This window comes from Catharus ustulatus, chromosome 4, assembly GCF_009819885.2.
Source record: "Catharus ustulatus isolate bCatUst1 chromosome 4, bCatUst1.pri.v2, whole genome shotgun sequence".
Taxonomy (NCBI): Eukaryota; Metazoa; Chordata; class Aves; order Passeriformes; family Turdidae; genus Catharus; species Catharus ustulatus.
In genome coordinates, this window is record NC_046224.1 from 66,001,664 (window position 1) to 66,073,752 (window position 72,089).

The 72,089-nt window shown below is 38.0% G+C and overlaps 1 protein-coding gene across 31 annotated transcripts; it reads right to left on the minus strand.

Moving 5' to 3' along the window:
• Positions 1-2,769: 2,769 nt before the first annotated feature.
• On the minus strand, positions 2,770-57,460 carry LOC116995037 (C2 domain-containing protein 5). Of its 31 annotated transcripts, none has more exons than XM_033057289.2 (30): positions 57,294-57,460; positions 53,912-53,998; positions 52,324-52,495; positions 50,253-50,348; positions 49,587-49,742; positions 47,263-47,461; positions 44,599-44,750; positions 41,612-41,806; positions 39,233-39,318; positions 38,321-38,353; positions 32,895-33,003; positions 31,101-31,166; positions 21,825-21,939; positions 19,950-20,138; positions 18,106-18,297; positions 17,224-17,410; positions 16,781-16,945; positions 16,315-16,455; positions 14,538-14,601; positions 12,725-12,786; positions 12,171-12,269; positions 11,668-11,757; positions 11,347-11,434; positions 10,216-10,302; positions 8,509-8,559; positions 7,680-7,733; positions 7,386-7,457; positions 6,375-6,565; positions 4,879-5,025; positions 2,770-4,214 (listed from the first exon to the last, which is right to left on the minus strand). In XM_033057289.2, exons 1-30 carry the CDS (start codon positions 57,381-57,383, stop codon positions 4,083-4,085), a joined length of 3,567 nt encoding a protein of 1,188 aa, XP_032913180.1. In that variant the 5' UTR covers positions 57,384-57,460; the 3' UTR covers positions 2,770-4,082. The 31 variants fall into 31 exon arrangements, with proteins under 31 accessions (XP_032913180.1, XP_032913188.1, XP_032913184.1 ...); XM_033057297.2 differs by having other exon boundaries at positions 20,043-20,138; positions 57,294-57,458; XM_033057293.2 differs by having other exon boundaries at positions 20,010-20,138; positions 57,294-57,458.
• Between the last annotated feature and the right edge of the window lie 14,629 nt (positions 57,461-72,089).

Genomic DNA, 72,089 nt, shown 5'->3' on the forward strand with positions numbered 1-72,089 from the left:
ATAATTTGGAGGGAGGTATTTACATTCTCCATTTCAAAGAGAAGCTCCTGCCTTTCTCAGCAGACACCTGTCCTCCAAACTAAAACAGCAACTTTTCGTTCTTTGTCCATATATAAGCTGCACCTGATTATAAGCCGCACTTCCAGGTTGGGACCAAAATTTTAGTCAAAAAGGTGCAGCTTATAATCATGAAATTACTGTACTTCCCAGCACAAAAATGAACAATACTAACCAGTAAAATCTCTCGCTGCTCTGAGGAGATGACAAATTCAGAAGGGTCCCTTCCATGGGTTGCAGCCTGGCTCACTCAGTCTGTTCTCAGTCTCTCAGGTGCTGGGAAATGCCCAGGCCAGGCCTGCTGGACCACAGGTGTGAGCTTCTGGTGCTCTTCTGGAGCAGGTTCAAACAGTTCCAAGAAAAAGGAAAAAAACACAGTCCAGGGAGATTCTCTGCCTCAGCTAGCCAGAAACTAGCCAATAGCAAAGGCGAGCTCTCTCCTGCAGTCTACTGCAGACAACACAGTCTGTGTGAAAGATGCGGGTGAGCAAGTGCAGTCTCTGATAACAAACTCTGCACCTTTTCTCTCCCCCTTCGCTCCTGGAACCAGCCTTACAACTCAGAACTCAATATTCAACACCAACAGAATAGATGATTTGAGATACAAGCATCATAAAGTCACCCCAAGACAATCCCGTAAGTGTGATCTCTTTGCTTCCTTTGAAGCCCTCAGTGAGTTTTTTGGACAGAATTTAAGAGTACAGCTCAAGCCCAGTTAATGAAACATCAATGTAGGCCTTCACTTTGCAGAAGGTATTTGAAACAAGGTGGCTGTGGAACTTTGTAATAGAATGAGCTGCAAAGAAATTAATGAAACACTGTTGGTATCTTCCCCAGAGCAGCTGTTTGTTATCAAACAAATCTACGCTTTACCCACCCAAGTCATTAATCACTCCCAGCCTCTAATGTCAGACTTCCTAATGGCTTGGGCAACTGCTCTGAGAAGTCTCACATCATTTCCTGTCAAATTTGTCTCTAAAGTACATCCAGCATGCTTGAGAGATCAGCTGCTTGTCCCATACACCTTTATAATTGCAGACACTAAGGACTTTATGGTTCATTAAATTAAATGAGACAACGTAGTTATTTTATTACAGAATATCAAGTAAAATCAATTAAGTTAAATTTGAATTGTTGCTTGCACTGAGCAAATTTCTGTCCAGGCTCTTTTCACATTCCCATTTAGTTTGGATGCTGATTTAATTGCGTCCTTTTATTTCAGAGGTGCCTGCTTGGATTTTTTAAATTCTTTACAGAGTTTAGACAAATCATAATAAACCTTTCCTCAAAGGAAGTAAACAACAACTTCATTAAATTTGATGCCACTCTAATTACATTATTAAAATAATTTATTTGTAGGACAGGTGACTGTAAAAAGCAATGTCCATGTGTTGGAGGTTAGGATTTTTTTTTCTTTCCTTCAGGGAACTTTTCTCCCATTTGTTGCCCAAGAGATGAGAATGAGGGCACTTAAGAGAGAGAAAAGATGTGGCCGGGGAGGAGGGTGAGGGGGTGCAGTTGAGTGTAGTCTCTTAGCTGGGGAGTGAGTGTGGTAGCTGGAGGGATTTTCCCTTGGGAAGTGCAGAGATAACAAGAGACTCGGCCCCTCCAGAGGCAACACCTCCCAGGTGCCTGTGGGAGCCCGGCTCCAGTGCCCACCCTGCTGCTTTCTGCCCCTCAGTTAGGTTCTTGCTCCGCTTTAACTCAACACTCAACGCCTGGACTCCCACTGCTCCTGCCACCGCTGCGGGTTTGTTTCTAGGTCTTAACAAACTCCTCAGCGCAAGCTGTGACATTTAAACAGCTAGAAATGAAAAGAGGATATTAATGCTTCCATAGACGCAACTACCACACCTCAAAAGGAAAAATAATCAGCGTGCTACTTCAGATATTTCATGCTGAATACTTACGGTGGAAACAACTTTTTGTGCCAGATCCAAGATCTTTTGAAGTTATTCACATTCTGCCATCAGCTTCAAAGGGAAACAAGATTTGCCATGCAAAATAATCAAGAGCTGAAACTACTTACGAATTAATTCAGGGCAGCTTTGGTTGTAAGAGCTACAGAATTTAGCAAGATGATGTGTTCTGTTAAGGGCCAAATTCAAACTTCAAATACAAAGGATGATTAACTCCCAAAATATCAGAATTACAGGGTCATAGAATGGTTAGGGTTGGAACAGCCTTAGAAATTCACCTGTTGGGAGGATGGGGAGGTGTTGAGGAGGGAGTTCAGGGGTTGTTTGGTACATGCTGGGAGTGGACACCTTCCACCAGACCAGGTTGCTCTGAGCTCCATCCAACCTCACCTTAAACTCTTCCAGGGATGGGGCAGCTAGGCCTCCCCTGGCCAACCTCTGCCAGGGCCTCATCACCCTCACAGGGAGGAATTGTCAGTTTGAAGCCATTTCCCCTTCCAGACCATTGTAAATAGTCTCTCTCCACTCTTCTTGTAAGCTCTCTTCGGGGACTCAAAGACCACCATGAGGTCACCCCAAAGCCTCCTCTTCTCCAGGCTGAACAATCCCAATTCTCCCAGGGTTTCCTCACAGCAGAGCTGCTCCATCCCTCTGATCATCTTGGAGCCTCCTCTGGACTCACTCCAGCAGCTCCATGTTCTTTCTGTGCTGGGACCCCAGGGCTGGAGGCAGCTCTGCAGGTGGGGTGTCACCAGAGTGGGGCAGAATATCTAATGCATATATATTAAGACAGTGAATTTTATAAAGATATTTATTGTGCAAGAATGATTTTCATGCTAATTTACAATGAAATAATTAAACAAATAATCATGCCATTGCTTAATTTCAACACTAAGCAGAATATTTACATTCAAGTTTACATCTTTGTTCAAGTTCCATGTACAATATTGTCAGAATTGAGCAAGAATGCATCTTCAAATCAAAGTTATTTGTCTGGCGCTTTTTTGGTTTGTTTTTTACAATAAAGTATCAACACCTTTCAGACTTTTACTGGAAATGACAAATTTCCTCTCTTTGCAGTACCCTTTTTTCCCAGTTACAGCACTGGAAAAGAACAAAAAACCACAAACAAAACCCCAACCACAAAAGCAACCTGCAGGAACCAGTGTCATATGCACACATCAATCTCCAATCAGCCATGCATTTAAACAGGAAGGAGGCTGCAGAATAACCTCTGCACGACTGATTTTTGGGGGACTGTTTATGTCATCCTTGAAACAGAGCCTGCCTTAAGAAAATGAACCTCAGGACAATTCTTTCACAAAGTCTTAAATAACAAAAAGACCTGCTTTGTCAGTACTGAAGCAAACATCTTGTAATAGCATCAGACATACCCTGGAACTTTTTGTTGTGTTCTGGGATTGTTTTGTCCCACCACAGGGGTGCCCAGGATCACAGCACTGTGGTGTGGCAGCTTCTAAAAAACGATTTAAAAAACAAACAACATGCCCCAGCCACCAAATATAAAAACAACAACAAAACAAGGAAAAATACTTTCAATGTGCAGAAATTCAAACAGTAACTTTCTGGTACTGCTTTTCCCTCTTCACACTGCAGCAGTGTAAAGCAATTTCAGACTCCAGAGTTGTCTGTGGTCCTTCATCAAAGGTTTCCAACACAGACTTCTCAGGCACCTTCCTCCCACCCTGACCTCAGAATCAGCTCAGACAACACTCAAACTCAGAAATGCTTCTGAATGACAGAACCTATCACAGTGAAACTGAACAGCTCAAAAATGCAACAGAGTTTTTCCTTCCTTCCACAGTTCCATGTGATGCCTGCTACTCTAATCCATGTTCTCCAGTCAGTGCCTCTCTTGCTGCCTGGTTTCACAGAGGCCAGGAATAGTAACAGAAGAACCAGAGCAGTTCACTGTTCTGACTTACTTGTGTTCTTAAGTTATATGACAACAAAAAAAAAGTGATTGTCCTGGATTTTGGTTGTGAATGTCATGGAGGGATACTGACTTTGAAGATGCAAACCTAAACATTCCCACATTTTAAATAATCTTTATATTTAGCAGAGACTACTCCACTTTTTCTGCCTTCATGTTGTGACATCTCCTGCAGAACTTGTGGGCTGAGGAGCAGCTGTCGAAGGCTGCACTGGCAGCATTTCTAGCTCAGATTCACGGACAAAGATGACGGCATCACCACTGACATTTATCAAACACTGAGCCTGAGAAAAAAGACAATACCCAGTTACCAAACATTAAACAATAATATGTTTACTTGTATCTGCTAAATATAACTACACAGAAAAATCAACAGAGATCAGGAGAAGGACAAATTATTAGAACTTATTGGTGAGGCAACCTGTGCCACATTTCCTTTTCTATCCACTCACTTGTGTGCTACCAAACATGCAGATGGATTCTTGAAAGACACCACAGATGAAATATCTGGATATCTATACTTGCTTCCATTACTGTTCTGAATATATTTAATTTACTGAATATTCTGTTATTGCCTTCACAAATTAAGGTTTGTCCCTTTATGTACAAATGGAGCATTTTACATCAGCAGCTCCAGGTATTTTTACATGGAGATCCTACACTGCAACATCAGAAATACCAAGTAAGTTCTGCACTACTGTGTAACTGTTTCCTGCAATTTACTTCATTCTAGCAAACTTGGTTCTTTTATCAATCTGGGTATTTATGAAACATCCTCATAATTTTTTTAATACAAGAACAGTCTTGGATTCTTCAAATATCATACCAAAATATCAAGAAACATTGTGCAGATATGGCTCTACAGCACTGCTGGTTTTTAAAGACATAAAATGTGTATTTGTGTCCTACTAACCACAACAGCACTTGTTATTTCACATCCCAATGTACCTGATTTTTGTTTGGATTCTCCATGAAGACACACTGCTTCATTATATATGACACAACTGCATTCCCTCCCAGAGCTGCAACATGAGCTCTAACCATGGCAAACACTTCAGCAATAAAAGCATGGAGGAAGCCACTGACACCACCCTCCTAGAATGGAAAAAATATACATTACATATTATATTAGGTCTAGCTACAAGATGCTGAGTACTTCTCTTACATATTTATCAGCTGAATAATTTAGTGAATCCTAAATGGTGTGAAGAACTTAAAAGCCATTCACTGTTTAATGGGTCACAGTTACAAATTAGATGGAGAGAGACCATTCACAGGGGCCTGGAATGACAGCACAAGACAGAATAGCTTCAAAGTGACAAATACAGAATGGATATTGGGAAGAAATTCTTCCCTGTGAGGGTGGACAGGCCCTAGCACAGGTTGCCCAGAGAAGCTGTGGCTCCCCCTGGATCCCTGGAAGTGTCCAATCTGCACTTAGTACAGGAATGTCCTGTAACCATTTCCCTGTTCTGACATCCTTTTGAAAACATTGTCCTTTTCACACACAGCTTTCTCAAGGTAAAAGGGAAAGTTAAAAGTAACTTGCAAGATCCAAACAAAACATTTGTCTGATTCAAGTTTCTCTAGAGAGCTCACAGCCCATTTTCAGGAAGTCTGATCATTTTTATTAACATTTGCTCTGTAATTTTAGCAATGTGCAATTAGGAAAAAAAAAGCAAACTCTTCAGCACTGACAAATGAGGCAAGAGGTACACTCTAGCTCTGTGGCCAAAAGCAAAGATACAGCTACTTGCCAAAAGGACAGGTAAATTTTAAGGACCATTGGCTTGCATTTTGACATGCTCAGAGAATTTTGTTTTCCCAATGCAGACCGAAGATCAGGGTTTGAACATCACCTCTAAGCTCGTTGTGTGGTCACAGACTCATGGTGTAATTTTTGATGCTCATCAGACAAAGTTTTGTTACAGAGAATGCACAGGATGCAGTATTAAAAATTAGCATAACATTATCTATGGTATGGGCAATGATATATTAACCAAAGAATTCTAAAATCCAAATACACAGTGAAAGTTCATCACTGAGCTTATCAAATAAGAGAAGGACAGATTACTTATTTTTTTCTTTAGCACTTAATTTGGGGTCAAATGATCCCAACTTCTACCACTGTTGGTCAAAGACATTTTTTTCCATATAGTTCTGTTTAATAACTCACTGGTTTAGTGTTCTGTCCAATTCAACAGCAATGGCAATTATATGACACCTTCCTAACAGTGCCAAACACAAAACAGCTTTGAGTGCTCCCTGACAAAAGGACTACAACGGAATTTGCTCTGCACTCAGCACCACAAGCGACACAAATTCTACTCCCTGGCTGTGCCACACATCAATGCAAACCTCTCACTCTTACAATTAACAAAAAATTATTCCCTGACATAAAACGAAATCCCTGACATAAAATGAATCCTTGCCATACAGCTCACCTCACGCAAAGAAGTGGTTTCTCGTATAAAAAACATGTTGATTATCCCAAGATATTTGGTTATTTTCGCCCCAGGGAGAAAGGAAAGAGGTGTCATCTTAACAACTGAGACAGTGGAATTGGTGCATGACGGGACAGAGCGGTGCCGTAAGTATCCCTCAGCCAATGGACTTGCTTTTTCAAGGGAAGTAGCTGAAAAATGGGAAAAAACCAGGAGAAAATAACTATCAAGATCCATCATTGTTCCTCAAAATACAAAAACTCTTCTTTATGGTTTTCCAAATAGCTTGGTGACAACATTCAGCTGCCTGTGATGCTCAGCCATATATGTGAGAAAGGAAAGGAAATCATCATGCAAAGCATGCAAGAGGAGACGAGAAGCTGAAATGACATTTATTTGAAAGAGTGGCATTCCTGCAAAAGGAAAACATTGAGGCGAGCAGCTGCACATACAACCATTGGTTATAATGTGAAGGTAAAGAAAAAAGTGCCAACATTTTGAAACATGTACTCTGCTGGAAGAACAAATTATAGGAAGTGTGAAAGTTGTTGTTTCCCCAGTGCAGCATTTTCCATTAAAACAGGTATTAATCTCTGCTAATTTAAGCAAGATAGTCAGACCTGTGGCCAAAGAACTACTGAAAACCAACTCACCACTTGCTAATTTAGTGACCATTGCCTTGACTGTCCCCTTGGTGATTGCTTCCTGTTTCTCACCCCCAATTTTCCAAGATCACACATACACCTACATCCATGCAGTGGATGTTATACAATTAGTAGGCTTACATACGTATGGAGAACTAATTACAGCAAGATTTATTTTGCTTTTTATGTTACTGGTTTGTCAACCCTACATGAGGTTACAGAACAATGTCAGCAGTTTTCACACTTGGGAATTCATTCTATATGTGATCTGCAATGCTACTGCTGGGCAGGCCACTCCACTAAGTCACCACTGGGAAATCAGAGATATGTCTCAGATTATCAGAACGTGGTAGAAACAGCCGCCTACTTGTCTTAATTGATCCGCGCCTTATGGTCTGAGCTTTCAGTTTAATGAGCTCTATCCAGCTGTTGCATCTGTCTGCAAAGGAACTGTAATCAACTGACGTTGCTGGAAACACAGACAGAAAAACAAAAGAAAAAAAAAACAGAAAAAAATATATGGATGATGTCTCTTGCTCATCTCAATGCTCCTTTTTGAGGAAGCAATGATTCATGTCTGAGAGAGAACAACCATCCGTTTGCAGGTCTGTTTAAAAGGAGAAGTTACAGAATAGGTTTGGACTTGTCCAAACCAAAGTACCGATTTCTGGTGATGTCCCAGCTCTGAACCAACTGCCTGAGTGGGACTTCAGCACTGAAAAAACATGCAAATACAGTCATTAAGGACTTATGCTAGATTAGTTTTTTTAAATCTCAATTTAGGCCATAAGCTATAGCTTTTTAAACTTAATTTAAGCCTTTTTAAATTTTCATTTTCATTGGGTTTTTTCCTTACAAAGAGCTGCTGATAAGCATTTCAATTTCTCAACCCTCTTTATCAATAACTAACCTACAGACTCAAAAAAAAAAAAAAGCTTTGGTGATGAGGATAAGAGTCACAAACTGAAACAACACCTCTCTTTTAAACACAAATGAATATTCCTTAGAGAATAGTCTTCCTTGCCCCAACATCCTCCCTCCAACATCCCTCCCATTATAATTACAACAAGAAGTAAGAGTTGTTTCTGCTAGGACTTTTGGTATTAGTTGCAAGGGGTGTTTGCATATCTTTAAAAAAAAAAGGGGGTGGGGATTGCAAACATCGTTTCTTCATTGTCCTGAAGAAACGGGAGGAATACATGCTAACTTCAAATTAACACAGGCAAAACAGCTCTATTCCCAGGGACTCATTTTCTGTCAGATAAAGTTCTATCAATTTACCTGACAGAGAGGCTGTTATTATTAACAAATCTAATTCTTATAATGAAAAATCACATCAAAATATTAGGATATCATTAAGCCACACCAGAGCATGCATTCTCAGTTAAGTAGTAAACACTTCCTGGATTAAGACACATCCAAAAAGAGTATACCAATATCCCAAGAATGCTCATTCTGCTCTGGCAGATGGCTAAATTAAGGAAACTCACCTCTCTGAGCAGCAGGAATACCTGTGTGGGAACTTGCACCCTCCAGGACTTCTGATAAAACAAAATTAATTCTGTTCAGATTCTATTAAGCAGAGTCAGGTAGTACAGGACAACAGCTTCCAAGAAAGATGGGAGTGACTATTTCCAAGGGCCTGGAGTCACAGGACAAGGGGGAATGGCTTCACACTTTTAGACTGGATATTAGACAGGAATTCTTCCCTGAGGATGGTGAGGTCCTGACAGAGATTGCCCAGGGAAATCGTGGTTGCCCCATCCCTGAAAGTGTCCAAGGCCAGGTTGGCTGGGGCTCTGGGCAATATGAAATAGTAGAAGGTGTCCCTGCCCAGGGCAGGGAGTTGGAATGAGATGATCTTTAAGGTCCTTCCAACACAAACTACTCCACAATTCTATGACCCTTATAAAAGATTTTAGGGTCAAGTATGAAAAAACCCCATCCCCTATATGGCATAATGTTTACTTAGGTAACAGAGTTATTAGAAATAATTCACTTTACTAAATCTACCTTGTAATTTTAATATGTTTATTTATTAAAGGTCGCTACTGTATAAGATTGTAAACCAATATTTTTAAAACAACAATCCTACAGAAAAGTAAAAATATATTAAATAACCTGCTAAGTAAATGTAACTACAATGAAGTTGTGAAGAAATGAAAGATGGAATAATTGTCTGGCTGAACTGCTCTGTCTACAGCACCATATGGAATGTGGAGAACATCAGGAAAAAGGGAACACGGGAACAGGCTGCCCTCCACTGGTCAGGGCCAGCACACAGGGAGCACAGTCTAGTAATGTAGAGAAACACCAGCAGAAATTTCTGGATAGTTTCTCTTCTTTAAAATAAAAAATGTAGTAAATTAAAAGTTTAGCATTAAAAAAAAATTTAAAAAAAAGAAGATTTTTGCTCAAATTAATCTGGCCTCTGAAAATACAAAAGCAAGTGTGGTACTTACTTTACATGACTTATTTACACAACTGATGTAACAGGCAAAAAAGGGAGCTCAAACATTTACAGTAATTCCCAGATATTTAATTTCCTTTCAGTAACCATTTTGGTAGATAATCCAACCAGGGAGAAGGGATTAAAGACAGCGGATTTCAATAAATGGGATTTCTAATGAAGTCACAGAAGAACTGTGACAACCAGTCTTGAAATGCAGCTCTATCTCAGGTTAAATAAAGTAGCTGTTTAACAGCTACAATGTGCTGCACTGTACAGATTATTTATTATAGCTTAGGCTTATAGTTTATGCTCCTTTCACTTAAAGGAAATTTGCATGCAACCAGTATTTGGTAGATAAAGTATTTCCCATCATGAAAACAATGAGATTAATTATGTGAGGCTGAGAAAACATGGAGGTACTTTATAGGGGCCATTTACAGTACGAGACAAGCCTAACTACTAGGTAATTGAGTTATGTCAAATGACACCCAACACCCAGTGGTTTGCAGCATCTTCAGTATTCTAGATGCAAAGACAGGAAATACAGACAGAATGATCAGCCAAGCCATCTTCTGTGTCTCTCAAAATATTTGACAACAGGAGTAAATATACCCATTATGCTTAGGCAGCAAAGCACATTTAAAGCCTGTGAAAGTACAGATATTTTAAAGCCCCTATAACTATGAAAGAGCATAACTCAAAATCCATAAAAACCAACAGTTTAACATTCTCCCCCTTAACTGACCTTTAGCTGGAGAGAATGGTTGAGAAGAAAGGGGATCAGAGCAAAGTTCCAAGGGAAATTGTAGCTGTTCTTCATTGTCTGTAGATGCTTCAAGAAAACATGGTCAACTGATAATTAATCTCCAAAATAAGATTTGCCAGTAATTACAAGCAGAGTCAATTTAGTCAGATCTGACTTGAACAGGTATTTTCAGCACGTGCATGAAATGATGCAGTTCTGCAGAAACAGGTGTTTGACAACAAATACAGCTGCAACATTGAGCAGAACTTGGGTTCCACTGAAAAGGATTTGAAGTTTTTAGGAAAAAATGAAGTCCATTCATGGATTTTTATTTTGATTCTGCAGTTGAATCTAAGTCAGCTATTATAATAAAAATTATCACTTCTTTCACATGAAAACACTTAATTGTCACTACTGAAGAAGTCAGCCATAACTACTGTTTCAGAAATACATGGCTCTGTTCTACTATCTAATCCCATTCTGAAGAATTGAGTATCCTCAGAGATCTGTCTGAATTCCCACTTCCAGACTGCACACATACATTTCTAACATAGGATGGTACTTAATTAGCAAGGTGACATAGGCAGATCACAATAGTGTCTTCCACTCCCTCCACGTGCTTCACTGAGCTCCAAAACTATTACTGACCTGCTTAAGGATTTTCAGAAGGTTGGGTTTTTTTAAAAGTATTATGAATTTATTTTCCACCTTCTTAAAGTACGGACAAAATTTCTACTTATAAGAACAAGTATTCTTGGATGATTTACACCACATGTTCCAAAATACAACAGAAATGTCATCATCTGTTACACCTACCTTTTAGAGAAAAACAATTAAAGTAGTATAGATAGAATAAGAAAGTACTATAAATTTGTTGATTATGGAAAATAAATACCTAATAGTTGATAAGTAAGTCATGCTGCTGAAGGTCTAGTACATGAACCCTAAAAAACATCTATGTGTTGAAAGAACCTCCCTGAAAAATATGTATTTTTGAACATGATGGTCCCTGTGGGTCCTTTTCAACTCAGAATATTCTGTGGTCTGTGATCTGTATATGTAACTGAAATTAAAACCCAGACTCATTAGGCACTGATGAAAAAAAAAGGAAAGATGCCTCACAATATTTACCTCTTTGCTGTGATTTTTCAGTAGGTGCTTTGTTGGCTTGTAGTGCTTGGTTTTTGTCATATGTAATAGCAACAGCTGTGACTGCAATCTGCAAATCAGAAATATTTGGCATATTAGGTAAGGTGATCTCTTGTGCAATCTGAAAAAACAATTTTGCAAACAAGCAGTTCTTTGCATAGAATCATAAGGAAAAAAAAATCTAAGAACTCACCAGACATAGCAGTAAATCAAATCCTAGCCCAGTTTACCCTGAGCAGCAAACATTAACTCTAGGAAGTTAAAAGTTTTAACTCTGGAAGTTAAAAGCAGCAATTCACTTACCTGAACTAACTCATCCTCTGGCAGAGCAACTGTAAAGTTTACATGGCAAAGGCAGCAGGGAACCATAGACCGCAGTTTAAAATACAAACTCTGTTGAAGACAGGATATTATTTTGTGTTACTCAGGGAAAAAGGTGTGGTTTATTTTAGAGAAATTAAGGATCAAAACTATTTTCACAGTAGAAGTCATCTAATGATATTAATTTTTTCTTGGAGAAGAATTACATGTGTGAAAAGTCAGGACAGAATGCAATCTACTGTAGAGCTCTCTTTCTATTTCTAGAGTATACTGCCAGTCAAAGACTCCTTCAGATTACAAAAGCTTTGGAAATCCCTAATATACTAAAAAAGGCTGAACCTATCTTAAAAGAAACTCACAAGCTAATTCGAGACACCCTGCAGTCTATTTTCAAGATTACGAGACACATGCTATTTTCAGTATAGCTGAATTTCACTTGGCTTCCATTTGAACACTTAAAAAAGTATTTGAAATAAGATTCTTACCTTCAACAGATTCTCACAGAGATCATTAAAGTTCTTATTGAGTGTTTGATTTGTTGGGTTAATGGTGCTTAATCTGGACACTCTAACTGCTGTGAACATCTGAATTAGAAACAAACATGGGTTTTTTTGCCAACATATGCCAATAGATTTTATCCAGTGTTTTAAACTCAAATTAATAAAGAAGGAAAATAATGTAAAATATGTTAACATATATGTTAACTAAGTAACAAAATAAGCTAGCTAAGCAACACAGTCAATAATCTGTTCCCTTTAAGGGGCTTCAAACCTAGCCAAACTTTTCAGAAAGCTAAAACCTTGAAGTTCATATTTACTGTAATTACTTTCATATTTCTGTATTAGGTTATTAGTTACATAAGAGCATTAAAAAAACCAACAAAGAAACAGGTTCTTCTACCTTATTGTTCTTACCAAAATACTACTTTCATTTCTGTCACAAGGATGTCTATTAATTTACCTTTCAATACATACATTTTAATTACTACCACATATTTCAATACAATTTAGCAAAAAGTTACAGTTTTGAAAAACCTTACTTGAATTTCTGGTGTCCAGTTATTTATACCAGGCATAATTTCTGTGTTGCAACTGTAAAAACCTGTGAAGAAAATATTTGGGAAAAAATCTATTTTATACACTGCAATATAAAAATACTTGTAAAGAAAACACACGTGAAACAGTTTTGCAAGTATTTTCCCTCATGTGATTTTGAGTATTGAATAATACACCAGAAATGAGACCAATATTCAAAAAGCAAATATAGAATTCCTGGGCCAACACCCCAAATCCACAACCAGTCCACCTATTTCTGTTAGATAAACTATGCACAAATGAGGAATTTTTTTAAAAAGGTGTGATATGAAAAGCTAAAAAGCCAACCTTTAATAGAGAGCACAGTAAAGGCTGTAAAGGAACTACTGTAGTGACTGAATGCAAATAAAAGTCAGAAGTATAATGACTAAAAGCAGAGTAAAGTCAGTTACTAACAGGAAATCAGCAATTTGGAAAGCCTGAAGATACAAATAAATAAGCAGAAAAGGTAGGTTCTACATAAAAGCACAGAATGAAAAGAAATTGTGTAGTAGCTTGCAGAAGGAATAAATATTAACAGACTGTCTCTCAGAACATCAAAAGCAGAAATTCTGTTGAAGAATCAAATAAGATTTAGAAAGGATATGCAGAAATAATAACATGAGAGCAGAAAAAATGCCTTTTTTTTATAGCAGTGCAGCAGAGCTTTCCATAACAGCAGTAAACCAATCCCTTGTTTATTTGTCTTGAACAAGTGAAGGAGATATTGACCAAAAAGACAAATGAAAAAGAAAGATTCTTATAAACCATGGAATAGGCAAAAGATCAAACAGCTAATTCACTCTGAGCTCTTAACTTACTCCACTACCAGAGAAGAACACTCTTTAATCTTCAAGTAATAAGGTGCTAAAGTGACTGGTCCTACTAATCTCCTCAGTACAGGTATCTCTATTACTGATCCACAGCAACTATTCCAGAAAAGGATGTTCATGAGGAGATGGAAAAACAAGAAAGTTCTCAATCAGCATACAGACAAAAGGCACCTGACTTATACCACCTACTCTGGACATCACCCCAACCTCCAACAATTTGGCAAGATCCTTCACCAAGTTCTCTTTTAAGAAACTAAGAATGAAGCATCATCAAATGAAATGGAAATACAAGATTAGAAAAGGAGGGACAAAAATGCTTAATTTTCACAGTGAAAACATCTGTAATTTTGGATTTTGTGCTTCAAACACATTCATAAATTATATGCAGAAGAGAATAAAACAAGATGATTGCTGATGGCCTTAATTTAGGGCAATAAAATCAACTGCAGTAGAATTAGATAATCAGTGAGGAAGAAAAGATTTGGGGATAGTAATAGATAACTACAAGGACAGTTCTGAGCTCGACACGCCTCACAATTATTAACATTAATATCAGTTATTAGGAAAGAAACTAAGACTTTCTCAGAAGAAACACAGCGAAATTCACAATGACATGAGGAAGGACAAGGACAAATCAAATGTCCAGAGCAATTTCTATATAATGGACAACTATATTTGCCTCTTATCCAGACCTGTCAGGGAAGGTATGACATATCTATACAATGATAAATAACATAAAGACAACTGATACCAGGCAATAATTAGTTCTCTATTCTACTTTAATTAACCTGGAACTTATAAATTCACAATTCAGTCTAAAAATCTTCAGAAACATTCATATTGTCACTTCTCTTTGAACTTTTAAAATAATTTTTAATAAAAATAGTCATATTTTGTCATTTTGCTGCCTACAGCATAAATTAGAACAATATCATTGTAACCATACCAGAAGGTGGTGGAACATCTGTCAGTAAAGAATGTACATCTTCCATTGCATCTGTGTCATCAATCTGCAAAAAGGGAATAAGTGAGAAAATCATGTTGCTGTGCCAGTAAGAAATTCCAGAAAGAAATAACATAACTGTTACTTCATTCAACCTTTAACACTCTTATCTGAGATCAGACTGAGAGCCCTGTAACCTTCTGTAAATAATTCTGGTGTGTCTTTTACATTCATCCTGTCTTATTGACCTGCAAGAGATCCAAATCTACCTCTAACTCCCAACATTCTCTCACCAAGTGTTTTAGAAATGGTTTATAATTTAACTCCACTATTGAAGGGTTTTCTGTCAAGTAATGTGTCTCCTTCTCACTCTCCATGTAAAAGGGGCTGTCTTTATTTTCTTCAAAAAACAACCCAAAAACTACAAAAAACCAACCCAGATATCTTTACCTCTCATAACTGCCTTCTCAGCCTCTTTCAGCATATCCCCATCACAATGAAATTTTTATTACTTTTTTTACATAGCTCCAGTGAACACTGATTCTACTCCAGAAAGCTTAGTCAGGAGTTTAACTAAATCTTCTGCAATATTGTTTCTGATATCCAATAATCATCAACCAATTATCCAATATCTCAAACAGACAGTAGTAAATGATTCCACAGATAAGTAATTTTTTTCTATTAATGCCTTAAAAAAATCCTCATTCTTTAACAACGGTATTCGACCCTTTTTGCAAAAGCACCAACCAATCTAAATTTATTATCCCAAACTCCCCCAACCCATTATTTTTTCACTCCCCTTTCAAATCTGTTTTCAAACAAACTGCTGTTGTAGTGCTCCCTCATTCTTCTTATCTACAACCTTTCTTCAAGATTACTTTCTATGAAGATGTGACTTGTGAAGATTAACAGAGCCTTAAATGTACCTTAGGCTGCAATTACAGGCTGTAGTTTGTAGCGGATTTTAGTCAGTGGTAGGTATTTGTATACTACCTGTATCTACAGGATGATCAAAACTCCAGCCCTTCTTTAATACCTGAAGTATTAGAGACTTCAAAATGGACAATGCTCAATCACATCTTTGAATTTTAGTGAATAGAGAGGTAAAAGAAATTTATGTCCTTTATCTGTAGGTATTGTTCTTTTTATTTGCAGTTGCAGAAAGAACTGGAAGGCATTGTCAGAAGTTGTGAATTCTTAAATTGTGAAAACCAATAGCTGAAATTCGGAAAATCTTCTTTTATGTGCTTGGGACATGCAGTTTTTTGAATGCTTTGAATACAATCCATTCTGGGCTGTAATTCTGCATATATATATGTATCTAATAATTCTGAATGTTTGTTTACAACAGTAAGAGCGCTGAAACAGGAAGAAAATACAATCTTCTAATTTGCTAAATATAAAGTATGGCAATACAGAACCTCAGTGTTTACAAAAATAGATCTAAAGTTTTTTATTAGTCTGATCTGCTACTTGAAGCAAGCAGACTGACATTTCTTAACAGCTCTTAATTATTATTCTAGAGATTGCTACACATTCATGAACAGCAGGGCAATTTTTTTTCAGATAGTCTGTAGACAGTTGTGCTTTAAGCGAATAGAGTGAGAAAAAGACAAAGCAAAATCTTAATAATCCATTTTTTCTGTTGGTACAGAAGGACAAAAATCATACACAATTTAGGAACTGTTCTTGAAGATTAGTGAGAAAACTTTTCTGGTTTTTTAAATATATATTTCAGGAGAAGGAACGTATGAACATGAGCAGTGAAAATGTTTATTACCTCCAAGACAAAAGCATCCTTCTTCCCATGTGAAAGGTCAAGCTCTGTAACTTCATCAGAGCTTTCTGACTGAGATCTCAATAGCCTGGAACGTTGTCTTGGCTCTGGAATGGGAGACCCAATAATTTCTTCTGGTAACTCCTAAAAGGAATGTAAGAATTAGCAGATGCTCTGCCCAGCTTAAAAATAATTAAACTCTACACAATTTGTTAACAATTCTAAGAGTCACATTATTCTTAAAATTATTCTACTAGGAAATATATCTAAATAATACCAAACTATGATTTGGTTATATGACTAAAGAGATCTGAAAATTCTGGCAGCTTTCCAAAATACAGTGAAAAAATTGTGTATCTCTATTTGTAAATAAACTTATGTTCTGAATGACTCAGTAAGAAAAAATGGATATACAGTGTATACATTTTAATCAGAACGTTTTATTTTTAAGAATAAAAGATTTACTTACTGGAGGATTAATCTCATAAAGTTCCTTGTTTTTTGCTATTGTATCATTTATTTTCTTTTGCATATGGGATATATGCTGATCATAGGTGGCATCATTTGGAGTCTTCCCAGCAATCTGAATACCTCCAGGTGTTGGCAAAGCTGCTAAATACACACCTGTTGCAGACTTTTTAAAAGTCACAAAGAAAAAGACAAGTGTATAAGCATGAACTCCTAATATATTCATATAAAGCTTTCCATAATGCTTATGCTAAAACAGCATTGTGACACAGAAATTACAGTAGCATGTCTGGCAAATAAATAAATGATTTTACAATAATTACAACACCTTGCTCTCAAAATGACACTTTAATGTGTGGTTACCCCAAATCCCATAACACCTGCATGTCTTCCAGAGAAAATACTGTAAGAAAGCAAAAGAACCCCAGAATGCCCTGTACTTACTGCCAAGCCCATCAGCATATTTTCCCCCACAGTGATCTGAATTCTCAGCCCAAAGAGGGCATTCATTCCTCTCAGCTTGAGTTTGTTCATCAGTTGTGTGTGCACTTCATACTCCATGAATGGCAAGAGATTACTGATAGAGGTTGCATTTGCTTCAGCCTGAGCTTTCTTCTTCAGACGGCACAACCTGACAACACAAACCAGCACAGAGTTTTAATGAATTTGTGAAGACTGAAAGGAATCACAAGGTATCTTGATTTTTTTTTCCTCATTGTATAACCTAATACAGCTTCTTTTCAATTATTTTAGATTGTTGCAACAGTAAAATAAAATGCCAGTTCTTTACAAGAACTGCTTGCAACAGTGTCATCTGAAAACTTCTATTTTCAGTTTTTCTTCTAGTAAGACTCCCAATGCAAACATTTATTTTTCTTGCTGCAAGCCTCCAACATTTCAGGCACAAGTACAGAAAATTACTACTGCAATTTCTGGTGGCAGAACTTTTAAAAATTCTATTAATACAGTTATTCAAGACACACATTGTAAGGAAGAAAAAAGCCCCCAAACCAAACCCAAATGCCCTCACAGCTAAAGCATTAACCATATTTGTCTGAAAGGAGAAAACAAAGAGCATAGCAATACTATCTCTGACTATACATTAGTTCATCTTCCACTCTCTGGGTTTAGTCCTACAAGCTGAAATTCAAAGCTCACACGAGTGCAATGGTATTTTCAGAGAGAAATTTTATTCAAGAACACATGCCTATTGTATGTTTTGTAATATAAGGTTTGATGACACATCGGAATTTAGCAACAGGAATTCTTTCTAAGATCTTCAAAACTTTACTAGACTAAATACTAAGGAAGTATTTTGACAGATACCTGGCTTGAATAAGACATCCCTTCCCAATAACTATTGCCTCCACAGGAAGGTCAATTGTGGTGAAAAGGACATCAGGAACTTTTTGCTTCCTGCAGTTGTAACAGTAAGTAAGGTGAGCAGGAAATGGCATGTTCAATTCATCATATGGAATATGGCAAAATCCACAACCTGGTGGTGAAGCTTCTTCAATCCTAAAAATACATTATGGATAGAATACTTAAAACATCTGCATCTTGTTCACCATGGTCAGTAAGTGCACATGTGTATAAACACCTACAGAGACCTACTTGAATCATACACCACAATTAAACTCTGCTCCATTATACCAATGTGACAAGTATTACAATATGTGAACTAAAAGAAGAAAAGGTTGCACACTACTTGCTAAAATGCTATCAATAAAACTTGCATTGAAACTTCTTATGTAGGGATTGAGAAAAAGGACATTCAGTGACCAACAATTCATATGAAACTGTAACATTACTGAACTGGCTTTAAGCAGTGTAACTTCTAAATATAATCCATGACAAAGAGTTGTACAAAGAATTTTCTGTACCAAACGAACCAAAAAAATCTCTTTTACACTCATTGTGTCCAAAACCCCATAACAGCAGAATACAAACTACATCATCCTTCTGAGAAGCAGCACAATATATATTAACATTGTGAGAAGAACTGCAATATTGTTTCTTTCCTGCATAAGGAATCAGGTAAAACTCATTATTTCCTTAGAACACAGTCTGTCTCCCCCATGAGCAATACCCAGGAATGACCACTATAAATATATGAACAGGGAAAGCACAGCCAACTGCAACAATGCAAATTTATACTGTGTCATTTAAACAATTCTTCTCAGTGATTTTGAAGAGGTGTGTAAGCAAATCTGACAGATTTAGAACAATAGTTATCATAAGAATACGGCAAATATATTTTGGGTTGAGTATGAGCTTTGTCTGTTTACCTGTTTTACCTCCCTCTGGCATTACTAATCTATGCCAAGACTCTTTGTAGCACCAAAATACATATTTTCATAAAAGTGCTATTTTCTTTGTATTATGAACATGATATTTCTTTCTCTCTGTCATATAGTGATTACAAAAACAAGTATTTTAGTTCTGGCTACAGTTTTTTAAACTCTATGCAAACCAGAAGACAATGGTTTTGCTAACAATGTAAAAGAATCATAAATAATACTAAGTTGACTGGTTTATTATGGAAAAAGCAATGCATGCGTAATAAATAGCCTTGCTTACAACTATAATAATCCCTTGAAATATTTGATTAATATCCTGATGAATAAATGATAAATTGCATTAATGCAATATGCCTTAATTCATCTTTTCTTTGCCAAAAACAACTTTGTGGCAATAGTTGTTCTTCAAATTTTATTCGCAAGAGCAGAAACAAAGGGAAACTTCATGTTTGGCCTTCAGTCTCATGATTTTGTTCACCAACTTCAACAAACACATATCCATTTTGGAAAAATCTGGCATCATATTTGTTTTATAACCAAGCTATTTTATCTCCTACTCATAAATAGCATTGAATGGAGCATATATACATATATTACAGACATAGCCACTTTTGGCTTATGTAAGTTATCAAATATCTGTCATTTTTTATTGTGCGAGACAAAATTGAGAAAAGAGACCTGAGGAGCAGCTAAGGAAAAAACTGAGTTATCTGTGTTAGTAGTCAAATGTGTTACCTTATTGAGACTGTTAGAAATAAAAACAGAGTATCTAATTTGGCGCAGAGTTCCATTACTCCTGTGGTGGTGGTTGTTAGTGAAAAGCAGTAAAGTGGTTGGTCCCGCATCCTGCACTGTAACACTGTAACCTACCCTAATAGAGAAGAACTATCTTGGCTCTGAGGAAAAAAATCAACCTCTCCCTTCTCTGACCCTATGGAAAAGAAGCCAGGCTGCCATGACAACCTTTGTTCCAAACAGCCTTCCATGGTGCCATCCTGAAGGAACCTAGGGTTCAGTACAGCTGCTGTGCCAGATGCGGACAAAATACAGACCTCTTCACTATAAGAGAAAAAAATAACAACAGAGTGAATTCCTACTACATAGTGAGTGCTTTTATATAAAATTATCAGATTAAAAAGCTAATACAAATCTCAGTGAAGTTCAACATCACCACTACTTTAGTGCACTTGTGCAATTTTATCCATTAAAACTACAATCAACCCTCTTCTCGTATTTAAACCATAACCACTGCATAAGTACAAGATGAAGAAGGATTGAACAGAAAGACTTAAGAACTTTGCTTCATGTTACAAATAATACAACAGAAAGGCTAACCAGATATAAGTATGGTTTTCAGTTCTATGGTTAACAATGGAAAGAAATACAGCAAACCAAACAAACATTAAATAAAAACAAGGCATAAAATGTTTTACCAAAGTAAAAGGGAAGTTGAGAGCTTCAGTATTTTATTAATACTCAATTTTCAAAATGAAGTTAGAACCCAACACCGACAAGGGTGCTTCTTGAAGGATAAAAAGTGGCAAACCAGTAAAATTTTACTAGGAAGAACTACAATAATGGTACATTTTGCATGTAAAGAAACCTTAGGATTTAGTGGAGTTGAAGCTCTCAGAATGACCACAGAGCGTTTAATAATTCTCAAGTTGTTAAACAAGAAACAAACCTCTAGTATTCAGTATAAAATACTATACTGAAAAAAAAACCAAGAAAATCTTCCCCACATTTTCTAGAATGATACACGTCTTTTTTAAATTTGTTGTTTCTCTTTCCACAATAATTTTTCATACATAACATATCTGGCAGACCAGTACTTACACACAAAAGCTTGTGCTTTAAGCATGGAATAAAGCTGAACTGGCAATAAATATGGGAATTCCAGTAATTTTTTAATCAATAATCAAACAGTACTACATTAAATTCCTTTAGAGAAATGCAAGCATCAAATAACCCCATAACTGATTGCCTGTCTATGTTCTGTACATTCTTAACTACCCATAGTTAAGGTAGAAAAGATAATACAAACTTACATGCTTTTTACAAGGAGAGTGACAAGCAAAGGAATAAATGCTTCATTTTGGTGTGTTCATCCCTCAGTGATGGTGCTATTGAGGTAAATACGGCAAACCAAAATTTTCCAACTTCTCTCCTTAAAACGCAACTCTTTAGTGCTTTTACTTTAAAATATTTAGGCAAAATCAAGTTGAAAGAAAATAATTTCAGATGTTTGAATTTGCTCGTTACTTCCCAAATGCAATTCAAAATATTGAACCGGAGTAATTATCTGATTAATATCATCAGACACACCTGGCTCCAGGGAGAGCTTTTTCTGGGCCTTTAATGTGAAGTTTTCTATTCAAGTTCTGGTCTGCCAGTTGTTATCCAATAATGAAACTCCAATACATATACTTTTAGGAACAGCCTTAATTATTTAGGTAGATTAGGTTTAGAAAACTTCATGGATAAATTAATATTGTTACTACAAAACAAACTGAAGCTTCAGTTTAAAAGAAAAAATGGTAATGCTCATTAGAAAAAGCTTAAAACCCAGATGTAAACATATAAAAACCACCCATTTTGAAATTTCAAAATCTCACTTTAACTCTGTAAAGCAGTTATAGAATAGACAGCACCAACAACTGCACTGGAATAGTTAATTTTTAATCCACTGATGATGAAATACGTTTTCTGTGGCATTTTGAAAATCAAATCATCATCATGATTTACCAAATGCTGGTTGATTCACTGTAGCCCACTACAGCATGACAACCCAATGCTTTGGCATGGGATTTTATTTCTTGTCTGATTTCTGCCCACCAGGCATCTCGTGTCTCTGGTTCATCTGAAAGACAAAGTATAAATCAGTTCACTATTCTGCACTATGCTGACACAAAGCTTCATGCAATTAATCTGAAAAGCTGAGTTTTTCATATTCAAGTGCTTTGAATATGCACACTTTATTTCCTTCCTATACATCATACTTCAAGGAAACACTAATGGGACTTTTTCACTAATTATCTTGTTTCTCCCCATGTGAGCAGGTTCTCACAAGTTACTGCATTCTTGTTGCTCTCCATATGACAGATAACACCAAAATACTGTAGATACTGTCCCAATCTCTATTCATTTTTAGTTCCCAACCACATTCTCAGCTTCCAACAACACAAGAGCAGTGTAACTTGCAACAAAGCATCACAGATACTCTGTAACACTGAAAAACGAAGAGTAATGAAACAGTATTTGTAGCAGTAAACTAGTATTTTACTTTGCTGTACAATCAATATCTTTGAAATAACCTAATAGTTTTTCCTGCTGGAAGCAGTTCTCTCTGTTAACCAGAGTTCAAAAGTATTTGTTCAAAACTGTATCACTAATCAGACAGTTCTGTGGTACTTCTAACTGTGAGAAGCCAGAGGGATTTGAAACTACTCCAACATTTACAATATGAAGAAGTACAGGATCTATGTTGCCAGTGGTTTATTGCTTCAGTATCCTGGAAACTGTACCTTCCCTCCATGCCCATGAATGGATTCAAATTACCTTTATTGTCCTCAAAGTTATATAAATATATCCTGCCTGCTTTTCTTGAAAACTATAAGATATAAAAATACAAAAAAAGTGTGCTGCTAGAATAAGTTCATGCAATCCATTTATTTTAACTGCTCAGCAGTTAGTTCCCCTAACTAAAGCTCTTGTCTTGCAGGCTTTTTACATATGGAGCCAACAAATACTGAATTTACCACTAGAATTTGTCAGCTGTTTCTTCTCTCAAAACTTACCTGTTTCAATGAATGTAGTTGGCAACTGTGTTAATTGTTGATACAAAAAGGGAAAACCACTAACAAACAGTCTGCACTTAGATATTTACCAAGGGTTCTGAGTAGAGAGATTCTCATGGAATTTCCCTGAAATTAACTGAAATTAGCACAGATACAAACTTCTGGCCACTGAGTTCTCCTTGCTGAATCATAATTTAAATATCAAGGTCAAATCCTGAAATTTATTTGGAACCTATTTCGTATTACCAGGAATATTTATCAACACAGTGTATGATAACCACATTATCATACACTTAGTTCTCTGACAACATGACAAACAAAAATGCAAGATGCAGATACACACATAATTTAAAAGCTACTGAAACAGAAATATTGCAAAATAAGATGTATTCATTCATGACTTTACCTCAACTTTGCATTTAGAACTAGGATTTTATTTTTTTAAACTAAACTAATTATAATTTTCTAATAAGAAGGAAGAGCACAGAGGTCTGTATATTCAATTATCCTAACTTTAGATGGCAATGCTTGTGTAACTCACAGCATTACACTGACCAGCAGCAGCCTGGTCAGACTGAAGTTTATTCAACCTTTGCTTTGAAGAAATGAACACTGAACAGAAAAAAACTTAAAGTGAGAGATCATAGGAATGTTCTCTGTAATCAACAAAAATGTACATGTTAGGACACAAAAGAAGCGATTTCTATGAACTGTATCAATCATGTTCTGTTATATGCAAGTCCACTTTAGCAGGTTGCAGTGCATTACTGGCAGAATCTTGAGGTGCTGCACTTAACTCTCAGTGTGAAAACACTGTTTAAACTCTCTCAGCGACTAGGAAAATAAATGCTTAAGGTGATACTCAGCAATCCTGACTCAGACTCCTGGAGCACCTCTTCTCAGCTTTGGAAACTCAGATTCCTATAGAAATAATCCATCACAACACAGGGTTGGAGCTCCCCAGCTCAGCTCTCTGAACCATTTGTGGTACAAAAAGTGGGAAATGTCTTCTCTTTGCACATATACCTCTGGACAAAGGCTGCTTCTGCTGCCACCAGGTAACAGCAGTAGCGGTAGTTGAATCAAAGGGGAATCTTTGGAAAAGGCCAGGCTATAACATCTGACGAATTCAGAGTGTATGAACACGTGAGACCACAAGCACATCCTGTGGAAGTTCTCTCCTAACTCTTTTTGGTGAAATGGACAAGGATCTTGGGAGCAATTCTTCTTTCGCCTCCTGTCATGGGCCAGAGATTGTTTTTATAAGCAATGTGCTTCTCCCTATAGATGAAAAGTCTGAGGTAGCAGCAAAAGTGGTTCTCTGACCATGCAGAAAAACACAGCTCAATGAGACTGAAGGCAGCTGGTCACAAACACTAAATAAACAGTCACACAAATTGTTGTACTTCACAGAAAAGCACCGGCAAAGAACTAGCCTTTTTTCTAGGCAAAAAGCACCAATTTTCAAAGCAGTAATTTTTTACACTTTTTGGTTTCATGTGGCAAAAACTACTTCTACTTATCACCAGTGACATTCCTATGTCAATGTGCAAGAAAAGTCAGAATGAGGATTTGAGAGTTAGCAACAAGTGAAGTGACAGAAGATGAACACAAAATGTGCTGTGAAATAAAAAGATTGATAAAGACAAGAATGACATTGAAAAGGAATGTAGCCACAGTGAAAACTGAAACGGCATGAGATGTTGAAAGGAAATATGGATCCTTGAAGTGTACCTAAAATATAGAAATAGTGACGGGTCCCCAAATTCTATGCAAACATTTAGCTTTCCTCCACAAAAATTTACAGTTTAAACTGTTGAAGTTAAGAGACTTAACAATTTTCTTACCTAACATCTACAAGAATACCTTACCATTATGGCAAACATATTGTTGTGAAGTTGCTCAATACTGTGACTTTCTAAAACAACATTTAACCCTTTATTCTAAGAATCCGTTCAATATCCACACTAACAAAACTATTAACTATAGAAATGAAATGGATCATTTTCACTCTTATTAGAAGTAAAAAGTATTTTCCAGCCACTGTCTTCAGTGTTAACAGGATCACACCCAATATCTTTCAAAGAATCCAACAATTTCTTATTGCACAAGAACAAATATTTCTATAAGAGTCATGCATAAACAACTGTAAAGAAGACTGGGACCTCTGCTTGACTATATTTTATTCCAGAAAGAGGATATGTTTAGATATAAATACTGCACATTCACAGTTAACATGAACTTACCTTTGCATATTAAAACACAAAATAATTGTCTACAATTAAAATCAAACACCATGACATTGCAATAATAAGTTGATACAAAACACTGAATGTAGTGCAATGTGTAGCATTCATATTGTTCTGACAAATATTTTCACAAGCAGCCTTTTTTGACACATGAGCCACACAATTTCACATGGGGATGCTGTCGTAGCATTTACAAGTTTAGTAAAGCTAAGGATTTACATAAACAATTAGAGGAGATAGGGAAGCAGGATGGCATGTGTCCAGCACACTCCATGAGAGTGCCTGTCGGTTTTTTTTGCTAAGGCAAAAGCTTAAGAACTAAGGGTTTGCAAAGCAGATTCAGCAGACAAGAGCCAGAAACGGTGGGTATTTTGGCGCATGCTTGGATCAGGTGACAGTACAGACTGAAAACTATGGCAGCTCACTGAAATGGTTACAGAAAGTAATGGCCCTGGATTCTAGGTGGAAGCAAAAAGGCAAGCATACAGAGCACTCAGTCACAAGCTTTTCTAGCAAATGTACCGAGTAGTTTGGACCAAGGTTTTTCTACAACTTTAAGCAGGAAAGTTTGCAGGAAATTCCACTGCTAATTATGCCCTCTTTGTGGGAAACCAATGGCTGAATATTAAACTTGCTTTCTTAATGTTTCCAAATTGGCAGGATATTTATAATCAAGTGGAAACAAAACACACTGTTTCTAAAATTGAGGACTTGAGAAACAATGTTGTCAACACTACAATGTTCCACCAAAATTGTGCCAAGTCAAACCTCCTCCAACTGAATCTTTCCTAATTTATTTTATTCAGCAGTTTTGTAAGACACAAACTTCTGTACCTAGAACATTCTTTGATTTAGCTCTACACACCACCATGTCACCAATCTCCTTTAAAATGCAAGGTTTAACTGTACTATCCATGGGACAATATCCTGCATTTCACCTAGATACTCACTTTCTGATTCATAAGAAGTAACACCCTTCCCAAGTTATTTCCTAGTAGTTCACTTTTACAATTTAGTCAGATTTAGCCTTGAAGATTTAGCCAGAAGCTGCATTTTGCTAGTCTATACAGATTTTTTAAAACTGAAGACAGATTAAGAAGAATGGCCTCTTGATGACATGGTTCATCCCCAAAAGTTGTTGCATCCTTAAAGCTGAATCTTTAGACATCCTGAGGCAATTACTCCAAAGCTGAACTGATTAATTTCAACCAATTTTACATTGTATAATTTAGTAAATATTTACATGTACAACAATAGTCTGACAGGAGGAGGACAATCATCCAAGGAAAATTTTCACAAACTATAAATGACTCATTGTTCTGTTGTTTCAAAAATGGCAATGGAGGCTAATAATTCTTTCAGATCAATCACTGAATCTTTCATTAGGCAAAGCCATTATCCACACGTCCAATATTCCCTTATTTTTGTATCTTCTTCATGAAATATCTACTAAGATCTTATACAGAAAGAAATGTGGTATTTTTCTGTCGGTTTGACTGGTTGGATTTTTAACAGACACCTTTGTTAGGTTTATAAGCAACCTTCCCTGGACTTTGAAACTTCATTAAATCCTTTCTGGTTATCCCATCAACATTGATACTATCAATTTCCTAAAATATTTAGATACATATATAAATATCTAAAATATTAAGATACAAATATCTACAACTCAATAACTGTACAGAAACACAAATCCTCTGGCATAAAGATTGACGCAAAATTCACACAGCAAATAACTAAACCTACAGCAGATTAACCTAAAACTTTCAAAAAAGTTTCCAAGGCACTCCATCCTTGTTTAAAAATACTACTACCTATAGTCATCTTTAAGACTAAAAGATGTGCAAATGCAAATTTTGTTACAGAAAGTGAAGGAAGTAGATTATAGGGATATATCAAAGGAAAACTAGGATAACACTAAACTAGCAGGAAACAGTGTAACCACACCCAAAGAGAAAAGGCACACTTACTCTTACAAAGTTAAACTCCAAATAAAACATTCAGCCTGCAAAATATTATTGATAACCAAGATGGAGAAGCCAGAAGGGTTGTTCCCCTTATGGCTTAATACAGCCACAACAGTAGCTATAATTTTTTCTTTTAATTGTGGATGAAAGTCTGATAGGAAGAGTACGAGTTGAAAAAAATATAATCTAAAAAAAAATAAACCTTGCAATAAAGTCAAAGTAGCAGTAATAATTTAGTGTAGAGATAAAAGAAAACCACGTAATATAACTTAATTAAAGTGAAAATTATGATGTCAAAATATAAGGCATTTGAAAAAAAATACATTCAGAATATATTAAAAATTAAACTATTAAATGACACTTTGAAATACTTAAAAATGAAGGTTTAAATTGGATCATACTTAGAACTACAAAAGCTCAAAAATACTGCACAAAAATTAGAAAACATTAAATATAGGAAATAAATTTGCCTCTGGAAAATCAGTTCCATGAATAAATATGTGCCTTTGTTACTTCAGCTTTCAGTGATTATTTCAGTCATTCATCCTAGAATGGTGACTCATTAGGTAATAAAGAAACTACTTATTCTATTTTATGTCTCTGTTGCTTTGTCACCTTGGCACAATAAATACAACCTACTTAAAAACATGAACAATCTTCAAAGAAAAGTTTCAAATGACTACAACAAAGCGGCTGTTCGGGTACACTATGCTGTAACAAGACAAGGCTTTCTAAACCACATTTTATCTATTTTATTGCTGCAGGGCAGGGATGGCATTATTTGGTACAAAACAACACTGTCTCTGAATTTCCTATTCCTTGTTTGCACTCCTCAGGAATGCAGAACCACTGCATTCATTATTTCTATACACTCATAAATGTTTATTTTGTTTTAGGACAAACTAGGCAGACAAGCCTCGTTTAACTTCTGGATACAGACTTAGAAAATATCTCGCGCCTCACATTATCCATGGACATTTATCAGTTATTCCTACAATCCTGTTACAGTCAGTCAGAACTGGTGCTCTCTGTATGTTTTCCTACAAAACTTCTATAGACATTTTACAACATCATGTTTAGCTGTAATTATGTAGCAGTTAGGAAGGTGTTGATTCAACCAGAATAATTCTGGCTTTTTCCTAACAATGATATATTTGGAGCCATGCAAATAGTTCTACAACTGTATGTTTGCAACCAAATACCAGAAGGCTGAAAAAACTCAATGCAATCCATGAAGGAAATTTTATGAAGACAATAGCTTTAGTCAAGTCCCATATTTTGAAATTAGGATGAGTTATGTACAAAAATACCATTTTTGCAAGACCAATGTTCTCTCTCTTATGTACTATCAATTCAAAACCAGACTACATACCATAAAGAATAGTTGTGCAATAAGCAATAGCTTTTTTGGAGCACTTGTGCAAGGAAAAGTTTATACTGGCTTTCACACCATTAGCCAGAATTTAGGGAGAGCTTTAAAGCAGTATGAACAGATTAAATAGCATTACTTACGTAGGCAAAGAATTCTAAACAAAGATTTCAAATGCCAAATTTATGAATCTCTAACAGAACATGTGAATACTTATTCTATGCTCAGTGACTGCCCTTTCTTCAGTTATACAAATATCTACTTAGAACTCTCTCTCTAAAAAAAAAAAAAAAAAAAAGGTCCCAATGAAAATTATTTCATTAACATAAAGGTGTAACTGCTTCTAGAAATAATATTCAAACACCATTCACATTAACCATAGAAATTATTTAGGAACAATCACTCCTCTGGAAAGGCTGCAGAAAACTGGAGTAAATGATTACTGGAGAACATCACACCCCTCAGTCTTTTCAGAAGAAGCCTCTGACAAGTGCCTTAACCTCCCATTTTCATTCAACACACAAAGATGGACAAGAAGTCAACCTGGAAATTCTCCAAGAAAAGGCAAGAGGTCAACCTTAAAATGTTGGGGGTTTTACTACTAGAACTAACATCAGGCACCAACAGGAACAATCTGACATTTCCTGCTGTGCTCCTACAAATGGGCCACACTTACACCCCAGAAAGCAGCTTGAAATGTAATTTGCACATTCTCTGTTTGTATTTCTATGGAAGAAAAACATGTAGTTACAGAAACAGTCAAGCTTTTGTCTTGCATTTCCTCATATGCAAAACTAACTCTGAAGGATTTCACACTCCAACAGCAAGACTGGATATCACCCAATGAACTCAGTAGATGCTGAGGAAGTTTTCAACAATCTTTTATCTTTCCATATTTCTGACTACTGGAGTTGGAGATGCACTGCTGGAACTGAATGATGCTTCCTGAATGATGAGTTTAAAATTTAGTTATGTGAGAAACAATGCGTTGGTGCTCTGAAATAGCCATATGGAAAAGCAGCCTCTATTCAACAAATTCTTGCACTGCCTACCTTTCGGCTCTGTGTTTAACCTCAGTGCCAAACTTTTAACAAAGATCCAGTCTTCTGGATTGAGGATTCCTTGCATGTTTTGATACTTCTAGTTCATTCTTTCTCAGAGACAGTACCAAAGGGTATCTTCCACTGTATTACGTGCCCTCTTTTCTATGAATTTTTACTCAATTCCCTACTTTTATTTTGCAAATTCATCTTCATATCTACCTTTTCGTATTTTACAAACATTTAAACAATTGTTCATTGAACTATATGCAATTTTCAGAAATTTAAGCAGCTTCTTTTCCATTCATGAAATAGTCTTTACTTCCACATTTAATTTTCAAGCACCTTCAAATCTCTAATGTTTCACAACCACTGGATGCTCCTGTTGTACCTTACACACAATTAAACCATTGTCAAAAAAAGGAAAAAGAAGAAATAAAAATCCTTCTGTGCTTAGGTTACTAAGAAAGCTGAAATGAAGCCTGACCATTTTTCAAAAGGAAAATAATTTTAGCCCACTTATGGTTATGATTACATACTCTGTCCAGCAGCACACCTGCTGCAAAAACCCCATCCAGGAACAGGAATATAACCTGCTCAGTCCCAAAACAATAGGATTAAGCAGCTTTTCCTACAGACCTACTGACACACCAAGGCTACAGAAACACAGTCAGTTCTCAGGGAGGTATTAACTCTACAGTTACTGTGTGGTTTAGACCTCTCTATTCCAACCAACACTTAGGTAACAAGCACCTCTGGGTAAAATGTTTTATATACAGAGGGGAAACATGAGAGAGAGAAGTCTTTATTTCATCTAGATTGCATCAATTCACCTCCTACAGCTGTATAAGGAAGTTACACACTTTGATTACTAAATCTGCATAAAAACAGAAGAACATTGGGGTTTTTTTCAAGCTAGGTAATGAAGTGATTAAAAAGTTCAAATGACTGTTTTAAGTCCTGAAACTGGTTGCATTTTACAATACAAGATTTATGAACCAACAAATGCTGGGTTACATACTATCCTTCTCTTTAAACTGATAGTTCTCTATTTTTTTTCAACAATTTTTATATCTATTATCTATAACAAACTATTGATTTAGAGGTATTATTAAGAACAAACACATTCACTGATTTCCTGAAATTAATAGGAGGAAAGCCTTTGTTGAAGAAAGTGCAAGCCCATGCAAAACAAAACAAACCAATAGGCCAAAAAAACCCCCAAAAATCCATTACATAAAAAACCCCCATACCAATCACAACTGAAATGATCCCAACTGTGTAAGGAAGAATCCATTCTCTAAGACTAAATTACTTCCTTCATGGATGCCGAGCTGAAAGTAACTACTAAATAAACATCTGAACATTCAGCTTTCCAGAGTGACATTAAATTACTCTTAGCGATACTATTTTATACTAAAACAATTCTGTAATTTTAAAGGAAGTCTTTAACAACATGAAAACATGACATTTAGGCATTTGATCATTAAAATTTAAATTTGAAGCATTAACCTAAATATCCTAGAGCATTTCTAATAACTTCACTGAGCTGCCATAATTTCTGTCAGCATATGTAGTACTGAATGACTAATAAAATACCTGAATTGAAACTATTCCAGTCTAGCAGTTTGTATGATCTTGTGTTACCCATAATTCCGACAAAGGCTGAGTTCAAAACAGCAAATTAGTAGATCAGTTATAGAAGCAGAATAGTGAAAAAAAACTACCAACAAGAACACAATTGACAACACCGCTCCACAGGAACTGGAAAGACACAGACAGCAGAGTTAATAAGAGGCTGAAATAGAAAGGGGAAAAGGAGCATGCTATAGCAATCTGGCACTAGGTGACCAAAGTGGACAGTATATGGCAATTTTGTCTTATTGGCAAGTTCTTAATCCACCTTCAAATGTTCTCTCCTCTTCCATGTTTTCCTGATTTATTAATTTGCCAGTTTATTTGCTTCCATTAATATTTTACAGACTTATTTGACTCAAATGTTTCACGAGCATAACAATATCAGAATTTTTCTTTACTTCTCCACCTTCCCTCCCACAGCCATATGTCTTCATTCCCCCTTTTGTTCCCACTATTTTGCAATATGAGTTCCAAGGATAATGCATTTTACATTCACTTGTCAGGAGCAATCTGCAAGACTCACAGTAACACTGCAGCTGTGCAAACATATATCTCTATTTTGCCTTATGTCTTATATTGCTTCCAGTCAGCTGGTAAAAATGAAGCAGTGCATAATGCAAGAAATTAGTTTTTAAAACTCCTGAGCAAAATGGATTTTTTTCCCCATTCTGTCCTACACCTATCACATAGTAAATTTGCACGTAAGAGATCTGTATCAGTAATCTGTTGAAAATACAGAATCCTAAAATAACTTTGTGGCAAAGAAACACTCACATATTAATTATAGTTTGACATTTATTTTAATCTACTCTTCACCGTGTAAATAGATCTTAGAACAGGAAAACAAAAGAGCAACATTGTGTACTAATATACTTGAAAAAAAATCCCTTAAAGTAGGGAGATGCAATTCAAATTAAGTCTTGGATTTAATTTCATTTTGCCCGTTTACTGAATCTTTAGATCAGCAACAATTTTATATACCTGCCTGGAGAATTGCTTGCCTCAGGCCAAAGGAAGAAAAGGAAAATATTAGTTTTTTGTACTTGTTTTTATTACTCCTGACTAGTGCATGCAAAATCAGTAGAGGTGCTATTTTTACTCTCCTCTGCATTTTTAAGTGCACTATCAACTCCAACTTTTTGCAAAGCATTCCTTATCTGGTCTCAGTGATTAAACCAACCAAGTCTTCAGAGTCAAAAGTCACTCAGTTCTAACATTAGAACTATAACTTGCAAAACATACATGTTCTGTTACTGGGGTTCCCAGGAAAATAATATATAAAAGTCTTGAAGTACTGATCAGTAAAGGTTTTTAAGAATAGAAACAAAGCTGCAAAGGTTAAAAACCATGTTGTGAGCTAATTTGTAAGCATTAGTCCTTAAGGATTTCAAGAAGCTGAAAATGGGAAAAACATTCATAGTTAAGATCAAGCATTTAATCTCATTTTTATTTCAACAGAAAACTTGCATCAAGTTTTAATCACAAAAAGTGGCAAAAAAATTACCCCCTCAATAATTCAAAGCTAGTTTTCAATGCAAAGTTACTGACTCAAAGTATTTTTATCACTGCTTTAATTTGTTGAAATGTTTCTCACTAAAAACATAACCTTTGAGTAACGTATTTTTCAAGCTTAAATGATTATCTGAAACACACTGCTTTGATATCCATTGTTAGAACTGATCTATTCAAGCACTGATATGTTATAAACGTTAGATGACAGGCCTTGTGCAAGAAGTCAATCCTATGCTGACATACCAGGATTGTGGATGCGATCCAGGAGCTTCACTGAGCGAGCACTGACCACTCCCCCAACGTGGACAAGAAAGCCTGGTGGGAAGGTCGTCAACGTAAAAAACGGGAATTCCTGTTATGATTAAAAACAAACATTAAATGACTGCTTACAACCACTGCTGAGTGCCAGTTAACATGCAATGAACTGATCACTTCCCTGAAATACAAGCAGTGCAGTTACTCTGATCCAGACATGCCCTTCTGGCTTACTGAGCACTTCAGAACCACATGTCCTCATGGAACCATTGTATCAGAAAAGGAGAGGTTTCTACATAGTGAAAGAACACTTTTCCCTCACAAAGTTGTTTCTCAGCATAACAGTGATAAATAATCAAAATTTACATATTTAGAAGTTAACAAAACCTCTATTGATCCACTTTTACCATGGGTGCTAAATACCAGAATTCTTCTTTCATTAGCTGATAAAAAATAAATGTTTTTCCTCTACTTTTAGGTGGTCTTGTTACAACTGACTGCAGTTTGATTCTGAAGCACAGGGTGAAACAAACTGAAGTCCTGCAAGAATGAGGAATGTCTTATTACAGGAAAGCACACTTTAAAAATATCAAAGGACTGCTTAGCTCGTAAGCTCTAAATATAACAAGCAAATATCCATCTTTTAAAATAAAGCATAGGTCCTGAAACACAACTGTAAGTTCTCAATCTAAGGTAAGTCACTTCCAGTTCATAAGTAAAATGAAGAGTTAAGTTTCAGCAACTATGCCAACTTTAAATTCATAAAAGAGGCAAAGTAAGTAATAATGGCAATTTTTCAAGACACAAATCATGAAATAGAAGTTATATTCAAAGAAGTTGAGCCCAAAACTAGATTTTAATTTCTCCAGCAACGTTCTGTGATATATCTAATATTTATACAATAGCACATTTATGTGGGAAAGGCAATCAGCAATTCTAAATGCAGAAAGCGGAAAAGAAAAAGAAAAATCATGCAATCATGTTTTAGATAATTGTAACTGATTAAATGGAACAAATAAACACCATATTTTTGTATGAGAGAAAGTACATGATAAATTCCTTTCTCACATACTTGGAAGCAGTATAATTCAACTGAGCTTCTACCTGAACAGCACACATGCTGAAGATTCAGCGAGAATCAGGTTCTTCCAGTAATACATGGCATTAAAAGTCATCCTAAACTAAAGCGCAATATGGGTTTAAAAATTATTACCTCAGGATTCTTGCCACCTTATTATAAGAACTCTTAGAACTTTTAAAAGGTGCTTCAAACTTCGAGTTTTCTGGGTTTTCATTTGGACCAAAATTTCTAAATTAAGAGGCAAACTTGGAAATCAGCAACCATAGTATCAATAACCTGAAGAAAAAGAAAACCAATCCCAAAACCCGAACCCTGCAGTTCTGCTGTATGATGCAATTTAAAAGTAGGAAGATTTCACCCCAGGATTCTGCAAACCTGCTTGACTGATAAGTCTTCAGAAGCAGCAATGGATTCTAGAGAGGGATGCAGTAAAGATTCCCCCAGAAGGTTCTAACAGATTGCAAAGTGCTTTGCAAGTTATCAGAATGGTCAAAATACTCAAAATACTTGCAGACTGCAGAAATCAATAAAGAAGTTTTCTGAATGTGCCACCTAAACGAAATTCCATTAAGCCTATACTACATTTACATTTTATATATACACACACATTTATGCTGCGCTGAAGCAGTATAGAGTGAACAAAGTAAACAATACTCCATGCTCTAAAGCTTAAGCAAATATTTTTTATTGTATATGGAAATTCAGAAGTTTTTCCACTTTCTGTTCCTTTCCATAAGGCTGTGTACTGCAAGTAATTTTAACTTGTTCAAACTTCCAGTTCACCTGATTGCCTACACTAGAAACCAGGAATAAAACCTCAAATAATAACATGGTTTTATCTCAATACTCCCAAGTCTGAATTATGATACATGACAAAATAAAGTTTTCTATCAGTTAACGTGAGCCACAGACAAATCTGGGTAACAGACTCAACTGAACCATTCTGATAAAAATCTATTAACAATCTCCCTTTCATTCTGACACAGACCATTTACTACTTCATATGAAAACTTTTTTTATCTCATTGAGAGTTTTTTAGAATTTTATTGCTATATTACTCAAATAGAAGTTCCAGCCTCAATTAGGCATTGTAAGCTGTAATAGTTCAAAATTACAAATCCGCAGTTATTTCAGGTAAAACAGAAATATCAGGGAAAATTAGATGCAGTTCCCATTTTATAAATCCCCTCTATTACTTCAATTTGCAAAGGACTCCTTTACATCAAGGTGATGCAACCACAAAGTATTTCAGTATATGACAAACCAGGATGATTTCCAAGCTACAACTGAAGATGGTCAATCATTTTACCAACACCAATTCACAGTCATGGACTGAAGACCATGAAACAGCTGTCACTTCTAATCCTCACAACTACACAGATTTTATAGTTGGTGTTTGGGGTAAGTTTGATAAGGTTACAATCAAATCCTCAAATACTTGCTTGATATAATATTTAAAAATGTGTATTCACATACAGTAATTCCATGATTATAAGCCGTACCTGATTACAAGTCGCACTTCCAGGTGTCAGTAACTTGTCATTCTTTGTCCATATATAAACCGCACCTGATTATAAGCCGCACGTCCAGGTGTCTTGGGTTACAATACAGGGTGTGATAAAAGGTATCTGTTCTATCACCATCTGTTGAGGGTGGGGGCGGTGATCCTTATCTCTGTGGGAGATATTCTGCTAATGGGCCATCCATTGAAACCAGGCAGGGCATTGTTCTTTATCTTTTCACAACCCATCCTTCCTCCAGCCAGTCATTTTCTGCTCATGGCCATTGAGTCCCACTGTGGGACTGATAAAATTACTGCATCCCATTGGAAGTTGCTCCAGCCAGGGGGAAGAGCCCAACATTTCTTACCAAGATGAAAACAGAGGTTTTGGGACACTAAGGGAGCCCCTTTCTCCACTGGACTCCAGAGGAAAACTGGATTTCTCCACATCACCACTGGACCTCCAGAGGGAAACTGCACCTTGTACAGGAGCACTGCTCCAACTGAGCCACATCTGTCACTGCAGGAGGATGCAGCCACCATTTAATGGGACTGCTACCAACACCCTGCCTGACGGGGTGTCAGGTTGTACTCTGACTTTGTCAGGGTTTGGAGTTTGTTTCTTTGTAGTACTGTATTTCTATTTTAATTTCCCTAGTAAAGAACTGTTATTCCTAATTCCCATATCTTTGCCTGAAAGCCCCTTGATTTCAAAATTATAATAATTTGGAGGGAGGTATTTACATTCTCCATTTCAAAGAGAAGCTCCTGTCTTTCTCAGCAGACACCTGTCCTCCAAACTAAAACAGCAACTTTTTGTTCTTTGTCCATATATATAAGCCGCACTTCCAGGTTGGGACCAAAATTTTACTCAAAATGGTGCGGCTCATAATCCTGAAATTACTGTACATGTATTGCTAGTGCTCTTCTATTTTAAATACATTTCATTCAAAGACATACAAAACAATGAAGCAGCACATGGAACAAAGTTACACACACACAGTTTTGTGTAAGTGCCAGCTGAACCAGTTCTCTGATTCCCTTCCAGCCATTCACTCATTCCCATAATTGAACCACTCCCTCAGGTAATGCTTGGGTATGCTCACGGAGCATCTGGGGTTAAACCAGAGCAGGGAACTGGTCTACATCAAGATGTTGCTCATTTCCTGGTTAATTATTTTTATTCTAAGAAAATTTACTGTGCCATCTCACAAGGTGGCCAAACGTTATAGTTTTTCTTGACCTGAACTGAGGGTGGATAGGAAGTCACTGGAAAGAAAAGATGCTTAAGTCAGGTTTTCAGCCAAACAAATCTCCCAGGAAATTGAACTCTTAACACAAGAGATTTCCTGCAGTGCCCTTCAGAAATGAAGGCTATCTCATCCCCATTTTGAAAAGGCAGCAGATAAGATCTCTCAAGCACTTGCAGAATGTAAAAACAAAAAAAGAAAACAGAATTTTTGTCCAAGTGGAAGTGAGAGACACAAAAATACGATTGAGAGTAGCTTTTGGTCATTTCTACAAAAACATAGGCTAATTTTTTAGGAATAAGATAAACTCAAATTTTCCTACTGATAGAAATACAGCATGTATTTTTTTAGTTAAAAATATAAAGACAGCTATGCTATAGTTACTCTTGCTATCCACAGACAGCAAGACAGGGAATTGCTAACAGTAATGTACAAAGTAACATATACATGAGTTTTCCACAGTTGTATTTTCTACAGGTTTATTTTCAGGGAAGAAACAGAGGAATATTACCCTTCTTACAAACTCTGTTCGTTTTGCAGTTAGGGTTAGTTAAGTAATACACCAAAAATGCATTTGGTTTAAAAAAGCTGTTGAGACATGCAACTAAATGAATTTATTTTAAGGTAGCTTAGTTGGATATACCATATACCCGAATAATCTGATCTAATACTCAAAAGAACTACTTGAGCAGCGTGGTCTTGTGGAATGTGTTCCTGACCATGGCAGAGTGGGTGGAATAAGATGATCATTTATCTGCCTTAAAGTATTCTGGATTTTATTATATATCTAACACATGTGAAACTATATTACATATACTGAATTTATTCTTGGTTTTCCCAAATACTTGCTATCCTAAGTAATCCAGACAAGTACAGTGCACTGTTTTTGTCTCTTTTAATATGACACACAGAGTAACTTATAAATGTTATTCATTATAGTTAACTCAAATTAAAGGTAACCAAACGAGGTAACACCATAGCAAAACCACATCCAATATGAAATTTTCAGAAGACAGAATTGACATTTTTTTATCGATTAATTGTCCACGTGGTTTGCTGCTACATCATAATCGTCATCAATAGCATACTCAACATGTCTCCATCCCATTTTATGTTGATTTTTTTTCTACTAGGCAACAGAAACACCTTATCAAAATAATGTATAAATAATTTAAACTCTAAAAATACATTAAGAGCTCTTAATTTACATTTTTATTGTCTTTAAAAATCTTCCTAAGGAAATAAAAAGATCAGCCATGGAATGTCTGAAATGCTAGCAAAATCAAAGGTAAACAGAAAAAAGGTTTGTTTTAAAGCATTCCTTCAGCCAAATTAAAAAATTAAAAGCAAAAAGCCATGGATTTGTATTCATATCTAAACAAAAATTTTAACTGAAATGTATCAACATGCAAAATACACCGATTTAAAAAATGCTCTTCAAAACAACGAATTTAAAAACTTCTGCATAAACAAAATTACAAAGAAACCTCCAAAGCCTCACAAAAAATATATATATTTCAGATAAAGACTTAGAAATCCCAAATACAAGAAGAAAGGAGTCACGCAGTGGTTTTCAACATACCCGCCTTCTACAGAACCTATGAGGCGATCCTCCCTTAGCCATGGATAACACAAGAAATAAGAAGAAAATCATCCACTTACTCAAAATAGCAGCTGAGCATTTATATTTCACAGATGCAAGTGATTTCGTTCCCAACTAACACATATGCTTCTATGCCATTAGTTTAGGTAGTCAGAAATTACAATTTAATTTGAGCAGGAATATACTCACATTTCTTCCTTCAAGACACCTCATTATCAACATTTTGATCAAAGCTGTATATAATTTATTTTAAAAGTTGCAATTACCCACCCAAATGTAAACAATTAATTAAAAACACTGTTTTCATCATATAGTCTACTCAGTAAACAGATGGCATTTTTAGTCCAATAGAAGAAAAGTTTAAATCTCTAAGTGTCTTTTACTGCTTGGCAAGTACTTCAGGTTCAAGTTCCCAATTAAAGGTTCCCTTCTGCTCCACAAAATGGGGCATAAGGTATCAACTCAATTCCCCAAAACTGAAATTTTTCCCAATTCCAAATGGGATTTTCACCTTGTTTAAAGCTATGGTAATGTTTCTGAATTTGGTTTCTGTAAGAATTTTATCATCATGTGCTTACTCACGTATTAAACTTATCATGCAGCAGTACCTTACAGAGACCACACAAAAGTAATTTCTTCTATAACTTCTTAATACCACTGGAATTACTTGAGTGCTGTCCACAGTTAATTGCTTCACTTTTCCTAATGTTTTAGTAATATATTAGTATTTAAATAATTTGTATATTAAAAGGGCTTTTAAACAGTCAACACATAGTAAGTTCAAACCTAAAATTACATGTTTTCAAACAGAACGTAACAGCAAACATTTAACTTACTACAAAGTAAATTTTCACTTCAGTAGACCAGAAATGGAAGTATAAAATGCCTTACCCTTTGTTCCAGAGCTGACTGAGTCTGTTGTCTTAAAAGAGTTTTAAATGGCCCCCCTTCTTTTCCAGCACTCCCACTGCCCATTCCTGAAGAGTATCAGTACAAATGACATTCAAAGAAACATATATTATAATTTGTAATTAAAGGGTGATTTCAAAATAGATAAAAATGAGTCATTGAAAACAGTCAAATTATCCCCATAATTTTACTTCTTAAGGAAAAAAGCATCAAAATTTAATTTTGGTTTGAAGATTGTTCTAGGTTTTCCTTTTTTCATGACTAGCAGTGATTTTTCAGTATTTGGACAAACCCCCCAGTCTAAGATTTTCTTCCTGCTCAATTAAAATCAACTTTTAAATAAAAAACTTAAAGATTTTGGTTTAAAATTCTTTCCTATGACATATAACTTCTTTTTGTTTTCTTATTACTTTCTGCCTAAGATTTAAGTATAGATCTTCTTTTAACAAAGTTTTTACATAATCTGATTATCTGCCTTTATCAAAAAGTCTCTCTGACAGACTAGTCTATAGTTGTGTATCTCTCACTAATATTATCACAATATTTTTATGTAAGAGAAGTAATAAAAAACTGGTTTTCAGAAAGTTTCAGGTAACTAAACCACCTTTCCTAACTACTAGTAGGAGACTGTACACAGCAGCAGTTACATAATGCATCATTAGGAACAAAAAGAAAATACAAAGGCAATGCATATCCTTTGATTTGAAATACAAACTCCGAAAAAAATTGCAAATTATTTTATGCAATGAAATACCACCTGATTCATTCAAATAAGTTAAGGGCTACTACTACTGCTCAGCATTTAAAACTGCACTTATTTGATTACTGTATTTGCACACACATAACCTGCAGATTATTTGTAAATTAATATGAGATAAATTCCAATTTTGCATAATATGACAATTCTTGCTTTCCTTTCTTCCAGACTTTTACCTCCAGCTTTACTCCCTAACCACAGGAGTTTTTAAGCAGAGAAAGTTTATCAGATTCACTGCCATCTTTGTTGCTGAATTATTTGCTATCAATATTATTTGTCCCCTTAACTGAGCATGTTGAGATGCAGGTTATGTGTCTGACAGGAAATTATGAGTTCTGTGCTTAAAAAAAAAAATCACTGAAGTAAACACATACCAAGATTGTGTTTTTCCTAAAGTAAACACGTTGTTAGATAATCAGATTTTCTTGGTAATGTCATGCCTAAAAGCACACTATCATTGCTATACTGTATATCTAAAGCCATTAGGGCTAAAACAACAAAGCAAAAATAAGCCCCCATGTAGTAGAGGAAAACAGAGCATAAAAACCAAAACAGTGTCAGGACCAGGATGAAATACAAACATCACAGTGCAAACAGTTAGAAATGAAGCCAAAATTTACTTTTCCAGAATTTGTATCTAATTCAACATAATAATTCCTTGCTACTACTCTTTTTCTTCTGATCAATCATCTGATAAAGATGAACATGACTAAATATACATCCAAGTGCAGTTATTTGTTTTAATCATAGACTGGAAGATCTAGAAATAATACCAGACTTAGTAATGTATGCAAATTCATTCATTTTCAAGAGTTACTAAGCCATCATTACCATATAATTAGATATAAAACCACTACAATTTTCTACTAGTATTTTTAGCTGTTCTTGGATAAGGAAACAAAAATATTAGTATCTGTATAGTCCCATTAAACAAGATTAAATTGCTTTTACTATTTAGCATTGATTGTAAACATCACTGTCAGGGACTATACAATATTAAATGCAGACAAACATAGCATAAATACTACACATGAAACAAACTCAAAAAATACAAACTAACCAAAAGAGTTTCTACAAAAAAAGCGCAATAATACCAACTATTTAATTGAAATCTATGAAAACAATGCATGTCAGTGAAATGAAAAAGTGGGCAGTAAAAGTAAAAACTATGGGCTTTGTTTAAGAGGCTAAATTAAAAAGCAGAGTTGGTAGCATCTGATAACCATTATTTCAGCATTATGAATGAATTTACGAACAAGTGCAATGAGCATTTACTCCATGCAAAATGCAGGAACAACAAAGTGAAGAGAATGTGTGGGATTACAAATGAAGTAAGTTATTTCAGTCCAATTAGCAAAGGATATTTTCCAAGGGTAAAGAAGAAATTCTTTAGCATAAATGACATTGTTTCAAATCCTCTAAGAAGTTCTGAAAGTGTTTCAAGCTTCTGGGGCAGAGGTGAGAGATGGAATGAATAGTCATGTAGCCAGCAGTTTTCAGAGGCTAACTGAGCAAACCCAGGGTTATAGAAGCATCTGTGTGTTAATCAAATAACAACATTTCCTTAAAAGTTTGTTTAAAAGGCCATAATAGATAGATCCTACCAGAAGCAGCCAGAAGCAGCTCTTCAGTGAAAGAAACACTTTTCCTCAGAACAACTGGGCTGACATGGCTAGAGTGTAGAGGTTTAATGCTAGACCCCAAGAGGAGGAGACAGGACTTTTTAAGATGTGGGGAATCACAAGAGAGTGTAGGGGAGCTGGGAAACAGGAAAATCCTAGGTCTCTGTGGGGAAGGTGCTGTGGAGGAAAGTAATAGAGACAAAGATGTAGATTCAGAAGATGACTAAAGAAACGGACAAAAGAAATCAAAATGAAGCATTTTTGTTTTCTCTAAATGAATCAACATGTACTGCAAATTATTTCTCTGCATACAAAGAAATGGAATGACAATACAGCTCCACAATGTGCATGAGAAGCATGTTTTTAAAAATCATGATTTGATTAACTTTATTTTGAAATTAATTTTTTAGAAACATGGTAATTAAACATTTTAAATGTCAAACAAAATTTGATAGCAAATAGTATGGAATAAAACCCAAACAACAGAGTCTTTGCACACATTTAATGTGATTACTTTCATTATCTCGGTAGAAAAGGTTATTTTCCAAAGAGGTCACAGATTTGTTTTATGATTTTCTAGAGTAATAATCTTGTAGAATACTAAGTTCACACCAAGAAAAGGAGTTCCTACCTTCTCCATTTCCTCCAAACATATGCTATGGCACATCAGAAAGTATTATCTGATTAAAAGACATCATGCTTTTTGTCAGCCTGACTCTTTTCATTTGCAGTGGTATAAAATATATCCCTACTCCCAGAATTCTAACTTCAAACCCATGTCAGCAAATGCATTTACAGACCAGAAGGGATAACACAAGCACAACTGTATTTCACAGAAGATATCAAGGCAACATTCTCCTTGGAGAATTTGGAGCTATTGAAAATTAGATGCTTAAGCAGATCCAAGTTTCAACCTCCAGTGCTTTGTTACTCATATGGGGCAATTGTGGTATCTGCACCATTTCTCCAGGTTAATCTCCACGTCAGACACATCAGCACACTACCTACCTGACTGAGAAATAAAGAATATAATATATTGCAGAAGAGATGGGCATCTCAAATTTCATAATGTTTGATGTGTCACATAAGAAGTCTGCATTTCTTTAACTTTAACTACTAAGATCACCAGCTCACACACTGAGATATTTAACTTGTTAACAAACTTGGGAAATTAAAACAGAGGTCTAAACACATACAGTAATTGTTAAGAACAACATACAGAATTTAGTATGTTATGGAAGTGTCTTCTGCATGTCATCAAATTTTGGTAATAAAGCAAACCAAATGACTCATGAGATATTGTCTTTTTAATCTATTAAGAATAAAAAAGGAGTTTATCATAACAAGATACAGAATTTTTAAATGTAACTAGCAAATCCTCTTCAGACAAGTTTCAGTAGCAGAGTTAAAAATTGCCAAAAAGACAGTGCTAATAAGCAAAATTGTGCCCCGTTTGTTTTGATACTAGAAAGACAGCTAAAAAATATCTTTACATACTTGAAAAATCCCTACAAACAAGAGGCACCAATTACATAATCTGTTTCAGTTCTGAAGGAACTGACTAAAGACAACAGGGTTTATCCCCCTACCTAATATTGACAGGAAATATATTAAGTCTGTTGCTTTAAAACCTTAACACATTCACAGTGATTTGCCACATGTCTAAATTCACAGCACTTATGTCTATAAAGATGAACACCTATGTTACATTTAAATCTGTTACATGACATGATCTTTACCATGGAAAATCTGATCAAAAGAAACAGGTTTTCAACACATGAATTTGGGGTGCTCCTAATAAGCATCCAGTTATATCTGTAGGTCCTTTAAATAAGCAACTACCATAGGTTACCCACAGGGCAGACATAATTTGAAAAGGGCAACAAATACAAAGTGTGCTCTTTTTTTTGCTTGATTGTTATAAAAATGGGACAGAGAAGACAGGACTAAGAAAGCCTGCATATGCTAATTGGGAATATTTTTAACACAGATAGGGAATAAACTGCATGAAATATTTAATACAACTCCATTTGAATGCAATATTCGAATTATCTGCTAGGAACAATTATTGAAAGGGGTGCTATCAAGTAAAGTTGAATCAACTACTTTAATATGCTTAAAAAATGTCTAATTAGATGGAGCCAAGAATGTTCTGAGCTTCAAATACCACAATTTAAAGTATCATTTAAAAACTAACCACACTTCTTTAAACAATTCTGCAAAATACTTTCCCCTATGGTAGCAAAATTCACAGCATTGGTCACATAATGAAAAATAAACATACAATAAGTGAGTTGTGCTGACATCATTATTACTGACATGATTCTAACCACAGACTAAAAAATAAAAAGAGAGGAAAAAACAAGTTGAAAAAATTATGATAAAGCAATGGAGAAAGAAAAATGATTTTTGAAGATGGCTGGATTACTGCTAATGTAATTTAAGTTGATTTTAAAGTGTATACTGTATATGTAAAGCTATTTCCATATACCAAGAGAATAAAAAGACAGTGGCTGCTATATGTATAGTCTTGAATTTACAAAAGGGAGTTCAAAATTAGATAAACGTATGCAGTAAACTTAGGGCACAACACAACAGGCTTGAAGGCTACGTAGTTTCAGTAACACTATCCTTAACATATTGTGAAAATATACTCCTATGATCTGTGATATGAAATGGAGGAAATAAGAAAAAGGTAATTACTTAGGACTCCCTTAATGCTCTGAGATGTTTTGATTTGAATACAATTGTGGTACAAAAATAATTTTATGTTATCCAGATCAGTGGAAATACAGGCAGGATTGAAATTTTGACCCTGCAGAAACACTTTTGAGTTTGAGGTGTGCCGTGTGAGGTCTCCAATTTTCACATCATTTTGATAACTTAAATGCCAAAAAGCAAAAAGGGGTTGAATGAAAATATAAAAAGAGAAATACAACTTAAACAAAAAGTGGGTGGAAGTGCCTTACCAGTTTTGGGTGTCAAACTCAAATCTGTGTCAGAAGAAGAGGACTGTCGACTGTAGGACTTGGAAGGTGAAAAGGAATAGGTTTGGTTTTTCAGAGGGGTGGAGGGTCCTGATGAATATGTATTGGGATTGGGATCTTCATTGAAAGGAATCCTGCCAGAAGAAGGTGGAAACATATTCAGTAATCCTGTGCCAAAGGACCTGGCTGACAGCAGCATGATCCAAACACCAGGATGGAATTGGGGCAGGGCCAGCAGCTATTCCTTAGGTGCGAGGCTGGGAATGAGGCCAGAGGCAAAGAAATGCTGTTTTACCCTCTCAGCATCCTACAGAGAGATGCTCATCATCTACAATGAAACAATTACGCCAAATGAAAGGCATGAGATGTGACCAAAAAAAAAAAATATATATATATGCAAAATAAAAAAATTGAAAATTTATGGCTTAAAAATCTGGTCAAATACACAATGCTTTGAGTTAGTTTAATAAAGAAAAAATGATTTCAAATTACAGTTGTGTTTATACATATTTATACACTTATGTATATACACATATGCATTTTAAGGTGAAAAAAAATATGTTTCCTTATCCTATAGCATCAGCAGCATGCCACAGCTAAAAACAGAGCAAAGAGGAGAATCTTTATGGGAACACTCTATTGACAAGCAATTTACTTATGCACAGCTTGACTTACCTGCTCTCTAAAACCATCTCTTCCACAAATAGCACAGACCCTTCCTAGAACCATTTTAAAACCTACTGTATCTGAATTATGTTTGAAAGCAATTAATCGAATCAATGTTTCCCAGATACATCACCTTATTTTTTTACTTAATTTCACAGGAAGCAAGAGCATGTTAAAGTGAAGAGTGTGGCTTTGTGGAAGAGACTCCGAGGCATCTCCAAGAAACTATTCTGCATTTCTTTGAGCTGCTGTACCCTGGGTGCTTCTTCCCTGATAACAGAAGGTGTGTCCACGAGGAAATGAGGGAAGAAAGATGGGTGGTACCTGCCTACACTGCCTGCCTGCCTGCCCTTTGGGACCACTGTGCCTGTGGGCTGCCTCTCCCCAACTTTGGAGTGTAAGCAGTCTCATACCAGTGTAGATGAGAGTGGGAACAGACACAGAGAAGTTCTGAGTAAGTCGTGAGCCAGTAGCAGTGTGAATTGGACTGTTGTGAGTCGAGCGGCATCCATGGCTTGGCGGATGAACCAGCGGAGACCTGAGAGAGTTTGCAGCCAAAGTGGAAGAAAAGAAAACAATACACACAAACAGGTTGCAAAGTTATGTTATCAATGATTTCAGGGAAGTTTAGCTAGAGGAGATCTCTTACTCTAAGCAGACTCTAAGAATTTCAATTCCTAGCATGCAAGAGTCCAGATGAAATAAAAGGAGGGAAAGGAACAGCTTAAGCACTTGCTTGCATCATTGATTTTGGCAACAGGCCGTTCAGTTAGTAAAGCCAAGAGTAAGAAGAATCAAATTAGTTGATTTTGCTGCCTTAGAGAAACAGTCCCATTTTTTGAACTGAGACAATACTCATCACCAAGCAGAACATGGATAATTTGGGAGGTGGAATTTCCATACTTTGCTGCAGAGTGAAAGCCACTGGTTTATGTATGGATGCTTTTTAAGTTGATAATTACCAGGTCTACCTTTTTTGTTTTTAAACACCACACTCTTGTTCTATGCTGCACTGTATCCAGAAGTTCTTTTAAAGGCAACTTTTGAAAATCAAGACAGGTCAAAAAAGTTATGCCATGAAATAGAAACCAGTAATTTTTAAAGGTCAGTTCATATTTTGCAAAATTTTGCAGAGCAAGTGATGCCTGCACAACAAACATGCCTCATCTCTATTGCAGTGACACAAAAGTTCAAGTTAATGAAAATGGCTATTTCAATTAATATATCTAGAAATACAGGATATGCAATACACTTCTTGGTGCAGTTTTTTCCTTCCTGGATTGCTCTACCAAACAGAAAACAACTAATTCATCCACGTACAAAAGTGGCAACAGTTGCAAGAAGACCACAAGTATATTTCTATTAATTCGTATGCATATCAAAGTAGTGCATTCAAACTGTTTGGTGCTACAGCACATATGACAAAAATCACAAAATTCTACTTCTCATTGTAAAAAGATTTCTCTGCAAGTTCACGGTCTTGCCATAGTCCTACTTGTTTTACAACAGTGAAAAGCAAAGCACACAATAAACGATGAGATCTCTTTGAGGTCATTGGCTAAATCACTGACAGAACCATCAGAATTCAACATTTATCTTCTCTTACATGCTCAAAGGTATTTTGTGAGAGAAGTCCTCACAAAAATGTTCATTGCACAAACACAGCATCAAAGCAGAACTAATTATAGTTAAACTGGTGGATTACAAACCAAGGATATGTAGCACTATTGCTAAATAAATACAAAGAAAGTCATTTTAAGTAAGAAGTACCACTCCAGCTTCTACTGAAATAACAAGTCATCCAACCTAAAACATCTCAGAATTGTTGAATATAAAACTGGGTTGTAGACAAATAAAACTACAAAAGAAAAACAAATTCTGGGGAAAAAACAGAAATCACATCAGTTATGAAAAACTGAATGAGTATGAAAAGAAGAGAGGTGAAACTTTTTCCCCTACAAGCTACTAATTCATACTTACTCTTTCATTTCTTTGGATGGGGAGTTACATGCAGGTAAAAATGCTGATGTGTTACTTAATTTATCCAATGTGCAGGCTGTTCCTATGGCTCTCACTACAAGTCCAGACTCGCCCTCCAAATCAAAACACTGCAAATAACCAACAACAGCATTTCCTCTCATTTCAAGCACCTTCAAGCCAATCTTCCTTTGCAATTCACCTACAAAACAAAAGTAAAGAGCTCATAGTTGCAGTGAACTTTTTCTATTCTCTTTTGTGGTCTTTGACCTCTGCTTTTGGAGCACCAGCCAAGTCAGCAGAACAGGTAATATATCCAATCCTACAAAGCTAGGTCAAGGAGCCAATCACAACTTCTGTCTCCTACAACATTGTGTGATACAACAACATTGTACAACTTACACAGCTTTTTTCCTTTTTTCTTCAAATCGATTCTGACTGCCAAAACTTGTCATTTCAGAGGTTTTTCAGTTTTTTCCCACTAGTCTTTCTTTTCAGTAAGCTTTTAAAATATTTTTTCTATTCTTTCAGAGAGAGAGAGGTCAAGATGTGCTCTGGAACTCACATAAGTTTCTAAATATTCATATAGTTAAACAACGCAATATCTTTGAAATCTATATTTTCTTCATTTACCAATTTATTTAAACATATTTTAACTTAAATCCTACTTTTTGCCCCTCTACTGCAAACCAAACACCACCATTTCTATTAACTGCACACAAGGACTGAAAGACTGACTATAAGAAACTATGATCTGCCATTGATGCTTTTTTAGGAGGACGTAATTAAAAAATTGTTCTATATAGCTGGATTGCCTTGGTAATAACTAAGGTAGAAAATGTCATATATTTTCTTATGAGAATGAAAGATTTCCAAAATCCTCCGTTAACAAACTGAAAAATCCTCACTGTCACACAGGATGGTCCTAATGTCACTGCTGCTGAGAAATCATGTGGTATGAAACGGTCACAGAATCACAGAATTTCCAGAGTTGGAAGGGACCCACAAGGATTATTTAGGTCCAACTCACAGCTCTAGTTTCTACTGCTTTCTTGAAGTTTGATTCTAAAATTACCAGCACAGGTTACTATTGTAAACTTCTTAACTGAAACCATGCCTTGAAAAAATTATATGGTTGAGGTAGAGTATGAAAGTCTCTGTTTCAACTTAACACATAATGAGAAAGATCAGTGAAACAGCCTGGCTCACTCTCAGAAGTCAGATTTCTTCAAGATTCTTTATCTGTGACCACAAAGAATAGTATTGCAATATCACACATTTTATTACATGAGATGAAAGAGTATTGCTGTGAATAAATCTAGCAGAATACTTCATCCACCTGCACTACTTATGCACAGCAAGAAACATGCAAATGTGAATTCTGTAAACTGGTGTGGCACTATATTAAAAAGATATCTTCATGTTAGTTATGACAAGAGTTTATTTCACTTTTTCCCTTACAGCGTGCTGGCCTTCCCAATGGAGGTACATCTCCATAATCTTTTATGTTGCCCCATTTACTGGAGATCTTAAGGCACCTTCCACTAGACCAAGCTGCTCACAGCCCCATCCAACCTGGTCTCAAACTCTTCCAGGGTTGGGACAGCCACAGTTTCTCTGGGCAACCTGCACCAGGGCCTCCTCACCCTCACAGGGAAGAATTTCATCCCAATATCCAATCTAAACCTGCTCTGTGTCAGTTTTAAGCCATTCCCCTTGTCCTGTCACTTCAGGCCCTTGCAAATAGTCCCTCTCCATGTTCCTTGTAGCTCCTTTCAGGCACTGGAAGGCCACCAAAGCCACCCCAAAGCCTTCTCTAGGCTGAATAATCCAAATTGTCCAGTTCTTTCCTCACAGGAGATGCTTGAGAAACAATGAACTGAGCCTGACTTCAAAGAGACGGGATGAGGACCACAAGTATTGATGCACACTGTATTTGAAAAAGTGTGCATTTGTTCACATACTTCAAAAAGTTCAAAGAGGGTGAAGTTCATTACTTTAACTGTTTGCGTCAAAATTCTAGTGATACTCCTCATATGGGTTAAGAACATCTTCCAAAAAGTTTCACAGGTTTTTTTGACCTTGCTAAAAGCAATCAAAAAATTAGGTAGCAGCATGGCCTCAGCAAGAAGTGAGAAAAAAAAAAAAATCAGGCACACTTCCATAAGTTAGAAATATATAATCCACAGTAACAGAAGACCCTGTGAACTGAAAAAAATCACCATAATTAACAACAAAACTCATATGCAATCTTAAGCAAGGCACTTATTTAAATCCTGAATATTTTTAGAAGCAGCAATAACCATTACAGCCCACATGTTTAATACCTGACATGAGTGAAATGAGTCTTTGCCGAGCCTCATTCGATGCCCTGGGAGTACGGATTCTGTCTATCCACTGGTACTCTGGGTCCTCATTAACTACAAGTTCTTCCACAAACCCGTGAATAATTACTGCTCTGTAACACTTAGGAATAGATGTAGCTGTTAAAAAATATATACATAAAAGATGTAAGTGATTGGTCTATGAGCCAAGGATATCAAGAAAAACATAAAATTACACATAAAAGTGATTTCAGGAAGTTTTCCAGACAATTTTCTGTGAAAATGTGAACATACCTAGGAAGTTTTGCTCATGATATCATGGAACCCTGATAAGATAACTGTCCAGTGTACCAGTTACAGCATGTACCATTATGAAACCTTTTCACTTTGTACCCTTTTAAAAGAATATGGACCAAAAATAACACCATGTATGTATGCACAGGCACTGAAATGCAACTTAGGGACATTAAAAAATCCCATTATTTATTTACATTGTTTTGAAACATGAACAATAAAAACGTGTTAAAAAAGAAAAGCAATTTATGTCAATGTTATCTCCGCTAGGTTTATGCAATGAGCTGGTAAGAGAAGGGAGACCAACAGAAGACACAAAGAAAGGAAAGGAGGGAACAACATTTTTGTTCAAATAAACTTCTTTCCTCTACTTACTGCAAAAAAATTTGACTCCACAGGATGACTGCCTAAATCTGTTTAAATCATTGAAGAGATCTACTTTCACCACCACATTAATCTCCCCACGTATACCTATCAATTAAAAAAACAAGAAATACCAGAAGTTATAACAATATAACTGTATCAATACAAAACTAGACCCAGAAATTATTTCTTATTATTAGTAATTAATGCCAGAGGAGCAGGAAGCCATATCATCGTCTCTCAATTCTGCTGCAGAGACACTGACTCAGAGAAGTTTCTAATTCTGTCAAGCCTTTGAGGCTGAAGCCATGAAAGCAACACTCCTCCAAGGCCTATTTACACCAAACACAACTTTATAAGAAAGGTGGGACTGGGGAAAGAAGCCATCACCCTTTTGATGCTGCAGTGGCCTCCGCTGCAGGGTACCCTCTCTGCAGAATTTCCTCCCTGAAATGATTTCAAAATTGCAGTAAAGCTCCTCTCTGAAGTTCAACCCAAAGAGAAAGATTTTTTCTAGAACCACAAAGTGGCACAGGAAGTGTTTGCAAAATACTTTAACTGCGATAAGAAATATATTAAAAATAAGGTATTGTAGACCTTTCAGACAAAGCTTAATTTTCAACTATGATTAAACCTTACTAAAATGGACTATTTTCTATCACAGAATCATTCCTTTTTGACTTCTCTGCTATCCTGTTCTGAGCTTTTTCTTCTTTTTCCCCACCCAGTAAGAAAATCATTTCACATATTATAAGTTCTGACATATTGAGGACTAAACTTCTTGATGAGCCTGATCTCTACTGTCTTCAGAAGACTTTATCACATATGACACTGAAACAGCAGCACTGGATTTGTTGTTCAACTCAAATATTACTGCAATAAAATCAGCTACATCTCCCTTCCAAAATGCCAGTAGAAAGAAGCCTTCAGTTATTATAACAGAAAACACCTCAGGTTTATATATTTTATATATTTTCATAAACAATCCTGTCAAGGTGAAAAAAAAATTAATACAAAGCTATGAACATTATTATTTTTTAAGGCAGCATCAATTAATGTTTGCCAAGAGTCAAGATAATTGGAATCTCCAGCTATGAGCATGAAAACCTAAGAATTCCAATTTAAATAGAAAAAAGTTGTGAAATACAAACATACCTGGAAAAAATATAGAGAAATCTAACTCTCTAGCTTAGCAGCTGTACACATCTTGAAACAAGTGTTTGTATCACTTAGTTCCAGAAAAAAGCATGTGATAGGAAAATGCGCATAGGGTAAAAAGGTAATTTAAAAAATACATGAAATATTTCTCAATATTTCTGTTCACTATAACTGGTTTAAATGTAAAAAATACTTCACATTAGTTATAATGAGCATCTGCTGATCACCATTAATTATTTCCCAACCATGATTTATAATTAGCTCTTAACGTTGTTAGGTCATTTAATTCACCCTGAATAATGAACGAGGGGGATAATGGCAGCCACAGAGATGTTCTGCACTAAGGTATTCAAGCAGCAAGTTAATTGCTTTAAACTAACATTGGCTCTCTGGCTGTTTCATTAAAATCAAAAGTAAAAGTATCATTAACTTTATTTTCCCATAGCTTCAAGACATTCTGATGAAATCCACCTAGCACTGAGAGTACTCACTGCAGGAAAAAGGAATTTCATGGTGTTGAAAGCATCTCACATCCTGTCCCTTCATCTCAATTGAAGTTTATCCCAAATCCCAGAAAGGCACACTTCAAGTAACTCCAGCAAAATTACATTTGTTTAGCAAACAGGTGGTAATTGGACAACTACGTCCAAGTCTTTTTTTTTTTTTTTTAATCTGAAATTTGCAGTAACTAGTGAAGATTTTTTTTCCACTTGTCACAAGTCCTATGGAAGGCATTCTGCCAAGCACCAGCATTTACTCCTATGCCAGAAATTCTCTCATGTCAGAAAAAAAGGGGAGAAAAAGCCAAGAAAGTAGTTTTCCAACTCCAAAGCTAAAGTTATTACAGATTTCTGAAGACAGCTTACAAGATTATAAGAAGCAGATTACATTTCAAACAGGACTGTTTGAAATTAGCAAATCTTACCATGAATGGTATCATAAATTGGAAACCATCCTGAAATAACTGTGGCTGCTTCACTATAGAGCAGAGGATCAATATCTATGTACACTTTGCCAATGGCATCATTGGCACTGTATGTATCATGATCAAGAACTGTGATCTGGAGAGGCTCATCCTGGAGCTCTTCATCATCTACCTGGAAAGCAAATACAGGAATCTGAGTATTTAAAAATGTGCAGGGAAGCACTGCTGAAAAACAAACACAGAAGAGAGTTAGTTGTGAAGTGACCTGACACAGATAAATCTGTAATTGCAGTTTCCTGAAGCTAAACAACATATCCACTCATTTTGATTTTATCCTTTAAAGACTAGTGAGATCCTGGAAACAGAGCTGCCACGGGAGAAGGACAGAAAAGCAAGATTACAATGATTATTCATTTTAAAATCCCACAATACTTTAAGTCACACTTCCTAGATTGTCTACCTATCTCCACAATACATACTGATAAGGGGGAAGGGGAAAAGGCAGAAAAGGAGGAAAAGGGAGGGGGAAAAGGGAGAAGGGATAGTCCTCAGAGGACTATTATACTCTGAAGCTAAGATTATGGCATTCTCATCACTGGTCAGTGGCTTAAAAGAAGATATTTTACACTGCCTGCAGTAAAAATTCAGTGATTCTACACATGCAATCACCTTAACAAATGCAATAATCCATCTACAGATAACAACTATTTTCTTTCAGGACTAAGATAGATATTTCACAGCTTTTTGTGTTCAGTGTCACAAACCAAGAATGAAGTTTGCTAATGCAATGGGATGACTGATGTGTCTGCAGAATTGTGATATTGCCCCACAGTACGGCAAATGAACCACAACTACGCATGTCAGTGTTTTAATAACTAATTTATTCTAAACATAATCCTCATTTTTTAAGTAGTAAAAAAATGTAGTAACTAAAAAAAAAATGTGTAAAGACTTGTTCAGGGCATCTGTCAAATAACATCAACAAATTGGATCCTGGAAAGCAACAAGCAATTACAAGAAAATGCTACGTGCCCTCATTATTACATAAGAAAATGGGAAGAGAAAGTGTCCAGTGATTCTTGTCCAAGCTCTTTATTTTGTTAACTTCCCATAGGAATTTTCCATTTTCTCCTTTAACAAGTGCATTATCTTTGCAACCAAATGTAAGACTTCAAATACCAATTCACTTTCCTTGCTCAAAATTAAAAGAAACTGCAAGAATACCTGTACTTTCATATATATGTATTTATTTATACATACTTGTACTGATAATTACTGAAAAAGCCTAACCCCTGCTACATTTCCCTCACCTTTACTGCAGTATTCTCTCTTCTAATAGAACAACATTTAGGTTGGATTCAACCTGGCAAGTTTTTATCTTCACAAACACTCCTAAAAAGCCAATGAGACACCCTCAGTAAACAAGGTCTGACTGGAGCTGGGTTTGCTGAAAAGGCTTTGTGCTTTTAAACACAAAATCACTTCAGTGCTCAAAATTCATTTTCTGCTTGAAATGCAATTATTTAATTAACGGCAGCTAAACCAGAGTGTCTATATAATTACAAGCAAACTTTAAAAAAATACTTACTTCAAATTTGAACCACTCAGAATTCCATTGAGGATTAAGTGATTTGGGATACACATCCGTCTTAAATGTTGTATTTCCAAATTTCACCTAAAAATACAAGCATTCAATTATCAATTACAAATATTAATAAAAGAATTTTGAAACTCATTTAACTGACAAATGCAAATAATTTCAAACACATATTTCAACAAGTAATTTTCTTTTCACTGAGTGGCTTTTAAAATCAATTTACATATATCAGTATCCACGTATCAATGACATTTCCAATCAATCTCTCTCTCATCCTTTCATGCTACTAAAATTGTTTCTTTTCCTGCTCAATCATTTGAGAGGCAAAAATATCACTCACCACTATACTGGCTATTCAAAGTCACTTTGCATAATCTCCTTGCCTTTTATAAGGAAAAATATTCTAAATGTTGATAGTTTATGACCTATTACTCTTCTCTCTAGGATTTTTCAGTCAGCTTCACAGACAATTGATGAAATAAATATAAAAACAAACTGGATTTGAAATATATAGAAAGAGGACTACTAAAAATCAAATATTTTCCATATTTTTATTGCTTATTGCACCTTCAACCACATCATAACCCACTTCAGCAGTACCCATATGGTCTCCACAGGCATCTATTTCAGGTTATGCCCATTTGAGGTTTGCGGGGGTTTCTTGTTTGCTTTTTTAAAGTGAAACTGAATTTCTCTGATGCTCCATACATCAGGAAGGCACACAGCATCATGTAAGAGCCTTTATTTCACTGCAGCTTTCATTCCAAACCATTTACAAACACTTGCAGTTCTCTGAATGCTGCCTCTCAAAACAAGGAGCACTTCACCTCATACCAAGTATTTACAAATACTAAAAGTTACATTTTAAAATTTATTCAAGATTCTTAAGGAAAATAATGAGTAGAAAAGAAATGCTGGAGTTAGAGGTGTGTTGATTTTGACAGCTTTATATTTTAAAAGTCTAAAGTGCATTTTGGAAACTAAACTTAGGTCTGGATTTGAAAACTGTATAGTAATTACTTTAATACTTTTGCTGAAGACAGTATTAAGTGACAGCTTTGTACATTTCAATAATGTAATGATTATTTTGCACAGGTGCATATCCCAACTCTGAAGAGATTTTGCACTTGCTTAAGTACAATAAAGTGATGATACTGGTTGTAAGGGAGCTACCAATTAAATACCAGTTCTGACTCCAGAAGCTGCCAAGATGCAGCAGTCCTGAGCTCCACCCAAACTATCTGAACACATTATCTTGGGAGTAAATCAGCTCCTTTAGAGCCCCAGGCAGTTATAACCGAATTTCCCCAGTACACCAGCTAGCTCATTGAAGCTTGTAGAGATAATAAAACACCACACTACCGTTCACTGTGCAAAATTAAAAGCACATTTATGGAAGAAATTGTAACACAATATTCTGAGTTGGGACAAAGATCACTGTACTCAAGCTAGTGAAGTCCAAATTTCACATAACCTGAGCCAAGTAAGAGTCCTTACGCCTTGTCTCAGTTTTTTTTTCTACTTTTAAGTTTATATTACAATAGTGAGAAGGAAGTTTAAGGTTAGTAAACAACTAGAACCTTAACATCTGCTTTTCGTTTTTATTTAAGGAAAAACGCGTTGTAAAGCTTTTCAGCAATCTCACACAGAAAAAAACCCAATGGTTTCAACTCAATTTATTTTGAAATAAATCTCACCTGCTGTATTGCCTACTCTACAAATGGAAAGGGAAGTTACTTCACACTGTTCCTAAGTAACAATCCTAAAAGCAAGGCCCCCATTTGTGTATTTGTACCCTGATTTGTGCCAAGACACTCATGGAACTTCAAGTTAACCCAGCCAAGCAAACTGATCTTAATGAAAATTTTTATCTTCCTGTTTTGCTATGCTTAGTATTTTACTATATGAATTTCAAAAGTCTATTTTGCTACACCAACAGTAGGGTTGGGAACAAGCAACCCAAAGAAGACGAGAGCTGTTTCTCCCAACACAGAGTAAAAACAGGCCAAATGAAACTTGGTGAGCTGTATTTCCTTGTCCTGTTTTCCCTGTCTCCTACTTGCAAGCATCAGAATTGTAATTTTAAACTGGATTAACAGGCAGCCTACAAGAGAAGCTTTTAAAAATTAAAACCTGACTGGTGGAACAGCTGACAAAACAGTGAAACACTGTTTCAAGTAATAAAATGAAATTACGTACTATTTCAGCTCCACTGAAAAGCTGAAATACATCTTCACTTTAGTACCAGCTTACTTGCCCATTAAGCAATGCCCCTAGAGTCCAACCAAATTTTTAAGCACCAAATTAAATCAGGATTTATATGCTTCAAATTTCTTTTTTTATATTAATATTATCATATTTTTCAGTGGATACAGGTCTAAAAAGGCATTCTGTCTTCCTACCTTAATCAACCACTAATTTGTGGTACACCTCAATCACTATTTGTGGTACAAGACACACATTTTCACAGCACATCATTTTTAAATAGCTCTGATTTTTCTGAGAGTATGATTCCTGAATCTATGGAATGCTTCTGAAATGTTCCAAGTCATCCACATTGGAAAAAAAGAATCAAAACATAAGGATCATGTAACAGAAATCATAAACAGGTTTGTATTGGAAGGGACCTTAAAATCCATCGCATTCAAGCCCCTCTGCCATAGATAGGGATGTCATTCATTGCATCACGCTGCTCAGAGCTCCATCCAAACTGGACCTTAAATAGTTCCACTTATTTTGCACCTTCAACTTATTTTACAAACCCTTCCTGAAAAAGACCGTATATACTGCCTGTTAACTACATGACTGCAAAGAAGTCAGATTCTCTAGGTACAATAACGTGATTTAAACACGCAAATAATATTAAGGATTTGTTGATTAAAAGCCTCCTTCTTAAATATTTTAGTATTTAAAATGTTTTAAAAGGAATATGAATATTGGCCTTAAAAGTAAAGCCTCTACAAACCACTCATGAATTCAGCAACACAACTTATATAAAGATGATTTTATTACTTCTCCATCCACCTCGCAACGTGTGTCTAATCACAGAATCAATCAGGTTGGAAACGACCTCTGAGACCACCGAGCCCAACCACCACCACAATAACCACACCATGGGACGGAGCTCCACGTCCAGCCCCAAACACCTCCAGGGACAGCGACTCCACCGCCTCCCCGGGCAGCTGCTCCAATGTCTGATCCCCCTTTCCATGAAGACGCTCCCGCTGATGTCCCTCCCAGACCCCAGACAGTGCAGCTCACTGTCCCCTCGCCCTGCCGCTGCCTCCCGGCGGCACCGAGGCGCCCCACGGGCCGGGCAGGTGCCTCCGCCGCGCGGGCCCGGCGCGCCCAGCCCGCTCCCCCCGCCGCCAACCTCCACGAAGGCGTCAGTCAGGTCGCTGGCGCGGTCCATCACCGGCAAATGGCGCCCCGCCACGATCTTGACCTTCAGCTTCCCCGGCATCTTCTTCCTCCCCTCCCCTCCTCCTCCCGCGGCCGCAGAGACAGCGCGACCGCGCCTGTGCCATGGAGCGGCGGGCGCGGCCGCTGCGCATGCGCGGGGCTCGGCGGCCGCCCCGCCCTCGGAACGGGGAGCGGGAAAGGACTCGCAGGAGCGGGGAATGGTTACAGCTGGAAGGGAGCTCTGGAGATCACCCAATCCAATCTCCCTGCCCAGGCAGGGTCACCCAGAGCAGGTGACATAGAAACGCGTTCAAAGGGATTTGGACTTTCTCCAGAGAGCGAGACTCCAAGCCCTTCCTGGGCAGCTGTTCCAGGGCTCTGTCACTTTCAGTGTGCAGAAGCGCTTCCTCACTCTGAGATTAAACTGCTTCATAGCCATTGCTGTTCTGTCGCTGGGCACCACTGGCACCGATTTCAGATATTTGTATGCATTAATGAGATCCCCTCTCCGGCATGAACAGGCCCAGCTCTCACAGTCCGTTCTCATTAGTGATGCTCCGGACCACTCATCTTTATTACCCTCCACGGGACCTTCTTGTTTTTCTTGCCCTGAGGAGCGCAGAACTGGACACAGCACTCCAGAAGTGGCCTCACGGGCATATCACCGGTTTCACATGGCGCTCCACATGGGGCCGAGGGGCAGCATCGCCTCTCTCCGCCCGCTGGCCACCCTTCCCAATACACCCCAGGGTATCGCTGGCTGCCAGGACACACCGCCTTCTCGCGGTCTGTGTGTCACCCACCAGAACTCCCAGGTCCTTCCCCGCAGAACTGCTCTCCAGCAGATCACCCCCAGCCTGTGCTGGTATTTGGGACTGTCCCTCCCTCCTTCCCCAGACCCTAAACCCGCCCTTATCAAAGCCCTTATCGCCCCTGCCAAGCTCCAAGATGGCGCCCGCGGGCACGGCACGCCGCTGGTACCAATCGAGCTCCGACTGCTCGATGGGCTCGGCAGCGCGGCGCTGCCCGGGGAGCTGAGCGCCGAGCCATCGATGCCCGGGACTGCGGTCCGGGATCGCGTCCGCATCAGGGCTTGTGTCCGGATCCTCTGCTCTCCAGAGAAAGGAGAACCGATGCACCCTCGGGATCCTCTGCCTTCCCAAGGGAGGAGTTGTTCCCAAAGAGATCAGTTAAAAGGGAGCCTGGAGCACGCGTGCATCCCCAGAAACTCGGTGGGAGGGTCCTGTAAAGGGTTTAAATACACCACCCCCCGCCCCCTCCGTGGGTTTCACTTTGTTTTCTTAATCGAAAGACAAATATTTACAGTATTTGAAGGATTAGGGGTAGATTAAGTGGAATTTATTTATCAGAAATAGGATTTGATAAGATCCTTGTAACCAGGTTGTAACTTTCTGATGCCTGAAAAAGCTCTTTGTTTAGGCAATAACACTGTGGGAGCTTGGCAAAAAGCAAAGGAGCAGTGCCAGAAGTTGGATCAGGTGTGCTCCTACAAGTGGGGTTATGGAACCGGGTTGTGTGTGTAATATATGTTGTTAGAATTCTAACATGTGAGATCCAGTGGGATATCTGTTGTGCTGCTGGTGCGGTCAGGAGCAGGGACATAAAAGAACCCTTGTGTTTTGGTTAAGCCCTCGCCAGGTGTTGAGCCAAATATCTGCTGATATGATTTCCCTTCTTTCTAATCTTACTAAAAGACTAAATAGTGTTATGGGCTGGAATGTGATACTCCAAACAAATCATGAGACTGAAATGCAGCAGAGTGTGGTGTAGAGAATTAAGGTATAGTAGATCTTTGGCTGGCTGCAATTAGTCCCACCAACACAGCAGTTTGTCTCTTGGGCTTGTTTGGAAGTTACCCTTGGAACAATCCATACAATTGCTAATATTCGTCATATCCAAGTGAATTATAAACAGGCTAAATGCTTGTTTTTAACTAACCCATCCATGTTTAAATGGAATACTGTAATGAGACAATGGGAAGGGACCTGGGGGTGTGCTGGTTGACAGCAGCTGTGCCTCTCAGGACAAGAAAGATGTTGAGGGGCTGGAGTGTGTCCAGAGAAGGAAACAGCTTGGGAAGGGTCTGGAGCACAAGTCCGATGAGGAGCAGCTGAGGGAGCTGGGGGTGTTTAGCCTGTAGAAGAGGAGGCTCAGGGGGAATCTTCTCACTCTCCACAACTCCCTGACAGGAGGGTGCAGCCAGGTGAGGGTCAGGCTCTGCTCCCAGGAAACCAGACAGGACAAGAGGAAAAGCCTCTCAAGCTATGCCGAGGGAAGTTCAGGTTGGGCATCAAGAATTTCTTCATGGGAAGGGTTGTGAAGCATTGGAATGGGCTGCCCAGAGAAGTGAGGCAGTCCCCATCCCTGGGAATTTTAATTTTCAAGAAATGACTGGATGTGGCACTCAGTACTCTAGTCTAGTTGACAAGGTGGTGACGGCTCAAAGGTTTGACTCAATCTTGGAACTCCTTTTCAACCTAAAATGTTCTGTGGTTCTGAAACTACAGTAATTTCACGAATACAAGCCGTACCAATTTGACCAAAATTTTGGTGGAAACCCGGAAGTGCAGCTAATATTCCGGGGCGGCTAATCTATTAACAAAATTCTAAAAGCTGCCAACACGGAAGTGAGAGCCCGCAGCAGCCCCAAGCCAAGCTGGAGCCCGGCCGGCCCCGGCAGAGGTGGGAAAGCCTGGCAGAGGCGGGGCCAGCAGTGTGGGGGCGGGCGGCAGAGCCTGAGCCAGCAGGGCGGGGGAGCCCGGGAGAACTGGGGCTAGCAGTGCAGGGGAGCATGGCAGAAGCAGGAAGGCCGGCGGGTGGGGCTGCCTGGCAGCGGGGGAAGCCCAGCATAATCGGGGCCAGCAGCGTGGGGGAGCCCGGCGGTGCGGGGGCCTGCAGTGCCGGCCAGGGCGAGGAAACGCGGCGGCGGTGCAGACGGGAGGGGGCGGCCGGCGAGCGTGGTGGCGGCGGCGGCAGCCCTGCCGGCGGAGCGAGTGAAAGCGGCGCTCGCGAAAGCGCCGCCCGGCGAGCGAAAGCGCCGCCGCGAGCCGCGAGCCGCGAAAGCGCCGCCGCGAGCCGCGAACCGCGAAAGCGCCGCCGCGAGCCGCGAACCGCGAGCCGCGAAAGCGCCGCCGCGAGCCGCGAACCGCGAGCCGCGAAAGCGCCGCCGCGAGCCGCGAACCGCGAGCCGCGAAAGTGCCGCCGCGAGCCGCGAGCCGCGAACCGCGAGCCGCGAACCGCGAGCCGCGAAAGCGCCGCCGCGAGCCGCGAGCCGCGAAAGCGCCGCCGCGAGCCGCGAGCCGCGAACCGCGAGCCGCGAACCGCGAGCCGCGAACCGCGAGCCGCGAGCCGCGAACCGCGAGCCGCGAGCCGCGAGCCGCGAACCGCGAGCCGCGAAAGCGCCGCCGCGAGCCGCGAACCGCGAGCCGCGAAAGCGCCGCCGCGAGCCGCGAAAGCGCCGCCGCGAGCCGCGAGCCGCGAGCCGCGAAAGCGCCGCCGCGAACCGCGAGCCGCGAAAGCGCCGCCGCGAACCGCGAGCCGCGAAAGCGCCGCCGCGAACCGCGAGCCGCGAGCCGCGAGCCGCGAGCCGCGAACCGCGAGCCGCGAGCCGCGAGCCGCGAGCCGCGAAAGCGCCGCCGCGAACCGCGAGCCGCGAGCCGCGAACCGCGAACCGCGAGCCGCGAACCGCGAGCCGCGAACCGCGAGCCGCGAAAGCGCCGCCGCGAGCCGCGAACCGCGAGCCGCGAAAGCGCCGCGGGGCGGGCGAAAGCGGCAGCGGGGCGGACGGCGAGCCCGGCGGCGGCAGCCCTGCCAGCCGGGCGAGCGAACGCGGCAGCGGGGCGGTGCTGACGGGAGAGGGGGGCCAGCGAGCCCGGCGGCGGCGGCAGCACCACCCGGCCAGCCCCGCCGAGCCGTGGCGCTGAGCTGGGCCACCCGGCCCCGTCGGCAACCATGAGCGGGCCGAGCCTGCCTGGCCCCGCCCCGAGCCAGTAAAGCCCGCTATGCCGCGATCCTCTTACTAATTGGCCAATTTGTGAAAGCTGCGCACGGATTCTCGCGACGAACGAAAGTGCGGCTAATATTCGGGGTGCGGCTTATCTATTGACAAAGACAGCAACATTGTCGAGGCACCGGGGGTGCGGCTTATAATCCGTGCGGCTTGTATTCGTGAAACTACTGTACTCCTAATCCAGGTGTCTTAGTTTGAAAGACAGGTTTTCGCCAAGGAAGGCAGGAACCTCCCTTGGAGTGGAGAATATGACCCCCTTCCCTTCCAGTTATTATAACTTTGAAATTAAGGGTCTTTCCGGCAAAGATATGGGGAAAAGATAAACACAAATCCCCGGGAAGGCTCTGCCCGCTGTTTGGGCAGTCCCGATCGCTGCAGTTCCCAGCGCAGCCGGCAGGGGCGCTGGTGCCTCAGGTGCCATGATCCCCTCCCGGCTGCAGGGGGCGCTGCGGCGCCGGCTCGGCCGCGCCCGCTCCGCGCGGTAATGGCGGATAGGCTGAATGGTGCGGCAGGAACGTCGGAGCGGCGGCAGGACGGCAGGGCCCGCTCACCGAGACAGCAAGCAAGAGGCGTCGGAAACTCGGCAGGGGTGGCAGGAGCCGCGAGGTGTCTCGACGTGCAGGGGGTGCGTGGCTGCAGTGTAGCAAAAGCCGGACATGTGGCAAAGAAACGGCGGAGCTGGGCGGCGGGAGCCTGGCTCCCGAGCACGGCCGGGAGAGGCTCCTGTGGACGGGGAAAGGGCTCGGGGTTCCGGGGTTTCCCCTGAGGTGCTCCAGCAGATGGTGAAAGTGAGGTAGTGTATAAATAAGGTTCCAGTGCAAAGTCCGCTCCCGTAAGCAGAGCTCCGCTCACGGCAGAAGGAGGCAGAAGGAGACGGAGGCCCTCAATGGTGGGCAAATCTCCCCACAGCGACCGCAGCCTGTTTCCCCTGGGAATGCCGAGAGGGGGAATGAGCAAGGAGCTGCACCCAGGCCTTGTCCCCAGCGCAAACCTCGCTGTCTGCTCCTGCGAGAGAAAAGAAACACCCCGGCTAAGCTCGCAGCCAGCCCGCTCGTGGCAACTTCTTTGTATCTCAAGAACCGATCGTTGTGGGTTCGTAGCTAGTGATGGGACGGAATTCCATCAGGGAAAGAAACAAAAAGAAAAATCCTTAACCCGACAGTAGTAGAGACAAAGAGCTGTCCAGAGCAAAGAAACAGGCAGGAAAGAAGAGGAAGCAGAAAACATGCTGCTAATGTTGAGGGTTTCGTTTAGACCAGAAATGAACTTTTTGAGTGGTATCTCCTGATCTCACCTGCTTTAATGCTCTTATGGCTCCCATAATCAGTCAGTTATACAGCATCTGAGCCGAAAAGTGTAAGGTAGCAGTACACCAAATACGCTGTGTAGGTGTTTTAGGGCACTTGGGGTGTGGCAGCAAACTAAACCAGGATTAAATAACCCACCAGAACTGTGTGTGTTCTGGATGGTGGGTCCTCTGCACTGCTTCACCCTAAAAATCCACTGATCCCCTACACGACTTGTGAACACAACCATTCTGAACTTCCCTGTTACAACAAAAAACTACCAGCAGATGGGACTACAAAAGCCCCCAAACATTCCTTGTCCATGTTAGATTCAGCATTGTTTGGCATTTTTTCGTTTCTGGTGCACTGTTTTAGAGCCCAAGATTAAGGGAATGTAAAATAAATTCTTGGACTTCAAACAAGTAAAGACAACTTCGTCATGTATCCTTTATTTCTGACAACACTTCTGCTTATTTGCTGCTTTTGCCAACTGGCTTCACAAATGTTGCCTAGTGAATATATCCTGTTCTCTAAGATTATGAAATACAGGGGTTAATGCAATGCATCTTTTTCTTGAAAGATTTCTGATGATCCATCTTTTTCTATGGAAGAGTCTATAAGTCAAGGGACTAGAAATCAGGAAATACCTATTTTGGAGAGCCAGTTCCAATCTGGCTTTTAGGTACTTGGAAAGATGAATTAGGTATGATTTAATGCATTATGAAACCTCCTCGGTGTATTAGACCTACCTTGGGGCTGGGAATTGTCTGTACTGGTGGAATGAGAACCGTCTTTCTGTAAATTAGCATTTTACTTCCCACAATTCCTGCCAATAGCATTCCAGTTCTCTAGGGCCAGCAGGGACTTGTGAAAGGTAGCAGGGACTCAGCTGAAAGTATACTCAGACCCCTAGAGTTTATAACCTACTTGAGGCTTCCAAAACAGCATTAAATTTCCATTGGTTCTAGGCAAATATAATGGATATACTGGAAACTAAAGCTGTAGTATGTACATGCTCAGTAATATGCATGCCAGAACTCCACAGAAAATACTAAAAGGTGTATTTTCATAATAAGGAAAAAAGGAGATATTATATCTGACTTTGCATTTCAGTATCTAGATTGTTTCTCGCTGAGGTTTTTCCCTTCTGCTTAGAAGTGATGTTTTAGTAGTTCATGACAACAGAATTCCTGAAGTAGTTTCAACTACTATATGCTTAAAGAACAGCATTATCTTACTTGAGGAGGTATTGCTATGTATTAAATGGCATTGTAACTAAACTAAACTAAACAAGCAATAATATTGCTAATTACAACATTAAAGACATCTCATGTGGAACAGTGAGTGTCAGAAAAATAGGAGTATTTTGTGTGTGATTTTGCCATTTAAATGTGTTCCATCCATGTGTTCCTTCTTTTTCAGTTTTAAGTAAGATACAGTTTGTGATAGATATGCCTGTTGTACCCTTAGTTTGGAAATTGATACTTCAAAGATAAGGTTTTCCTTGTAACTTCAGTCTGCTGACCCATCACATCAGGGTAGGTTTCAATTATATTAGTTTACTGCCCTTCAAGATAGAGATTAGAAGGTGGTGGTCTAGGTATTCCTCAGGTTACAGCAGGGCCTGTGATGTGGTGGGTTGTCTCTTATCTACAGGGAAAAGTGCTTTTGGTTTAGATTGCCTTGAGTTGATTTAAACAGAAACGAATGAAAAACTTTTTGGAGAGATTTTAGTTTGTTGAAACAGAAAAATGCTCTTTATCTCTGGTCCACAGAAGATACTGGCTCCGTTTCTACTGCAGTTACTGTCATAAGTAGTCTTTGAAATAGGAATCTTTCAGCTACCTACTATGAACACAGGAAATTGTAGTGTCAGATTCTGGTTTGTGGAAAAATCCCCATATTTCTGTGTAGAACTAACCACACATTTCAAATCAATCCAGCTTAAATCTGGTGGATGCCAATCCACCAGATGCTCATAGGGGTTCTGTATCTAGAGTCATGGAACCTTAGTAAAGAACCTCTGCATCCCAGAAAAAAAAAACAAATTTCATTTTGCTCTGTATATGCTGTGCTGTGTGTCCACTGCAAGGATTTGAGTGGGCAAATCCTGGAACAAGGGGAAAATCCCAGTCACTTCTGTTTATAATTACCTGTATCTGATAGACCTTGCAACCCTAATCCCTCTCATTAGATTAAAAGATGGAGTGAAATCCTCTCTCAATAAAATCAGTAGGATGAAAATGAAATTAAGAGATGGGGTTTATTAGGAACAAGGCCTCACTCTTGTGGTTTCTGATTTACACTGGAGGAGCTCGCTGTAGCTAGACTGTTTAAACACAAGGTTAGAGCAATATTAATGTCTGTTACTATCTACTGGAACAAAACCCTGCTACCATAAGAACTCTAATATAACCTGTAATATAAGGGAAGGTTGGAAGCCTGAGCAGGACCAATTCAAACTTGAAATATGTACTTCATTTTGACTCTTAATTACCATTACCCTAACACTGCCAATTCTACCACTAAATTACCTAATTCCACATATATGTGGTTTTTAAATATCCCATAATATGTATGAAAAATGCTTATCCAATGAAACTCTTATTCAAATAATATTCAAAGTAATATTCCCATGAAGATCTAGTGAATTGAATAAGACCTGGTTGTTCTTTAAGGAAAGAAAAGAATTATTCTCAAGGCTTACATTAAAGTGGGTAAAAATAAAACCCATATGTCATAGTCCTAAAATTATATTTCTGGGGTTGTTTTATGTGCACTTGTTTCCTGCATATCAAATGAAATTGTTTCCTTTGGAAATGAGATCTCAACACTTTGTGTTCTTCTGAATGTGACACCTTTCCAACAGCCCGCTCATGTCAATCTTCTGTGGACTTCAGCAGTCTGGGGTTTGGTCCATATCAAGCAGTTTGTAAAAATAATAATTATAACTCTGTTTCATTATATTATTGCTGTCTGAAGGTCTTGATTTCCATCTAGACTTGAAAGAAGTTGGATAAAATAAATATTCACTAACAAAGGAATTAATGGAATTGCCTACAGAGGGAATCAAACAATTGAATCTGATGTCACGTTCTCAGCCATAATTTGATATTATTTCTCTTTCTCCCAGTTCTGTGAGGGATGTAAAATTGGTTTTTTTATGAGTGGCAATGGCATAATTGGGATATCAGTTCACAGAGACTGAGCCAGAACCCATGTGCACGTGCTCTAGCACAGATATTGAGTTACAAGCAGTAGAATAACAATAGCTACTCAGAGTCCTTCCCATGTACCAGGTCCTAGTTAATTAGTCAATACCTAGTAAATAATTTAATTAAATGTAGTTGTCAGCAGCAGTATTTATAGCATTAAAAAAAAAAATAGTCCCTTCAGTCCTTTCAGAATTTCTGCCTTTCTTCCTTTCAAGAGTCAAGACAAATGAGATATTTAATTATGTCAGTAAAATGTATCACACTTGCACAGTTATTAAAAGTTGTATTTGCTGGGTATGTTACTTTATGATATGTTATATTATGTTGGTAATGTTATGTTTATGTTATGTTATGTTATGTTATGTTATGTTATGTTATGTTATGTTATGTTATGTTATGTTATGTTTTCTCCTGCCTAAATGTAATAAATAGATCATTTATTCAGGTCCCACACCAAACCATGGACGTATTAATGAATGTCTATATTTATATATGGAAATTGCTGTCATGATCAAAGGTAATGATCCTGCAATCTTGAAGTATTTTAATGCTTATTAAAGCCATTGTCCCTGTCTCATCAACAGCTATGGCACAGACAACAGGAGCATGTAAGTGCTGCTGAGGAGATTGTTTTAATTGTAGTAACTACATAAACTATCTTTAGAATAGTCTTCAAGATACTTCACAAGATATGCAAGATATTCTGTGGTGCATTAAAGATGTTAAATTGGATTATAATCAAAACAATAAATCTTTATGTTCTAAAACATGGAGTGAGTGCAGTTATTAATAACCATGTGATGCTTTTGCTTCCTGTGTTCTGTTTGAACAAGGTGATGTGAGTTATTAAATGTTAAAGTATTAAATATATAAAAAATAAAACTCATTGACAAAGCAAACCACTGTGTTTTGGTTTTAGAAGCCTCACATCCAGTGGAATTACAAAAGTGGAATTCAAGCTTGTGTCTACACAGTGATACCTATTTGTTGTCAAAACATGATACAGAGGGGTTTGTGTTTTGCCAAGCCAAGGGAGACTGCAAAGGCTCACGATCTGAATTCTGAGTCTTCTTATCCATGGCTGATGGGTTAATGGAACAAGATTAATAATTCTAACAAAGCAAATAATTATTTTAGGCCTATCTTTATTCCTGAACACATTCCCACCTGATGTCAGACAGAAATATCCATTCACAGACAAAGCAGAAAAGTTCAAGAACTGCAGGAAAACCCCACAAACCTTTTAAAAACTCTTAATATATGTATCACTCTGGATTCATATAGCTCAGTTATGTGCAGTGGAAAGAAGATGATCTTGATACTGATCATTCCTTATTATCCAACAGGAATTAATCCAGTTCTCTTTCTTGATTATTAGGTATTTGAACAAACTCAAACTACTTACCATCTTAAAAACTCCTGTCCAGTAAAAGCAGGCTGAATGAGAAAACTATAATAGCTGCTTGTTTTATGAGTACTGTCTTAATTCATTCCAGGCAGAGCTGTCTTCAGTGCTGCATTTGACCCTGTTAACAGAAATTTATGGGGCTTTTGAAATGCAAGGACAGTGTCTTCAGACTGCCATCAAAGCACAAAAATTCTCGTTCATCAGGCCTGTGCCACCTTTCTCTGCTTTTATGTATGGAAGAATTATGATCATCACCTTGGAATTATTTCTTGATAGCAGCTGAGGGAGATGATGCTTTGATTTTCTTAGCCAATATTATTATGAACAGGATGACTTGAGAATTTCTTGCTAAATAAATTGCTTAATTATACAGGAGAATTCTGCAAAGTAACTGTGCATGTTCTAGTACCAAAGCACCTAGCAGCTGGGAAAACTCTGCCAAAATTAAAAAAACCCTAATATTAAACCAAAATTAGGACACACACTACTGTATTTTAAGAAGTAACAAAAAAAGTATGTACCTCTCTACAGTAGCTGAGAGTTTTCTTGTACACAATTATATGACTGCCATCCTGTAAGAGCTGTATCCTACAACTTAAGCTCTTGGAGTTAGAAAGATCTCCACTATCTTGCTGTTATTAATATAAGGACAGATCATCTAAGAACAGATCATCCTTTGCTAATTTTAGCAGTCTGAAAAAGGCAAGGAGAAATAAAAATATTCCAGTACATCCATCCTCATTTTTGAACATGTTCACTAAAGTCGTGTCATAATTTTACACTCCCAGCCTTGAGATATTTCACAGATGACTTTTCAGTAGTATGGAAACCTACTGGGCTTCCTGATCTTATTGCTGTGAGTGCTGAAACCTCCAGTGAAGAAATGTATATAGTCAGTTTGCAAAGGACAGCCATTCCAAGAATTTGTTACAAAACCTAGCTGTTAGCTGTGTGAAAGCCTAATTCTAAGTCTGAAGAATTAACTGCTATTACATGGAGTTTCTTATTTTTTTCTGTAGCTTTCCTTTCCAGTGATTTTCCATTTATGCCAGAAATTATCTCAATGCACTATGGTAAATTTCAATGTCTCAAGTCAATAGATTAATCACTTCATTAGCCTTCACTTAATTTTGGAGGATTGTTTTGAAATTAAGATGGATCTAATATTGTTTTAACCTTGTTTTTGTTTGCATGTGTGGGGAAACGGCTTCATAGCACTGATCGTCAAGTTTAAAAATGCACTGACTGTCTCAGATAACATTTGAAACATTTTTCTTGAGTATTTGCCATGTACAATCTTGCTTAATAAACACATGGATGTAGGGCTTGGTTTTGGTTTTTATCTGTCTCTGAGATAAGAAAACATGTAAACTATCCCAATAAATGAGTTGTACTACAGATAGGTTTGAAATTACACGTAGCCACTGATGTGGGGTTGCTAGTTGGTGTAGTCAGATTACTCATAGTCCAAGAACTGAGTTAAGACCTAGGGGAAACTGCTAGGAGTGTCTGGCTTATCATGCAGGAGTAGGAATTCTCATGGACACATTATGATGACATGCACACACACAATCTGTTAAACTGTCATGGACTCTGACATTCCTCTGAGCCAGGAATACTTAGTGTAGTGCCTTAGACAGATGAGACCATGGGAGAGAACTAAGAGGCAAAAGATCTTTGGGATTGATGCTGCCGAGGTGGGGAACCAGTAGAAAAGTGTGTAAAGGATGATGACTCCCCCTGCCACTTTAGATATTTGCCCGCCCTTTGTAATTCACAGCTTTCAAGGTTTTGGGGGCTTTTCTGCTCAGGAATTTTTAGATAAGCATAAAAATGGTTTCCATGGACACTTTTTGTTATCTGCTTGAGGCAGAGAAGTAACAGCTCAGTCTTTCAGACAGGTTTTGCAGCTCTGATCTTTCCCAGCCTCTAACTGAAGCTGTGTTATCCGAGCAGGCTGTTAGAGAAGTTGTATTTCAAATCTCTCTATGATACTGAGTGGCTCCCAGGGGAAAGGGAACCTTTACCTCATGAACCAGATATGTGTCAGTTTCATTTTCTGTTCATGCTGGTAGATATTTTTTTTCCCACACAGCCACTGAAAATTACAGTAATTTCAGGTGTATAAGGCACACCATTTTGACTAAAATTTTGGTCCGAACCCAGAAGTGCGCCTTATACTCCAGTGCGCCTTATACTTGGGAAATTACTGTACTTTGTTATGTTGTAAAATGCAATCCTCACTCACAGCTTTGTTAACTGGCACTATCTAAATTGTGATGAACAAAATCAGATAGTTAAAATTGTTCCAGCTGAAAAGTAATGTGGAAAAAGAATAATTCTGTTATAACCTTATTGTCAGATGCACAGAAGTATCAAAACTCTTAACTGCAGGATGGGCTGGTTGTACACTGGGTTATGCTCCTCTGCATAACTCTCCTCATTCCAAATTGCAACAACTGAAAACATTGGGATGCTGATTTTAAAGTACAGCCCTAGCATTCCTGGGAATGTCTGGTACACCTAACAGATATTACACTAACCAGAATTAAGAAGCCTGCTGGTTTTGATTCAGTCTCAAAGAAGACACAGTGATTAAGATTCTCGCAATTTAATTATGGTTGTTGGTTGGTTGGGGGTTTGTTTTGTTTTGTTTTGTTTTGTTTTGGGGGGATTTTGTGTGTGTGTGTGTTTTTGTGGTGGTTTGTTGTTGTTGTTGTTGTTTAATTGAAACATTTCTTGTCCCCAATGCTCTTATTTGTTAGGACTTCTGTGCACAATGAGAAATTTTAAGCTACAACTCCAGTATCAGTTTATGCCTGATTTATTTTTTGCACACTAGTGTTGTTTTATAGCCTAAATGTTTATTTTGCCTTCAGGATACACCTGTGCAGAAACTTGTGATGGATGGCTCTATCCACACACAGCTCCACTGGTACTAGGTGGAACTAGCCAAGCTGCAGGCCTCTCTTGCAGGAGGATGGGAAGTCCTTTTCTTTATTATGCTATTACCCTTTATCCATACTTGTTTTGTTTTTCTGGTTTGTTTTTTAATGTATGAGACCTCAATTGGACATGGTGTTTCAGATGAGGTCTCAACAGTGTTTGTACTACAGTCCCCCTGCTTCTTTAATCCTGTGTACTTCTGGATTTGCATGTAGTCCCTGCTGTGACTACCTTTTCTAATGCATCCTGGGATTCCCTCTGCTTTTTTGACAAGTATATCATATTAGTGAAACAGACAGGTTTATAAAAAACAAAGTAATGCCCATTCACAGTGCAGTTATAAAAACATTAGTACAGAAACTAAAACCTAATCTATGTGTGTTCTACACACGCAGTATCAGTTGATGGACAGCTGGGCTTGTGCATGAAAAAAACACTGAGAATTATCCCTCTGGGGACCTGGATTTCCTCAGCAGCCCCTGAAGGGCAGGGAAGCTCATTAAGGCAGCAGAAAGGCTTGGTGATAGGACACCGTTTCCCTCAGATCTCCAGGCCAATGTGCAGCACACTTGTTCTGAATACTCAGTGTAGGAAAAGGTTCTAATTCTTCCAGAACAGCAAACCAGGAAATTTAAAACATACTAAAGATGATTAAATGAGTATTTTACACAGTGCAATATATGGCTTTCACTGCAAATTTCTGCAGACCTGGTGGCTTTCCACCACAGACACCAAAAATAATCTAATGCCAGATGATATCTGTGATCCACTTTTCTATTACCAGCTGTATCCAAGAGACAGAGGCTTCCAAAAACAGGTGAACACATTTAATATTCCCTAAAATTATACAGTGTTCAATGAAAAAGTTTGGAAGAAAAAAATACCTCCTGACTTTTGACAATTTAATTTATACTACATGAGAATGAGATTTAATCACCTTTATCTTAATTATCCTTAACTTGGTATGTGGGATAACTGCATATGTTACTATCAGCTCTAAAATTATTCAGCCACAAAATTTACCTAAACTGCCCAGAGCACTATTTTCTACATGCCTATCTCAGCTAAAAATGCCTTTCTTTAATTTATTCTAAATTTATTGGACATAAATTTTATTGTGTGAATTCCCTGTTTTGCTGATAAGGGTTATAGAATTAATAATTAGTTTTTGGAAAAGGTTTCCATAGACTGTACCTATGGAAACAGCTTATCTTATTTTTTAAATGCCTATACTGCTTTCATTCACCTTGTGTTCACATGGAACACCTTTTCCTCGTGTAAAACTGGAATTACCTTTGGGGTTTTGTAAAAGAAGGTCATAGACATGAGAAGTGCTTCTCCATGGCTGCTTCTGTGCCTGATTCAGCTGATTCTTGAACTTCAAGCCTAAGGTTGCAGCTTTTCTATCATCCCCCTTGTCCAATTAAGATTGTGTTTCCCAATACAGTATTCAAAACCCAAAACTCTATATTAACTACATTTCATTTTCTAATTTTCTGATCTTGACTGTGGTTTCAACAACAGCATCAAAAGTGTGCTTTGTTCTTGTATTTGTATTCTACTATGTGGTCCTTCCAATATGAAATCCAGATTTTGCAAGGCTCTTTAGACCAAGTAAAACCTCTTATCTGTGATCCTTGCTGTCCAGGAGAAGCCTAACTTTTTGAGCAACTAACTGAGGAAAGAATGCTGAAAAACACCATGAAGATAAAAAGGGCAAATTAAAATATACCAGAGAGGATCAGAAGCCCAGAATGTCTCTGAAGCAATTAAGGAGCTTACTTTATAAAAGAGCAAGCAAGGGAGATGTTATTATAGGGGAAATATTTTTGGCCAGAGGTTTAGGTTTTGGCATCAACTTTCATGGTAGAAAGGTTTTCCT

Coding starts and splice junctions, on each gene's coding strand:
- LOC116995037 (XM_033057289.2), bottom strand. CDS start 57,383: ATGCCGGGGAAGCTGAAGGTCAAGATCGTGGCGGGGCGCCATTTGCCG. Junction 33,004..38,320: donor ATAGGTTCTGTAGAAGGCGG/GTATGTTGAAAA, acceptor TAATCATAACAG/GAATTCCCGTTTTTTACGTT. Junction 17,411..18,105: donor GGATGTCTTATTCAAGCCAG/GTATCTGTCAAA, acceptor TTGTGTTGTCAG/GTTGTGCCGTCTGAAGAAGA.